Consider the following 65932-nt stretch of genomic DNA (forward strand, 5'->3'; position numbering starts at 1 on the left):
TTAAGTATCTGCTATATGTACAGGTTTCCCTGGTAGCTCAGCTGGTAAAGAATCCGCCTGCAATGAGGGAGACCTGGGTTCAGTCTCTGGACTGGGAATTTTCCCTGAAGGAGGGAATGGCAACCCACTCCAGTATTCCAGCCTGGAGAATTCCATGGACTGTATAGTCCACGGGGTTGCAAAGAGTCAGACACAACTGAGCGAATTTCACTCACTATATGTATAGCCTAGCATGACCAATCATTCCAGTTTGCCTGTGACTGAGGGGCTTTTGAGATGCAGAACGTTTAGTGCTAAAACCAGAGAGCCCCAGGCAAACCAAGATGATTAGTTATCCAAGAAACTCTGTGCTTGATACTGGATATAAAGCAGTAAAAAAGACAAATGTGGCTGCTACTCATATGGAACTCCACAATAGAGTCGGCTTTTGTTGGGGGGGGGGGAGGGTCTTAGTAATTACAAGTAGATTTGCATCCTTTAACTGTATTTTCAAGTCTTTCAAGTTAGATTTTATTACACAGGAATCAAGTCCTTCCAACACTTCCAGGTGCTAACACCACAAATCTCTCCGCACAGCTGGCTGTCCATGTGGAGGGAAGATGAAGGACTTTGGAATAGGAGAGTAAGCAGAAGTTCAGTTCATGAATGTGGTCATTGTTCTGCCGGCTGTGAGTTCCAACCGGTTTTAATCACAGCCTGAGCCAGCTGTCTGTTGTTCTTGGATCAGCAGGCAGACTCTATCTTCAGGTTCTCAGCCATCTTCATGACACAGATTTTGACCTACTGGGTGGAACAGTGCCATCTTTGGAGAGGGCCAGGAGATGTCAACTTTCCCTGGGGAAGTATGGAGGCGATCTGATTGTGGCATTGCTGATGTGGCCATCGCAGCTAGTGGGGATGGGACTTTTTATCAATGTTCCATACGCATTCCTCCTATGGCTGGATACCAGATTAAAGAGAAAAGCACTCTTGGGTCAAAGGCATATGATGGCTTATTTTCTCTCTCACAATGTCAATTCTTTTCCCAGGCAGATACAGCTGGCCCTCTATATCCACAGGAAATTCAAGGACAATGTCACATTTTTCAATTTTTAAGGAAATATTTCTTAAAAGAGCTTACGTGACACAAAAGGAAGCAGAGTGGAGTATCTCACAAACACCCCTGTAACAAGGTGTGTCAAAATTCTAAGTAAAAGAAATGTTTGGTTGTTTTTTAAGCCTCAGTCACGTTGCAAGGAAATATTTCTTTATACAGCAGCACTTCTTTATTGGCGGTTTCTGCATCCATGAATTCAACCAATAGTGGACCAAAATATGCAGAAAAGATTTTAGAAAAAAATTCCAAAAAGCAACTTGAGTTTGCCACATGCTGGGAACCACTTACATCACATTTACATTGTATTTACAGCTATTTACATCGTATTTACATTGTGTTAGGTATCAGAAATACTCTGCCTGCATGTGCATTCAAAGTGATTTCTGTGGTGTCCAACTATTTGTGAGCCCATGGACAGTAGGCTCCTCTGTCCATAGGATTCTCCAGGCAAGAATGCTGGAGGGGGTTGCCATACCCTCCTTCAGGGGATCTTCCCAACCCAGGGATCCAACCCTCTTCTTCTGTGGCTCCTGCAATGCAGGCAGCTTCTTTACTGCTGAGCCACCAAGGAAGCCCCAGAAATACAGAGATGGTTTAAAGTATACAGGAGGATGTGCACAGGTTACATGCAGATACTATACCATTTTATATAAAGGATTTGAGCATTCCCATATTTGGGGGTTTGTGAAGGTCCTGGAAACAATAGCCCATAAATATCAATGATAGCTGTAATATGTTCTACTGAGCTTAGTGGTCTGAAGGTCCTTTGGTAGTTATCAATGCAACAAAGGCTGAAGGTCCTGGTTCCTCCATTTTGAGAATTGGTGGAATACTTCTTAGCCTATGGTGGACTTTTTCTATCTCCAGATTTCATTTCTGAAGATAGAAACTCCAGAAGTTTCTATCTGGAAATAGAAACCACTCAAGTGGTTAGACTTGAGTAAACACCAACTGATTTTCTACGATTGGCTAGACACTGTGCTAGGTACTTTTTATATCCATTATCTTATTTAAACTGCATAACTCAAAGTAGATATTGTTATTCCCATTACCAGATGAAGAATCCAAGGCACAGAAAGGTTAGGGAACTTTCCCTGTGTCATATATTATCACAGAGCATAATTTGAATCCCTCTCTCAGACCTTTCTGAGAGTTGGTTTGATGCACTGAAAGAGAACAGATCTTGTGCATTTAACGATAAGTGTGAGAAAGACTTCGACAAGAGAAGAAATTTTCTGTCTGTTTACTCCTAAATTCTGCTTGGGGAGAGAGTGGGTCGGTGGGACTCGGAACACTGCAAATCATGGAGAAAGACCGGACAAAAGCCTTTGTCTACTTCCCTGCACTAGATCAAATGTGAACTTCATTTGTAACTATATGTGAGTTTGTGCTTTGAAGCAATAAGGAATTAATTTAAAAACTATCTTAGAGGGTTTTAAGAGCATTTTTTTTGACAAACAAAACTAAAACGCTTAATTTTATTTCCATGGAACTTTTCATGGCAAAGATGCTTTAAGTGGCGTAGAATTACCTTCTGCAAAAATACAGACTAGAGAAGCTAGGGACCCCTCTCTTTGTTGTTCCTCCTGGGCAGCTTTATCTCTGAGGCACAGCATCGTGGTTTTCAGAGCTTGACCACGTCACTGCCCATGCCATCCATCAGTACAGTGGTAGGACGCCGCAGGGACCCCAGAACAGCATTTACAAATGAGGCAAGCAAAGCCTAGAGCCATGTATCCCCAGGGTCTTGCCAACAGCCTGATTTGTAGTAGGTACTCAAAAATTTTATTGAATAAATAAATAAGTGAGCAAATAAAGTGATTTTTTAAAGAAGTTCACACAGCAGGGACAAAAATCCAGTGTCCTAAATCTTAATTCCATTCTCGATCTAGTTACATCATTCTTTGGGTTATCCTGGCCAACTTTAAAATGGATATTTGGATGTCAGAATGAATAGGGCTCTGTGCCTGACCTAAGCAATATCAAAAATTTAATTAGAGATGTGGAAAAGATGGAGTTGGTGAAGACCTCCTGTTATGCAGATGCCAAGACCATTCGGTGTGGTTGGTTTGATTTCTAATGAGCATCTGCTTCAATTCACCAAACCCTTTACACTTTCATACAATGCATGGCTCATATTACGAAGTCAAAAATTCTTTATCATCTCTGTGGTCATTCACTTGTTTGTTGTCCTCTCCCTGGTAATTGTTTAATCTGGCTTCGCCCACCACATTTCTTGGCTGCTTGCTCCCTCCTGCCTCTGTCAGTCAGGTTGTATTTAGGGAAGGTAAAGGCACAGAGAACATTCCATAGTCAATTATAGCTGATTAGGTGTTTATCTATTGCTTTGGATTAGCCCCATGCCCTGTATGAATACACAGCTTTGGCTGGTTGAACAACCATCCATGATGGGGGAGCATTCTAAGATTTATTCTCAGCTTTCCATTGTTTGTGCTAAAAGAGGAGGCAAGGAGTGTGAATGCACAGCAGATACATTTTAAAAAATCAAGGTATAATTTACACCCTAAAAGTCCACATTTTAATGAGTTTTTACAATGTTATATACCTGAGCAACCATCACCGTAGTTGAAACAAAGCACATTTCCAACATCACAATACTCTCGTGCTCCATCTCCATCAGCCTTCCCTTACTTTGGCCTTGGGCAACCACCAACTTTCTTCCTGTCACTATAGATTAGATTTGTCCTTTCTAGGGTTTCATGTAAGTGGAATCAGAGAGTAGGTACTCAACAAAAGTTATTTTTACTTGACTTTGGAATAGCTTCTCTGATTTCTTTCCCAGCGATGTCTGGTTCAGGCTGTTAAATTGAGTTCATCTTTCCAGCACCCACACTGATTTGACAGGGTGGGCATAGCTAGGACTTGGAGGAAACCTGAGAGGCAAGAAGCAGAGGCTGATGAAAATAATTACTGGCAATGAGAAGAATGTTGGCTCTTCCCAGAACTGGTAGACTATGACCAAGAGTGCGTGCCCACTTTGTGCCCTGAACCTATTTTCAGTGTCGCTCAATACAGCTTCTCCAAAACCTAACTGCCTGGGAATTTTGCCTGCTTTGCCTTGAATGGGCATTTTATTTGGAAACTTCAGGCTCCAGCCAGCCCCTCTCAGCCACGGAGTCATTGCACCCTCTGGTGTAAACACAGGGATCTGTCACCCCTGTGGCATGAGGCATTCCCACCCCCGCAGCCATCTATTATCCACCACAGCCCTGCCCTGGAGGGTCAGCTCGCTCCAGCTGCTGTTAGGTTCATGGGTGAGAGCTGAGCTTGTGAATACATGAACACAGAGGGATCCCAAGAGTTCAAGCACTTAAGAGAAGACAGGATCAGAGAGAAGGGAAACCCCAGAGAAGACAGAGCAAGCTGGATGTGAAAGATGAAGAGAAGGGCAGAGGCACAGTCCCCCAAAACAAAGCTGGAAGCCATAGAGGGATGGACTTTTTTCCATCTGAGAGAAATCCTAAAAATTCACTCCTCTGCCCAAATAAATAGATTCAGACCCAGGCTATGACAGTCCTTGAAAAGTGGTTTTTAACATAGAAATGCTGATAAATCTTTTCGACCACCTCTATATCTCCAGGTGCCGCTGGATCTGCTTAATCCCTTTAAACCTCCAATAACTTCAACTACGGTGTTTAAAGTCTCATAAATCTGTACTAGCTTAAAACAGGGAAATATAAATCATGTTCAGGAGCTTAGGGGTAGGGACACAAGATGGGTAGGGACAGAAGATGCCATTGAAAACCACAGCACAGGCTTTTCATCAAATTATTCCAAGAAAAGTTGAAATGGGAAGTGCTCAGATTTCTGAGCTGTGGTTCCATTCGTTCTCAATTTATTCTCTTTCAGGGGGTGAGACAGAGTGTTAGAGAGTATCAACAGGATATTCAGTTAGAGAGGAAAAAAGTCACAAAGACCTATCACAGTTAGTCCTATTTTTACACAAAATGAAACCAAAATGAAACAATAATAATTTTAAAAAATCTACTGCCAGAAGTCATTAGAAACAGCTCTGTTTTCAATAAGCTAACAACATAAATGATGTTTTCTTTTTGTTAAAATATTAATTCATGCTAAAATGTAAGTTATGGCTACTACGCTACTAATAATAGTTAACTTTTTTTTATCATTTCTGCTACATGCTAGATACCTCCCCTGTGAAGAACTTTAGGTATATTAGTTAATTTCATCCTCACAGGAGCCCCATGAGAATTATTATTCTGTTTTACAGATAAGAAAATTAGGTTCAGATTGTTAAATAACTCACCCAAAGTCACACAGCTGGTAAATGATTGAGCCAAAATCCAAACCCAATGTTTGTTTTGAAAACCCTGATCTTATCTACTTCTGGACTGTGATGGAACCAGCCCACAGACCACGTGGAGGAAACCCATATATCATGCTCTGAGAATTGATGTGTTTTCCTCTTTCTCTTTCTTGGCCTGATCCAATGAGCTTTTCCCTAACCCCAAAGTCTTAGAAACGTCTGCTGTATTAATTGAATCTTTACTCAAACTTCAGACAATGCAGAGAAAGTAGGGGTCCTTCGCCTGTGCTGCTTGCTTCAAAGTGCAGTTTTCCTGCAAAGATGTACCACCAAGCGGTCCTGGGGAAACCGCCAAACTTTAGTTTCCTCACCTATTAAATAAGGATGCGTATGACCCACCTTTGGGGTTGTTATGAGAATTAATGTGTGGGAAAGCAGTCTGGAGACTGCAAAGACCAAACAATTAATTGCTGCGTTTTATAATGATTCAGTTCAGTTCAGTCGCTCAGTCGTGTCCGACTCTTTGCCGCTCCATGAATCGCAGCACGCCAGGCCTCCCTGTCCATCACCAACTCCCGGAGTTCACTCAGACTCATGTCCATCGAGTCAGTGATGCCATCCAGCCATCTCATCCTCTGTCATCCCCTTCTCCTCCTGCCCCCAATCCCTCCCAGCATCAGACTCTTTTCCAATGAGTCAACTCTTCGCATGAGGTGGCCAAAGTATTGGAGTTTCAGCTTTAGCATCATTCCTTCCAAAGAAATCCCAGGGCTGATCTCCTTCAGAATGGACTGGTTGGATCTCCTTGCAGTCCCAGGGACTCTCAAGAGTCTTCTCCAACACCACAGTTCAAAAGCATCAATTCTTCGGCATTCAGCCTTCTCCACAGTCCAACTCTCACATCCATTCATGACTAATGGAAAAACCATAGCCTTGACTAGACGGACCTTAGTCGGCAAAGTAATGTCTCTGCTTTTGAATATGCTATCTAGGTTGGTCATAACTTTTCTTCCAAGGAGTAAGTGTCTTTTAATTTCATGGCTGCAGTCACCATCTGCAGTGATTTTGGAGCCCCCCAAAATAAAGTCTGACACTGTTTCCACTGTTTCCCCATCTATTTCCCATGAAGTGATGGGACCGGATGCCATGATCTTTGTTTTCTGAATGTTGAGCTTTAAGCCAACTTTTTCACTCTGCACTTTCACTTTCATCAAAGGCTTTTTAGTTCCTCTTCACTTTCTTTCATAAGGGTGGTGTCATCTGCATATCTGAGGTTATTGATATTTCTCCTGGCAATCTTGATTCCAGCTTGTGTTTTTTTATAATGATTATGGCACCTTAAATATAATACGGAGGAACAGCCCCTCTTCAATTCCTAGCTTCACAGACAAGAGAAAACAGACATTTCAGTCACTCAGATGGAGACCAGAATTCAATTCAAAGCACTCATGATTGAAAGGTGCGAGAGAGGGAAAACATATCTCTCTATCATCACTTCCCCAACTACCTTCAATGGGGGTATTGACATTGAAGACAGTTTGGGAAAATAGTTTGGTTCCTCAAAAAGTCTATGGCCAGAGGGATTTGGAAAACACCATATACATAATCCTTCCCTCAGGAAATCACAATGTACTTTGTCTTAAAGTTCCCGAGAAGTCCTACTATAACACAGTCTCTGCTTGATCCAGCAGTTTCCAAGCATTTGAGCAGAGGAACTTTATTTGGGGACTTCACTTCACTTACTTCACTTCACTTTCCATTTATTAAACATCTCCCAGAACACCAGGGAAACACAGTGTAGGGGGTACCACTCTTGAAAACCATAGCTTCTCTCACTCACCATCAGCTCAGCATCTGACCACTCTCTCTCCACTGTGACCCACGTTCCTTCATCAAACACCCACACACAGTGAGGAGAGCCCCAACGTCTGCGAACATGTTGTTACAATACCAGGCTGCTCATAGAGGAGGCTCCATATAGCACACCCCACAAATCTCTGGGCTCAAGCCCCAGTGCCTCAGATAAAAACAGAGGAATAAGAGGAGGGGGTGTCTCTCTCATTTAGTGGGTTTTCAGTAATGTATATTTAATGATGCTAACTTATACTAGAAAATCCTCTTTGTTTGGGGTCCCTCAGAAACCAACCTTGAAATAAGTATTTGAGAGCAAGCAGTTTATTTGGGAATTGATCCAAGGAAATACCAGCAAGAGAGTGAGGAAGTGAGTCAGGAAGGGGAAGACAGCCAATAAAAAGTGAATTATTAAGCCAACTACACAGTGGACAGCTATAGCTCAAGCCTACAGGAAAACAGTGTAAAACACACACTTCAGAGTTATCCCACCCAAGGCATGAGGTTACTGGGATATTTACACATAATCTCCCATCATTCATTGGTTGAAGGAAGCTTGGGGCTGGGGGACAGAGTAGTTAAATTTCTAGAACTGCTGAGCTGCCATGTTATCTTGGACCTAGCGAGCTACCGGAGCTTCAGATAAAGTCTTCAAGCACCAGCCTGTAGATACTAGCAGTTGGAAGATGTGTGGAGCCCACTGAAAATGATAAAACCTGAGAGATATGGGTATGCCTCACCGTGTCTCATACTTGCTTTGTGTTTTCAGATAGGAAAACCAAGTTGGAAGAAAGTTAAATGTACCCCTACTTCCTGAACAACTGTTTCAGGTATTTTTGAGGTGTGAGGTGGGCTGAACATGACCTTAAGTGTATAGCCAGAGGCCAAAAAGATAACTGAGGCAAAGAAGCAGGTGACAAGCTCTCCTCTTCTCCCTGAGACAGTGGCTATTGGACTTCTTTCTGGCTCCACATCAGTAATAGTTCTCATCACAAGCAGTGATTCTCAACAGCTGAAGGGAAGGAGAAGGCACATTCCCCTAGAGTTGTGTGTGGGAATCCAGGGGGACAGAGTCTGTTAAAGCATCTGTTTACAACTGCCTCACTCTCACACCCAATGCTAGGTCTCTGATAGTGGTGATAGGAACATAGGATGAGCTAATGCCTGATCCGATGAAGCCAGCCAATGTGCCTCTGAAACCAGCAACTATTTCAGCTAAAGCCTTCGTGTTTTTCTAACATTTAAGAGGAGTTTCAGTAAGACAGCAGAGGAAGAAGTTTGCACTGTGAGCCAAGGATGTTTGAGTGTTTCAGAAGTGGGCAAAAGACCAGAGTTTAGGAGAACCTGCAAGCAAAGTTGTCTGTGACTCAACTTATGATGGTTCAACTCAAGACCATCATTCAACATCCAGTTAAGTTGAAAGTCAGAGGTTCCCTGTTCTGTTTCAAGGGATTATTACTCTCTGTTCCCTTTTCCCCAAATCTTACCTGCCAACCTTATTCCTTCTCCGAGTTCATCCCTATTAAAAACATTTACATATGTGACTAAATTGGGAGCAATGTCAGTAATTTGTGCCAAAGAGAACTTGGTTACTTTGTCTTCACAGTATTCCAAATTATAAAACCTGACTATATCTGTGGTTTGAACCTCTATTTTGTCAGGTTATGGAACATAAGTTAAAGAGAAGTAAAGGTAGCATTTTAGGAAGGGGAAGGTAGAGATTCCTCCACAAAAGCTGTACTTCCTTTACTAACATTACATTGTATGATTCTTTGGCCCTTAATAAAAGCAATCATTGGTGCCTATAATTTTCACTCAAGTTCCTAAGTATTTTAACTCTATGTGCCTCCTCTCCTGGCTGAAGTCTTTGTTGCTGGATACAGCTTTCAAGGGAAGCAATGGAAATATACTGCCTTGCCTTATTCCGACCTTTCCAAGCTGGAACTTCTTTTCACAACTGCTCTGAAAACAGTGGCCTATACACCATTCATGATACAGGATGAAAGAGTGGCTTTCAGATACAGACCAAGAACCTCCATCCATCTTTCGTTTATCCCTGAAAAGAGAGGGAACTCAAGCTATTTTTACTTCTCCCGTGCCCCTCACCTCTATACCTCAAGAAGAGATCATGCCACTGGGATGGAGAAATCTTAGCACGCTGAGTGGGAGTGGCCTAGTAGAAGATGGTGGCCGCTCTCTGCTACCGCAGATCTTCCTCTTCCCTTTGCATCGCTAAAAAGTTCATGTGGCTTGCAGTTGTCTTCTCCCACACCTGCGGCAGCATATTCATCTATTTGGGGTTTTGTCCCATGAAGAGGGTCCCCACACTAGGATTTGTGCTTAGGAGAAGGAGCGGCATAGGTCAGCCTCTGGCCTCTGTCTTGTGCTCTGGGCCTCCTAACAGAGAGAAGAGAATTTAGCTTTCAAACACAAGCTCCCTTGTCATTGCTACCAGTGAGCATATTGTCCTGAAGAACTTTATGGAGAAGAGAAAGAAGACTACATGTCTTGTTTTGGGAACAGGATCTGGTCATTTCCTGAGGGTTCCTGGCCACCTTCCCCCTCCCAACTCCATGTTTACCGGGCATGTTTTCAAATGTACAGGAAAAATTATCAGAATAAAACAGTGAGTACTGGGCCTATACATACTTCTCCTAACTCACCAACCGGAGAAGGCAACGGCACCCCGCTCCAGTACTCTTGCCTGGAGAATCCCATGGAGGGAGGAGCCTGGTGGGCTGCAGTCCATGAGGTCGCTAGGAGTCGGACATGACTGAAGCGACTTAGCAGCAGCAGCAGCAGCAGCAACTCACCAACTGTTAAATTTTTGCCACATTTGCTTTATCTATATGTATGGTATATGCATGTGTATATATTTGGGTTTTTTTTTCTTGTTTTGAACCATTTGAAAATAAGTCAAAGGTATCATGAAACTTTATCCTCCACATATGTCAGAATTCATCTCCTAAGAATATGGACATTGTCCTATATAACCATCAGTACACCTAAGAAAATTAATAATAATTCCATAATATCAAATAGCCCCAATTGTTGCAAGAATGTCATCTGTTACATTTTTATTGTATAAAACATCCATCACAGTTACCATTTTAATACTGTTAATTGTACCTTTCAGTGGCATTAAGTACCTTTACATTTTTGTGCAACTATCACCACCATCCGTCTTCCCAAAGCAGAGCTATTCCCTTTGGGCAACAACACTTCATTCCTCCTCTCCCCAGCTCCTGGCAACCATCATTCTGCTCTGTTTCTACACACTTTGACTATTCTAGGTGCTGTATGTAGGTGGGATCATACAATATTTGTCCTTTTGTGTCTGGTTTATTTCACTTACCATAATGTCTTCAAGGTCCATGCACAATGTAACACATGTAAGAATTTCCTTCCTTTTTAAAGCTGAATAACTTCCTTTGTGGCTCAGATGGTAAAGCATCTGTCTACAATGCGGGAGACCCAGGTTCAATTCCTGGGTCGGGAAGATCCCCTGGAGAAGGAAATGGCAATCCACTCCAGTACTATTGCCTGGAAAATCCCATGGACAGAGGAGCCTGGTAGGCTACAGTCCATGGGGTCCCAAAGAGTTGGACATGACTGAGCGACTTCACTTTCACTTTTCACTTTCACTTTCAATATTCCATTTAACATATATATCACATTTTGTTTATTCATTCATCCATTGATGTCCATTTGAGTTTCTTTTACCTTTTGACAGCAGTATATTAACTACTGCTGTTATGAATATTGAATACACAAATAAATGTTCAAGTCCCTGCTTTCAATTCTTCTGGGTATATATCCAGATGTGAGTGCTGGATCTTATGGTAATTCTATTTATTTTTGTGGATTTACCATATTGTTTTCTACAGAGGTTGCACCATTTACATTCTCATCAGCAATAGTTTCAATTTCAATAGTTTCAACTTCTACACATCCTTACCAACACTTTTTATTTCCCATTTTTTATAGTAATTGCAATCAGTATGATCTCATTGAATTTTTTTTTTTAACACCAAAAACATTTTGTACTGGGGTCATTGAAGTTTTGATATGCATTTCCCTAATGATTAGTGATGTATCCATCAGTGATTATCAATCAGTTGTGTATCTTCTTTGAAAAATATATTTTCAAGTTCTTATCCAATTTTAATCTAGTTATATTTTTGTTGTTATTGAGTTGTAGTTCATATATCAATCCCTTATCAGATATATGACTGGCAAATATTTTCTCCAATCCTGTGGTTGCCTTTTCATTCTGTTGGTTGTATCCTTTGATACATATAGATTTTTAATTAGGTTATAGTCCAATTTTTTTTTAAATTTTGTTGCCCATTGGTGGCTACTAGAAAAGTTAAAACTATATGTGACTCATATTATACTTCTGTTGAATAGTGCTGGCCTGAAAGTTTGATTAGATTCACTTTGGGCAAGAATACATTATATATTCTTGATTATATCATCAGCTGTATGGGCTCATGGCCACACAAGCATACAGAAGAAAATTTAAAAATTTCACTGAGTGGTTTTCTCCTACTTAGCTACTGTAATGAATAATATGACTAGCTGTCCCATCTGGAGCCTAAATGAATTCCACATTCCTCTGAAGAAAAGTGGGCAGGAGTGCCAGGAGCTGATTTGGCTAAAGGAAGAGGGAAGGTGTTTTTTCTCAGGCACCTGGAGAAAATCAGAAGAAAGCAAGGTGTCTGTCCTGGATATTTATGATGATGCTAGTTCTAGAGACTGAAGCAGAAACTGAAGGATATGATTTCACAATCAATGCTGTGAGGCAGAGGAACACAAACAGAGGTGCTACCGTGGCATCCAAGGAAAAGTCCCCTACCCACGTGGTCTTCTCCACCTTACATAGCAGCCCTCACCAGCAGGACTTTAACCTGGGAAGACTGGAAGCATGGGGCATCTTTGGCACCATGGAAGTTTGTAGGTCTGGGAGCCCTGAGACATTGGCATAGACCAGTGTGGTCACAGAAAAAAAATATGTGGCAACAGAGATGAAAAGCAAGAGAGATTCTCGAGTGCATGAGAGACTCCCCTGGGAAGTCTCCAAAACACTGGAGTAAAGGGTTATTGCCAGTAACAAGGTGGGAAAGAAGAGCTGGGTAAGCTTTAGGGACAGTTACAATGGAAACAACTGGCTCATTTGAGCACTACGGCTTACTTAAACAGCCATGAGGAAGGAGGACAGGGAAGGTAAAGGATGGAGTGCTTTTTTCCTGTTGCAGACATGAAGAGGTCAAGGGCTAAAATGGCCAAGAGTTAGCTGAACTGCCCACCCTAGGAGAGTTGTGGATTCAAGATTCGACTCTTTGATGATCATCCTTACTGTTTATCTGTAGATGTTGGTTTTTCTAAGAGGGCTAAGAAGGTTTAATGATAATTTTAAAAGTATTCTGGTGACTTCCCTGGTTTCCCAGTGGTTAAGACTTCACACTCCCATTGCAGAGCCATGGGTTGGATCCCTGGTTGGGGAGCTAAGATCCCACATGCTGCATGAAGCAACCAAAACACAAAAAGGGAAAATAAATGAAAAAGTATACTGGTAAATAGTATCATCTCACAAATTATTTGGAGCTGCAAAGGAAAAACACATATCTGAAAGTTGCCATTTTAACCACATGATCAAATTTAGCATCATCACTAGTCAAATAATCTGATATTATATGTCTCCTGCTGAGATACATTATGAAGTACACAGCATCATATATAACGGACTCCAGCTAGGTCCTTTTATTATATATTAGATTCACTTTGGGCAAGAATACATTATATATAAAGGATGCCAGCTAGGTCTTCAGATTTATTCCCCTTATAGATACAAAGAGATGCTACTGACCCTTCCAGGAAAGACCCATGGACCCAAGGATCTGAGAGATCAGAGGAGGAAGATTATGCACAAAGATATAAAATCCTAAACCATACAATTTCTAAAAGAAAACACAGGAGAAAAACTTTGCAATCTCAGGGTATGCAAAGATTTCTTAGTATACACAAAAGATAAAACAAAAAGCTAATAGATTGGGGTTAATTAAAAATTTTATATGCTGCTCTTTAAACTGTTTTTAAAACTGATAGTTTTTAAAAATGAAAAGTTATGCCACAGAACGGGAAAAATATTTGTAGCACACATATATAGCAAAGAACTTATACTCAGAATGTATAAAGAACATGTATAAATCAATAATAAAAATATAAAGAATGAAATTTTAAAATGCTCAAAAACTGAAGCAGCATTTCATTAAAGAAGGTTATGGATGGCCAATAACCACATAAAAATGCTCCACATCATTAATTGTTGGTAATTAAAATCATCATGGTATACCATTACACATCCATTAGAATAGGAAAGAACTTAAAAAGACTGACCGTATCAACCATTGACAAGGATGTAGATTAACTGGAACTCTTCTATAATACTACTGGGGATGTAAAATAGTGCAGTCACTTTGAAAAAGAATGTAGCAGTTTTTTAAAATGTTAAACATACACCTGTCATTTGGTCAAATCACTGAACTCCTATTTATCCAAGAGAATTAAAGCAAACATGGAAGTTTGTACATGAATATTCATAGCAGTTTAATCATAATAGCCCCAAAGAGAAAGCAACTTAAATGTCTCTCAACAAGGAAACAGATTAAAATGTCATGTACTCATACAATGGAATACTATTCAGCAATTTAAAAAGTAAAAATTTTGATATGCCAGTAAGATGGATGAATCTCAAAATAGATAATCATAATGAAAAAAGCCAGACACAAAAGAGGATATATTATAAAACTCTATTTATACAGAATTTTGGAAAATGTAAACTTCCCTGCTGCTGCTGCTGCTAAGTCACTTCAGTCATGTCCGACTCTGTGCTAACCCATAGAGGGCAGCCCACCAGGCTCTGCCATCCCTGGGATTCTCCAGGCAAGAACACTGGAGTGGGTTGCCATTTCCTTCTCCAATGCATGAAAGTGAAAAGTGAAGTCACTCAGTTGTGCCCGACTCTTCGTGACCCCATGGACTGCAGCCTACCTCCGTCCATGGGATTTTCCAGGCAAGCGTACTGGAGTGGGGTGCCATTGCCTTCTCTGGTAAACTTCCCTATAGTGACAGAAAAGAGATCAGTGGTTCCGTGGGGCTAGGGACAGAGGAAAGGATGTTCTGCAAATATCTCTAAGGAAACTTTTAGGGGAGCCTGGACATGTCCTGGGCTTCCCAGGTGGTGCTAGTGGTAAAAAACCCACCTGCCAGAACAGGAGATATAAGAGACACAGGTTTGACCCCTGGATCAGGGAGATCTGCTGGAGGAAGGCGTGGCAAGCCACTCCAGTATTCTTGCTTGGGAAATCCCATGGACAGAGGAGCCTGGTGGGCTACATACAGTCCGTGGGGTCCCAAAAAGAGTCAGACAGGACTGAAGCGACTCAGCATGCACGCAATACAAGCACGGACATGTCCTATAGTTTGATTGTGATCATGGTTTCCCAAGGGTATGCATTTGTCAAAATTCGTTAAACTGTATAAATTTTCAAAGTGGCAAAGAGAGAGTTAAGGAAGAGAGGGGAGTTGGAAGCTGAGAGTCCCTCATATCCCCAGGGAAATTCAGAGATCTTTTTCCTTGGGTGGGAGGGGGATGGACTGAGTGCCAGGTAACTATAGTCAGAGGAAGAGAGATCATCTCTGCCCTTAAGGGTCACTCAACAGTGATCAGTCCGAACCCCTGTGAGCCCTGCACACATCTTTCCTGCCTGGAAAGCTTTCCTCTTTCCAGCCACGTTTATCTCTTCTAAGACTCTCTTCCTCCAAGAATTATTTTCTATATATTCCCAAACATTCTTCATTCATAGCATGATTTCCACTAAATCATCTCTACTCCCTTTCACAGTTAGCTGTTGCCCATAGCTGTATATACTTTTTGAGTCAGATATTACTAAGCATTGGCAAGGAGGTGGAGAAATCAGACCCTCATCCACAGCTGGTATAGCCATTCTGAAGGAGAATTGAGTACCTTAAAATCTACCAAGCCCGCTACTATGTATACCTGGAGGGAAATTCCTCCTAGGGAACACAAGGAGATATGCCTAAGGAAGTTCATTGCCTCAGTGTTGAGGACCACCTAGATGTCCATCTCTAATGTACAGATAAGTAAAATGTGGTGTATGCATACAGAAGCATAATGAACCAGATATACAGAAATCTGGATTGATCTCAAGAACAGAGTTGAGAGAAAAAAATAAAAATAAGATTTATAGCCCAATTCATTTATGTATTACACACCCACATAAAACAGCCTTGTGTATTTTTGTTAAAGTTACTCATATATCTAAATAAATATGTGTCAGATGTATTGGAAGGACTAAATAGAGTAGATGCCTATGGGAGGAAGGCAGGGAAATTGGGAATGGTGGGTGAAGGGAAAACACATTAAAATCGATTTTTTTTTCTTGAAAAGAAAGAGGGCCATTCCATGGAAAGATGATGATATTACATGAACTGAGGATAGGATCAATTCAAGCATGCACACTTGAACCCCAAAGGATATATGAAAGAAAAAAATATACATAGATAATAGGTAGATGGATGATAGACAGACAGGTGGGTAGATAGATAAATGGATAGATTTTGCCATTCACATTAAAAATGAATGAACTAACTGTTCTCTGGTGTGGTGTATTAGTTTCCTATTGATGCTGTAAGTTGCACAATTTTAGTGGCTTAAAACAACATGAATTATTGTTGCACAGCTCTGTAGGTAAGAAGTCAACCACAGGTCTCACTGGGCAAAAATCAAAGTGTCAGCAGGGCTGCATTCCTTTCTGGGGGCTCTAAGGGAAACTTGTTCACTTGACTTTTCCAGTGTGTAGGAATCAACCCCATTCCTTGACTCATGGCCCTCTTCTTCCACCTCCAGTAAGGGCAGGCCTAGTTTTTCTTACATGTCCTTCTCCGACCCTGACCTTCTCTTCTGCCAGCCTCTTTCACTTTTCAGAATCGTTGTGATTACAGGGAGTCCACCTGGATACTCCAGAAATATCTGCCTATGTTAAAGTTGTGTGACTAATCCCTCAAATCTTTTAAAATTCTGACAGTAGGTATGAATTCAGGTACTGGGTCACTAGGTCACTGTCTGGAGTGGAGGGTGGCATGTCAGCCTTGGATATTGGAAGTCCTGGTCTAGGAGACAAGCAACTCACTCTTATATCAAGAATTGTAAACAGTATGTTCCATATTTGGGGATAAATGTGAGTCTTAGTGAGAAACCTTGGTGGGAAACCAAGGGTATTACCAATAGGCAGAGTGTCCCCTCTGCTATAGGTGTTTTGTCATTGACAAAGTGTGATGTTTTAGCAAACTGAATGGCTATCATAACCTCTTGCCTTATGGCAAACCCTGCATAGGGATAGACTGGTGGCAAAGTCAACCTGAGCTTTATCTGAGTTAGGGCTATGCTCCTTCAACTGCCAACCTGGACAGGCAGCATCAGCACTGCCTGAGAAGGAGCTTGTCAAAAAGCAGAGTCTCAGGCCTCATGTCAGACCTACCGGATCATAACTGCATTTGACAAGATTCCCATGTGATCTGTATGCTCGTTAGAGGTTAAGAAGCGCTGGGTTAGGGTTCTCCTTTAAAAAAGAATACAGACGTCTCTTCTAGCAAGTTACCATAGGCCAGTCATTTACAATGAATGACTGGTTTAAGCAGATTACTTCTTATTTATCTCTTTGCTAAAATAAGCCAGATGGGAATTTTGTTTGAAAGGGAGGAAGAAATCATCAAATTTCCAATCCTTGACCTCTATTTCAGCCTCAGCTCTACCACAGGGATCTGGCATATAGTAGGACTCAACACACTTTTCTTTGGCTTTTGTTTTGTTGTTTAGCTGAGTAACTGACTTACAATAACAAAGGATATGTAGTTTTATGCGTTTCGTGATTTGCTATATGCTCAGCAATAGGACTTTAGGGAACACTTCTCAACATTGATGACTTGGATGTCCTCTGACCTACAAGTTTTTCAAATCTTTTTTTTTCTGGACCTCAGAAAGAGATCACTTTGGGGAAAAGAAGCAGATCCATACCTGCAGTTCCATCCCTTCCCTTCACAAGATAGCTGGGTCCATCTCATCCTCTTGGCAGAGTGCTGTTGTTTCTCCAAGGCCTCCTTGAGGAGCCTCCACTGTGTCTTCTCTCTAGGCTCCCTTCCCACCTTACTCTAGGTGGGTAATTGCTAAAGACTCTCTTGTGATCACCCCTCAGCATTCATCCAAGTATTAAAATACAGAATTTTACCCCTGGCAGCAGCTTCTAAGACACACTATAATATCCATCACTGTATGGATAAAGAAAAGGAAGTCTGCAGAAGGGAAATAAATAGATCAAGACTGGAGAGGCAGTTCACGACAGAGTCTATATCCAAACCTAGTCACAGAGGCCTGGTGACCTGTTTGAGGTCATATAGCCAGTTGATGACAATGCTGGAATGAGAACCCAACTCCAGCTCCAAGAATTTTTTCCACTACAGCATCTTCAGCACAGCTAGAACACCCTCGCCCATTCCTGATGGGAGGGCACCTCATTATTGATTCACTAATGCTTTTGAAGATATTCACGTTGAGGGCTGAGTGTCAAGGTGGGCTTTAGAAGAAAGGGCAAATTGTGCTACCAGGGAATGCTAGTGACCAAGTCTGGTCTTTTATCTCACACCAGCCTTCCCACCTAAATCCACTTTTATGGCTTAAGCTTTTTGATTATTTTCCTACCCAATCCCCCTTTCTGGCCATGTGTGATTACTATCTTGCTATTTCAAGTTTCTCTCCAGCTGGGTAAGTCTTCACATAGGTTTTTCTCTTTGATTCCATCTCATCCGCCTGGGGGAGGAGGAGAGGAAGGAGCAGCTTCCCTTCCCACTGCTCTGTCCACCTCTCACTCATTTCTCCCAGCTCCACTTTTCACCACTTTCTACTTCCCATTCCGTCTCTCCCTTCCATTTCTCTTAAAATAATGGCCCCTGAATTTCTTGCCCCCACCAAAATAGATGGCTTCCCTCCCTCTGCTCAAGGGGTGGGGGCGCACCATGAAAACCCCCAATGCCGTCTTTCATCTTTCTTATTTCCTATTTTCAGCACGTATCCTATTTTTAACTCTGCCTCCTTCTTAGCAGATTGACACAGCACTCTGCTTGGTTCCCAGAATAAATGCAATTCAAGAATGAGCGGCAAGTCCAGCCTCCCAGAATCCTCTGTAGGCAGGCATTTGCTAGGACTGTTGCTACCAGCACTGGAGAAGTATCTCTACTGGCATCTGTGTGTCTCAGAGCCCCATCTTTTGCTGTCCTGGAAACTCCTTCCATACAGGATTTTCTTCCTAGCAGATTTCCCTTACTGATCATGTAAGCACCAAGCTTACATTAAAGATGTTTTTATTCCCCTAGCATACACTGGCTACACTATAAAAGATACTTAAGAAATACTTGTTGGGTGAATGAATGCTGGCACATTAATAACAGATCATCACTGAGTTTATAGGAAGTCAATTTGGAATTATATGATCCACAAGGTGAACAATACATATTAGAATTCACATTTTAAAAATAAAAACCAATTTCATATTACATCCAATATTGCTGATGTCTCCAAATCATTATAAACCTGAATGAAGGAGCAACATTTACAGAGCAACTTCCGCTATCAGGACCTGTACCTTGCTTAACTGATTTCTTTTATTCTACAACCTCTGAAATAGGTACTATTATCCCCATTTGGGGGTAATAAAACCAAGACTCAAGTAGGTGAGCAACTTGGTGTTGATAACAGAAAGAGTAAGTGGATTCAACCCAAGTCTAACTGCCTTCAAAACTCACTTTAAAAACTGAAGAGGATTTGGGGTCTTTGAACACAACATCTGAGGTAGCACGTGCTAATACCTTCTGGTTCAGCCCATGTCCCCTTGTCTATTTCTCTCATGCTTGGCATATAGTAGGTGCTCGAACAAATTATCTGTTGAATTACATTATTGAATGTACCATTTAGACTCAGTTTCTTAACCTGGTATCATTCTAATTTTCTGGGCTTGACATAGACACTTTAGAAGAAACTCAGCATCAAGCTCTGGAGGGTCATCAGATGGGGACGCACAAGCCAATGTTTTCTATCTTTATAAAGGAAAATGGGTATGGGATGAAAACTTAGCAGGCAGGATTCAGATTAGAACTAAAGGAAACACTGAAAGACACTGGACCAGACTGTGAAGAAGACAAAATATTTTGTCTGCAGAACCCCATCTCTCTGGGATGAGTCAGATTCCTGCCTGCTGGGAAGGCTCTATTTCTGAGGGTCTACAGAAGTTGCTTCTGTGCAATTGTGGCAACAGTAGGAAGAGTCTGCCACTGAAACTGACCTCATTCAATGGCATCCTCTTCACAGCAATATGGCGTTGTCAGTTCCCTTGATTGCTCTCTGATGCGTAGCTTTAATTGTATCCTTGCTTTTATGTAGAGAATAGAATCATGTTCCCAAGAGGACAGCCAGGAAAATCCACTGCCAGACTCGAATACAAATGGGAGCCTGCAGAAATTGCTGCTTCATGGGTGGGCATGGGAGAAAGGAGAAGAGGGAGGACAGGTATCCCTGAAGATTTGGGGTTTATGCAGGAAGGGTCACTGCTCCCCTCTACCTCTACTAGGAGTACAAACAGCAGAATGTTATTCATAGGAAACTGCCTGGAAATCGCATAGGAAACATCCTGTGCATAGGAAATTGCCTGTGGAGGAGGGTTTATGTGTGCTGAAAAGCTGCCATCCTCCAAAAAAGCTGCCCCTCATCCACACTGGAGCTTCTGTGGCCTAATATCACTGTTGACATAATTATCTATTGCCTTTCTCAGTGATATGTGCGTTGCTATGCAATTGAGATCATACTGTACATACAGTTTGCAATCTGCTTTTTTCATTTAATATTGTAGTTAAATAAGCCTTGGAGGGTGGGAAAGTTTGGTAAAATCCAGCCATTTTATAGTTGGCAGTGATAACAGGCAAAAACAGCAACAACAACCAGCACTGCGGTTCAGGTTCTGGGAGCTGGATTAGTCCTGTCCCACCAGTGGAAGGGTTCAGCTGTTTATACAGCTTCATGAGGCAGTGGGCAGTGGTTGGCTCTAGGAATTGGAATTAAAGGAGTTTTGTTTTGTTTTAATCTGCTCTTTTTTTCCCCCCCAAATTTCATAATAAACCAGTATCATTTTTATAGTCAGAAAAAATTATCTTAAGTGTTTCTTCTTTGTGCTGCCAAGAAAGCAGCAAGGCCTTAGAATCTGAATCAGCTACAGAAGAGCAAGCCACCCAGGCTCATCTCACCATGCCTTAGGCTGTTTATCTACAAAGTGGGACATTCACCCTAGACCCTCTCACAGTAGAGACTGTAACACCATTACTCTCATACAGAAAAGGTATACGGGACAAGGTAAAGAGATTAGCAGCCTGGATCTGGGAGGTGGCTGAGCCTTGTGGTCCACAGCTGCCCAAGCCTCCACACCCCTTCTCCAACAAGCCTCTCAGAAGAAGAATATTCATTCACCTTACTTAGGCTCATAACCTCCCAATGTAGGCATCACTGAGAACAGACTGGAACTCAGTATCTTTAGACCCTGAAATAAGGAATCAAGCTCCTTTTTTGTCCCATTGCTCACTCACAGAGCTGACTAGTTCTTTAGGCCCAGGAGACAAGAACCTGAGGACCAAAAAATGTTTAGGGGTCCACAAAAATATTTTAACATATTACTGTATCTGTCATATGCCGACAGAGTTGTAAACATACTTTTTTTTTTTTAATGGTGGAAGAGGGCCTACAAAAGCAAATTTACCTGAGATTCACGAAAGTCATAATGTGATCCTGCTCAGTCTATATCAGCTTCATTTTTTCTGGGCCCTACTACGAAATTATCAAGGTGGATTGTGGATTAGATTGCTGACCATTCCTCTCTATTCATCTTCTTTAGCTTTCTGGTACAAAGGAAAAAAACTTGGGTGTGGATATTTCACATAACAAGTAACTAGAACAATGAGGTTGGACCGAGACCCCCACAGCAGAATTAGACAGATGGAGACATATTTAGCAGAGAGCAGAAGAAGTAGGGCTTTTAATCGCCCACACAAACAACACAGGAAGAACAAGAAGCCATAACTCTAGGAAATGACTTGGCATTTTCCCTTTTTTTCAAGAATGATTATCCCTTATTCCTTAGGATAAGGTTTCTGCAAAATGTGAACATACCCTTTAATAACTCTGGTTCTTCTTTTCAAATTAGGGTTATACATAAATAAGCACAATTTGAGAACCATTTGATTACGTCCCTGTACTTTCCCAAGATTCCCTAAGGAGGCACTTACACCAATTTTTGCATCATTAATATTTAAATAAAAATTCGAATTGAACTGTGGGACAAAAAGGCATTTACAAAGCACGTGTTTGGGTACAATGCAGCACGAGTTTTAGACTTAGGGAGCCAGTGGAACATGTGGTCCCTGCAGAGCAGCAACAGAATAATGCAGCAAAGAATTTTGAAAGGAAAGAATACTGGTTTCAAGGGAGGAAGCAGGGCAGAAACTCCCAGTTTTATTTGGAGTCTCTTATTCAGCAGCCACAAATACACGGACCACCATCAGCAACCAGGAAGTAAGCAAAACAGGGCAGTTGAGAAGGCAACATCAAGTCACAAAGCCCAAGTTATTTTTAAAACATCAAGGAAAAGTTACTGTGCTTGAGACTTCCCTGGTGGTCCATCAGCTAAGACTCCATGCTCTCAGTGTATGAAGCCCAGGTTTGATCCTTGATCAGGGAACTAGATCCCACATGCTGCAACTAAGACCCTACGCAGCCAAATAAAATAAATTTTTTTAAAAGTTACTGAACTCAAATCACCCCAAATACCTGTGATACCAAATAAAAATTTTAATTCCAAACACCTTGTTTAAAAAATGAGGTGACTTTTCAATACATCTTGTTGAAAATTTCATTTTGTAATTTTCTTGTAATTTTCATTGGTGAACATTTATAGAGCTCGGCACTATGCCAAGAGGGTGTATACGATTGTTCAATAAGTCAACCCCCAGGGGATTGTAATGTGTTTGGGAAACATGAGAAATACTAGATGTAAATGCATCACAGCAGTATGGGGCATACCTGCTGAATGACACCGGAACGGCCCTGCCTCTAAGTTCTGTGCAGGAGCCAAGAGAAAGGCGAATCCTCAAGTGACTAACGTGTCATTGAGGATCCAGTGGAAAGCAGACAGCACGCTCAAAGGATTTCACTGAAAGTTTAAGAAAATAATTATTGGAGTGTGGGCAGAGTTAAGCCAACTAATCACAGTGGCAAACAGGGCTAGCAGCAGGGAATGCTGGCACCACTCTTGGCCTGTAGGGGAAAGGCAAGGAGCAAAATCGTGGAGCCCCATTGAGCAAGTGCTGGTGTCTGGAAAATGGGAGGCTCCACAGGAGCTGAGGACAGAAGCTCAGGATGCGGGTTGGGGAGTAAATCCCCAGCTTCTGGTCACCTGCTGGTGCCGTCCACAGGCTCAACCAGAAACTGGAGGACAAGGGAGCTAGGAGATGCAGTCATGGGGCACAGATTGGGAGAGACAAGAGTGGAGAATGGACAGGGTGACAAAGGGAGACTAATCCAGTGCACAGGCTCGACACCTCACTATGGGCTTTACGAGAGAGGAGGGTTCTCGGCATAGAAGTGAAAGGGGAAAGGCATCTTGGGCAGAAGAAGACATGCCCGTACAGGAAATGGGAAACAATTGATCTTTCAGCCAAGAAATGTGTGCAAAGTGCATTTTCTTGAGAACAGGCAAGCTGCAACAGCCAGGAAGCTCGGTGGCACAGATACACAGAACTCAATCTCGGCACAATGACGTCTGAGGTGGATAATTCTTTGTGCCTTGTAGGATGTTTAGCAGCATCCTTGGCCTCAGCAGCATTTCACTCTGAGTTGAGATAACCAGAAGTCTTCAGGCATTGCCAAATGTCCTCTGCACACATGCTAAGTCCCTTCAGTCATGTCAGACTCTTTGTGACCCTATGGGCTGTAGCCCACCAGGCTCCTCTGTCCATGGGATTCTCTAGGCAAGAATACTGGAATGGGTAGCCATGACCCCCTCCAGGGAATCTTCCTGACCTGGGGATCAAACCCGCATATCCTGTGGCTCCTGCATTGGAAGCAGATTCCTTATTGCTGAGCCACTGGGGAAACCCAAATATCCTCTAGGCAAATTTCCCCCCAATTGAGAACCACTGGGAAAAGAAAAGAAAGAGACTATACCCAGAAATCTGTTGAAACATCGGGTAGACAGGAGATTCTAAAGGCTTAGATCAATACAGAACAGTAAGACAGACAAGGGAAGGACAAATGACACAGACCCTGAAAAAGAGGAGCAGGTAGGCTGTGTGAGGACAGGGGTGGGTGGTCATGGGTAACTTACAGGTGTGCAGATTGGACGGCAGGTAGAGTGACGTCTCCACTGACAGAACTGGGAAGGCCTGAGGACCATCTTACGCAACATGATGTGTCTTCTGTGAACTTAACTTGAAAGGAACCATCGTTTAAATAAGGCACTGAGTTGAGAGCGGAGACTAGGACAAGAGGCATAAATTTGAGTCATCCACACAGAGACAGAATTCTACTCTCCTATGGACAGAAGGAAAAGTAGAGAAAACCAAGGTTTTCTTTTCTTTCTTGGGGGGGAGGGATGTTGGGGTGGAAAGGCATGGTGTGCCTATTTAGAAGAAAAACGTGGGATAAAAACAGAAGGCTCCACAGACAAGAAAATCAGGCAGTTTTCTGAGGTGGAAAATGGGCCGAAGTCCAGCTCCTGCCCCACTTGTCAGTTCCTCTGTCCTGAGGACTCTGCCTGACATGAGCGACCACCTTTTTCTAATGTACAGAGATGCCATGTAGGCTGGGGGCGGTACTGAGGAGACTCAAAGCTCCCACAGAAGTCACTAGGGAAGAAGGGAAAAGCCTTGTTAGCCTCACCTCCCCAGTGATTAATGGTCCTCTTTTATTTTTTCTTTTAATCATTCAAATCTGTAAAGAAGTAGAATTTCCTAGGTGATAAGAATGACCAAGGCGACTTTTGTTATGTTAATGAGGTGACTTTTGAAAGTCACCTAAGGATGGAGGCTGTTTACCAGAAGAACTAGACATCTCCGTTAGAGAATTGGAAATTTCAATCCCACTCCCCAGACCTCTGAGGAGGGGAAAGGGGCTAGAGGTTGAATCACTCATCTGTGGTGGGTAATAATTTTATCAAACATACCTATGTAATGAACCCTTCATAAAATCCCCAAAGGAGAGAGTTCAGAGAGCTTCCAGGCTGATGAACCAAAATGCATCCACATGCCATGGAGCTGGGCACCAGACTGCACAGAGACAGAAGCCCCTTTCTTCTGGGCCTCACTCTATGTATCTCTCATCTGACTGTTGATCTATATCCCTTAATATCCTTTGTAATGATCCTGTTAAGTGAGTAAACTGGTTTCTTGAGTTCTGTGAGCTGCTCTAGCAAATTAATTGAACCCAAGCAGAGGGTTGTGGGTCCTGTGATTTATAGACAGTTGGTCAGAAGCACCTGAATTTGAGACAAACATCTGAACTGGAGGGTAGTCTTTTGGGACTGAGCCCTTACCTGTGCAACCTGATGCTATCTCTGCATAGACAGCGTCAGAATTGAGTGAAACTGTAGGACATCCTATAGATGTAGATGGTGTCAGAGAACTGCTTGGTGGTATGGAGGGAAAAACTGCACATATTGGAACTGGATGCAGAATGGTAGGCTACTATAACAATATACCATAGACTGGGTGGCCTAAAAAACAGAAATTTATTTACCCTGTGGGGAGAGTGTGTAATTTCCTCAGTTCAGTCTCACTGCAACAAAGATTTGAAACAATGGGCAAGTTACAGCTTGGTTACAGCTTAGAGTTTATTCAGTAAACAGAGGATGGTGGAATAGCATCACTGCCTCAATAGAAATGAGTGAGCAAGTTCCAGGAGATGGTGAAGGACAGGGAAGCCATGGGGTCACAGAGTCAGACACTCCTTCCTGGGCAGTAACGCTTGAAGCGAGGAAAGTCTTGGCCAGGCTCGCCAAGGCCAGAGCAGCATCTCGGCCGTGACTCTGCAATAGCGGGCCTCTGAGCAGAGCTGGAGCTCTCCCGTTGTGGAAGCGCACACCGTGCTTCCAAAGAAAGGCTTGCAAACCCACACTGGTGAGCTGCCTCTTCTTCCCCCAGGGAGCCTCGCCTACCCGCGGGCTGTGCACGCAGCTTCCAGGCCTGGGCACCAAGCGCTTCCTTGGAGGTCTTTTCTCAGGGGCTGAGTGAGTGCCTGAACAACAACAAACAAAGGATCGTACACCCTCAAGGCTTGAGGATAGGCTCATTGATAGAAAGGGGGAGTGTTTGTCTCACCTGAGGTTCTCACTCTGGTCTGTGGACTTTTCCTTTGTTTCTTTTTCATGGGCTTCCCCCCTTTGTCTGTTTTTTAGCCACTGCCAGTTTCAACTCCTTTTTCCTATTCTAACTATCTAACACTCCCAGTTCTGGAGGCTGGGAAGTCTAAGATCAAAGGTCTGGCCAACTCAGTCCCTGTGAGAGCCCAAATCAAGGCTTCCACACTGCAACCTTCTTGTTTGCCCTCACATGGCAAAGAGTCTAAGCTCTGGTCCCTCCCTCTTCTAAAAAGGGCACTAATCCAGTCATGTGGCTCCACCTTCATGAGTTCACCTAGTTCAGTTCAGTTCAGTAACTCAGTTGTGTCCAACTCTTTGCAACCCCATGAATCGCAGCATGCCAGGCCTCCCTCTCCATCACCAACTCCCAGAGTTCACTCAAACTCACATCTATCAAGTAGTTGATGCCATCCAGCCATCTCATCCTCTGTCATCCCCTTCTCCTCCTGCTCCCAATCCCTCCCAGCATCAGAGTCTTTTCCAATGAGTCAACTCTTCACATGAGGTGCCCAAAGTACTGGAGTTTCAGCTTTAGCAGCATTCCTTCCAAAGAAATCCCAGGGCTGATCTCCTTCAGAATGGATTGGTTGGATCTCCTTGCAGTCCAAGGGACTCTCAAGAGTCTTCTCCAACACCACAGTTCAAAAGCATCAATTCTTCGGCCCTCAGCCTTCTCCACAGTCCAACTTTCACATCTATACATGACCACTGGGAAAACCATAGCCTTGACTAGACAGACCTTAGTAGGCAAAGTAATGTCTCTGCTTTTGAATATGCTATCTAGGTTGGTCATAACTTTTCTTCCAAGAAGTAAGCGTCTTTTAATTTCATGGCTGCAGTAACCATCTGCAGTGATTTTGGAGCCCAGAAAAATAAAGTCAGCCACTGTTTCCTCCGTTTCCCCATCTATTTTCCATGAAGTGACAGGACCAGATGCCATGATCTTTGTTTTCTGAATGTTGAGCTTTAAGCCAACTTTTTCACTCTCCGCTTTCACTTTCATCAAGAGGCTTTTTGGTTCCTCCTCACTTTCTGCCATAAGGGGGAGTCATCTGCATATCTGAGGTTATTGATATTTCTCCCGGCAATCTTGATTCCAGCTTGTGTTTCTTCCAGTCCAGCATTTCTCATGATGTACTCTGCATATAAGTTAAATAAGCAGTTCACCTAATCACCTCCTTAAGGCCTACCTCCAAATATCAATACATCAGGGTCTAGGGTTTTATCTTATAGATTTAGGAAGACACAATATTCATTCTACAGCAACCAGTAAAAAAGACTGAGAAGAAAGAGCTAATGAGGCAGGAAAAAAACCAAGAGAGTCTGATGTTCTGAAACCAAGGAATGGGTTTCAAGGATAAAAGAGTGATCAATAGGGTCAAATGCTGCTGATAGGTTGAATTGAGGTTAAGAGAAAACTTTTGACATCATGTTATTTGAGAGCCAGATAAGAGTAGCTTCGGTGGAGAGATAAGGATGAAAGCCTGAAATCAAGGAGATTCAAGAGAGGCTCTAGAAACTAGAGGAAGCAAGTACAGACAACTCTTGTAAAGAACTCTGCAATAAGGGGAGCAGAGAAATGGGGCAAAGCTGGGGGAGAATACAATGGGAGAAATGATAGAATGTTGATGGGAATGAGGGGAAAATGAAATGATGAAAACATATATGGTCTACTCTCAACTACACAGGAAAACAGAAACAGTGTGACCTATTTGATGACTTTACTTTAAAAGATCTTATGGACCAATATCTGAAACATATTTTGTAAAGTATACGTAAGTTGTGAAACATCATAACACCCCCAAAACCACTACCCACACCAAGAGCTAGACCACCATCAATCACATATGTCCATGTGCTCTTCTTTCTTGTATCCTGCTTCCCTCTTAGAAGAAAGCAACTTACCTCAATTTTATGATCGTCATTTCCTTATAAAATCAAATTCTATTGTACTTATTGTACTGTTCTTACACTAATTCTGTTGTACATATTCTATTGTACTTATTGACTCGATCTTCAACCTGGCCTCCTGCAGGCTGTCAGGCCACTTCGGTCAGACAGCAACATGAAATTACATTCTTACATTTAACCTCTCACACTGAAATTTCATTTTTCATCTTCCAGCTCTAGCTTTGCTTGAACCACCCATTATTCTGCACGAAGATCATTATTATTCATTCTTTTCTGTATCATTTACCCTGCATGAAAGCAGGAAAGACACATCACACCTTCTTCTCTTGTGCACACACAGAACGGACCCCAGTGACCACAGCATTTTTTTTTTCCTCCTGAAAGATGCACCTACAGCCCTCAAATCCCCAGCCTCAAATCCCAAGGCATACACTGCTCAGCAGATGCCTTCACCAGAATCTGGTGGTCCCTCCACAGAGGGAGCAGGAAAGCGGGTGATGGCCAGTGATTCTGTATCCTTTATCTCCTAATCTTGCCTGTGGACAAGTGGCCATCCTCAAGTCATCTAGAATTCTCCAGGTGTGCAAGGACCTGTAAGACCCTGACAAATGCCAACAGACTGGACCCTTCACAAACAGATGACAGCAGGGTCTGAAAGCCCTCTGCTTTCAGAGGTTCCAGCTCCCCCACTTGCTTATCGATGCTTGAAATTACTTTAAGGAGAGACAACAGTTTTCACTCACAATTGCAGAAAACTTTGAAGGCCCTACATGAACTAACTCATTGATTTAGACCAGTGCACTGGTCTGAAAGATTAGATGACACAATGGGCACCTGAAAAATGGGTATGAAATGACAGACAAGGGTTATAGTAGAGAGCAAAAGGGCTTTTCTTGCTTCCTGGGGCGCCTAAAAAAGAAAAATCTTAAAATCACAAGATCTTGAGTCAAATTTGGTCTCACTGCCAGTGGTCTGACCATAGGCAAGCTACTCAACGTTTTAAGTCTGTCGCTTATTCCTAAAATGAAGGTAAATAGCTACGTCCAGAGTCACTGTGAGACTTTGAGGCCATTCTAAGCCTGAATATTTTCCTTCTTGCCCTGTTACCTTCAGCACCTCGAGCTCTGTTCCTATCCACACCAGCTCCATCCCCCTCTCTGATCATTACAGAGGTTAAAAGGGAGAAGTCTGGAACACTGAACGGAAGTACAAACCCTAACCCTATCACTTACTATGATCTTGGGCAAGTTACTTGACTGCTCTGTGCTGTTTTCTCTGTAAAATGACGATAATAAGGGTATTTGCCTCATGGAGTGACTGTAAGGATTGAGCGAGTTGAGACGTTTGAAAAAGGCGGGGGGGGGGGGGGGGGGGCAGGGAGGTCACTGCAAGAAGCGTTTCTGACAATCGTTCCCCACGGCTTCTCACCTGCTTTCTTTCCACAAGCCAAGGCAGCACCGAGAGCTCCTCCACTTCCGCTAACATAAAAAAGCCTGTAAAGTGCTACACATTCCCCAGGGTTTCTCAAAGCCCCCAGCCTCATCCGTAAACCGCTAGGCCGTCTGTTCCTTTCGTCTGCTTCTCCGAAGCAGATCTAGGTCCCCCAGCCTGGGCGCGGCGAAACCTGCGGAACCCAGACTCCTCAGGGGCAGCGGCAGAGGGGGCAGGGCGGGGGCCACGCGGGGGCGGGGCGGGGGCCACGCGGGGGCGGGCGGGGGCCACGCGGGGGCGGGCGGGGGCAGGGCCGGCTCTGTGAGGCGGTGCCGGGACCCCGCCCCGCGGTTGCCAGGCAGCGCAGCGGGCGTCGGCGTCGCCAGGCGAAGGCGAAGCGCTAACAAAGCCAGGTCCCAACGCACCTCTCCTGTGCTCCTGGCTGAGGCAGGTGCCGCCCTACCCCGCTCACGTTCGGCTGCTTTCCGCCCGCCGGCCCGCCGAAGGTGCGAGGCGGTGGATCTCTCTCCACACCTCCGGCCTGAGGCCAGGCGCGAGGTGTCGCCCGCTGCCGGATAGCCCACTTGGGAGCGAGCCTCAGGTAGCCACCCCGAGGGGAAGTGGAGGGAGGGGAGCACCCTGAACACCCCAACGGTGGCTCAGGTCTGAGGGAAGAGTCCTGCCCGATGGGCCCACCTGGATTCTGAACCCCTCCTGTTCACAGAGCCAAAAGAGGGGACTGCGATCTTTAGGAGAAGGTAACCATGGGTGATTATTGCTCTCTACCCAAACTGTATGTATACTTTGTACCCAGGACTACCATTTTATGATTTCTTACACGGGGGCAGTGATTTGGAAACACAACAAAATCTTGGATCAAATCCTCCCATTGACTAGCCAAATCCCGGCTTTTTCTTCTCTAACACGGATATAACAATCCCTATGGAGGGAGTAAAACTGTGTCCAAAACAGGTCTGTATAGTCAAAGCTATGCTTGTTCCAGTAGTTATGTACAGATGTGAGAGTTGGACCATAAAGAAGGCTGAAAGCCAAAGAACTGATGCCTTCGAATTGTGGTGCTAGATAAGACTCTCGAGAGTCCCTTGGACTGCAAGGAAATCAAACCAGTCCGTCCTAAAGGAAATCAACCCTGAATATTCATTGGAAGGACTGTTGCTGAAGCTGAAGCTCCAATTCTTTGGCCACCTGATGCAAAGAGTTTACTGGAAAAGACCCTGATGCTGGAAAGATTAAGGGCAGAAGGAGAAGAGGGCAACAGAGGATGAGATGGTTGGATGGCATCACCGACTCAGTGGACATGGATCTGAACAAACCCTGGGAGATGATGGAGGAGAGGCAAGCCTGGAGTGCTGTGGTCTATGGGGTCGCAAAGAGTCAGATATGACTTAGCAACTGAACAACAAAAATGAGGGGGTTGCCATGAGGACCAAAGGACATGGCTAATACTTTATATAAACTGCTATCATTCATTCATTTTCCTCATATATATTGAGTAATGACTGTATTCCAGGCACCAGGTTTGGCATCAGGGATTCTATTGTGAACAGAAAGTGACTATCCCTGCCCTCGAGTTTATAGTCTATTGGGAATAGCAGTTGTTCATCAAAAAAAAAAAAAAAAATCACACAAATAATGTAAAATTAGAGTCAAGTGTTGCCAAGGAGAGGTGAGTAAGGGGTGCTCTGAGAGGGTATAACGTAACAGAGAGAGGTCAGGGAAAACTGAGCTGAGACCTGAAGAACCTATGAAACGATGAGCAGTGTGTCCAGGCAAGAGTAACCATGTGTCCAAAACCCATCATCTATTCCAAACCCAAACAAATCCATACAGTTCCTGGTCCTTGGTTCTAAAAGTTGTTCATAGACCCTCCTCCTGAGATTCTGGTGTCTGAAGGCTTTCATTCAGGTAATTGCAGGCTTTTGTTTAAAGTTTTGAGGCCCTGTTTAGCCCATACCAATAAGACCAAATGGGAAATTGCAAAAACAAATGTATATTTCATATTTAGTAAGACCTATGTTCTTTAGCATGTATGTGTTGGCCTGCCATTTCACATTGGGAGGTATAAGAGGAAATTTTAAGATTTGAGGAGGCAGGGCTGGGATGGATGGATAATTTAGAAAGGCCTTGCATACTGAGAGCTTTAAGAATGGAAAAGAACTTCACAAAGCACTGAAATAATGGAATGTTAAAATAGAATGGATCTTTCCTCCATCTTTATTTTTTATCAGATGTGAATAAATGATCCACAGTGCCCAAAAGAAAACATTGGTCTTCAGACTCCTTTCCACCCTAAGGAGCTATGATCCTAAGTCTCTGTGACTCAAAAGTGCATGGAAGTCCTGAGAGTCCGATGGGGACGTGGGAGAGGACTTTAACCTGTCCCTCCTTCAATGTTCACCATTTCTACTGTGGTGTCACCATCTACCCAGTCATCAAAGCTTGAAGGGAGTCACCATAAACTTTTCTCTCTTCTCATCCATTTCTCCCAGTGGTTACCAAGTCCTGTATCTCCTGTCTCTCCTGTCTCTCCCAGTTGCAACTGTTTTTCAAGGCCAGGATGCTCTCCAGAGTTTTCCCCAAAGTGCTACCATAGTCTCCTAACCAGGCTCCTTGCGTAAGGCTTCACCCCACTCTCTTCAGTGCATCTCAGCAGCTTTCAGTCAATGTGTTTCAGAGTCCAGCAAAGAGAAAGAAATCATACAATTTAACAAAGAAAGTTCAATGTAACAAATTTTTAACTATAATGGATTGGGGTAATGGAAGATTGGTTAGCAGGACATAAAGATGGGAAGAGTACAAGAATCACAGGTTCAAGAAGTGGTTACTACCCTTGAGATGGATCACCCAAGAAAGAGATGACCTCCTAAGAGTGTGTCACAGAGGGTGTGGCCACAGTAGCAGTAGCAGTAGCAGTGGGAAGAACCTGCGGAGCCCAGGAGAGAAGTCCCTTCCTCCTCTAGTATCCCTCCAGCGCCCTCTACTGATAAAGCTTAACATTATGCCAGGTGGCGAAGGAGACTGATCTAAAGGACAAGTTTTTGATGAGGAGGCTGCTGCTGCTGCTAAGTCGCTTCAGTCGTGTCCAACTCTGTGCGGCCCACATAGACGGCAGCCCACCAGGCTCCCCCATCCCTGGGATTCTCCAGGCAAGAACACTGGAGTGGGTTGCCATTTCCTTCTCCAATGCATGAAAGTGAAATGTGAAAGTGAAGTCACTCAGTCATGTCCGACTCTTCGTGACCCCATGGACTGCAGCCCACCAGGCTCCTTCATCTGTGGGATTTTCCAGGCAAGAGTGCTGGAGTGGGGTGCTATTCTAGTGCAGGTGAATTTGGAGCAGAGAGGCAATCAATTGATAACTGGAGTTTAATGCGAACACCAGAATCTGTTTGAGCAACTCCAGTGTTTAAATCTTCTAGTAGCTCCCTACTGCCCTTAAGATAAAGTTCGAAAGCCTTGCCATGGCAAACCAGGCCTCTTATATCCTGATGTTGGGCTGTATTTTCAGCCTTAGGCCCAACCATTGCCCCTTTTGTCACTCGTCTAGCCCTCCATAATTACATTTCCCTGAACTCTCTCTGTTTTTTGATACCTCTATACTTTTGTCTAGTCCTAGCCACAGAGAATTCTCCCCTTGCTCTTATCAGGAACCTATTCTATACCCGGCACTGTTCTGGGACTGAGAATGACAGCAGTAAACAAACCAGGCTTATCCAAGTCTCTCTTCAAATATCACCACTATTTTGGAAGTATTTTCTGACCACCTTATCTAGCCTTCAGATTAGTAAGATGCCTCATCAAGGAGATTTTGTTCTTTTATATCTATATCTTGACACTTATTGTACCCTATTTTAATCACTGATTTTCCTGTTAGTCTCTTCCTTGGGCCTACGAGTGCTCTGAGGGCAGGGTGTGTGACTCATTTATTTCTGTATGCCAGTATTTATTTAGTGCTACTCCTGCCACATAAGCTGTTATTGGGTTAATTGTTTGCCCAGGACCACATAATTAGTCAAAGATGGGCCCAGGACCAGAGCCCTGGTCTCCTGTTTCATGGTCAGAAGGGCTCTTCATTGGAGTTTGATCTGCCCTATGGGGTCTCTGAAGGACAGCAGCCCTGTATTTTGTGTTGGAAAAGCCAAATACAATGTTAAATATCATCAGGAATGGTAGTGGAAAGAGGAGAGAAAGGTAGCCCTGATCTTTTGTTGAAAACTATGGTGCATTCACCCCTCATAGCCCTTGCTTACTTTGAGTCCCTGGATCATAGGGATGCTATGATGAAAATCAGAAGGCGGGAGAACAAGTAAAAGGATGGAAATGATGTGGATGTGGGGAAGAGTCTTCACTCTAAGGAAATGGAGACTTTCATACACTTATGAAAGACAAGGTTAAGGTGGCCCCAGGTTTGTCTGACAGGTCCTCAAATCAGGGTGGAGGGTGTGTGTTCCTAGAGGAGGAAGGGACTTCTCTTGTGAGTTTCATAAGCTCCATAACTGTGATTAGGGATCACAGTTAACACAGAAGTCTGTAAATGGTATCCCTGGGCTTGTGGACCATGAAATGAACATGGAAAGATCCTTTGAAATATGAACATGGCTAAATTAAGACACATTGAAAGAGGGTAACTATTCACTTGTTAAATAATTGTGGCTCAGCTGGTAAAAGAATCTGCCTGCAATGCGGGAGACCTGGGTTCAATCCCTGGGTTGGGAAAATCCCCTGGGGGAGGGCAAGGCTGCCCACTGCAGTATTCTGTACTGGAGACTTCCATGCTCTGTATAGTCCACGAGGTCGGAAAGAGGTGGATGCGGTTGAGTGACTTTCACTTCACTTCATACGGAGCTTTTAACTTTCAAAATGTGGTACTAGCATGATACATAAGCAATTTGGAGAAATCTGCTAATAACAGAGCCAAGAACCACTATTCAAAAAAGAGGGACAAGGTCAAATGGGACTGCTCTTAGCAATATTGCTGCTGGCATCCAAATGCTGGGTTGACTTGATCCAGGGGTTGGCCGAGGGTAGAAAAAGATCCAGACTTCTGTGAAATAAAGTTGGAGAGGCAAGCTAATAAGAATAAGACAAATCATGACGAGCTTGAAAGTCAGACAGGGCATCATTTTGATGAGAAAAGAAATGAAGATCCAATAAAGGTTTTAGAGAGTGATGTGATAACATGAGCAGTCAAGGCATTTTATCTGGAAAAACTAAATCTTGATTTCCTGGCATTGGAAAATGATTATAATATTAGAACCTACCTACTCATAGATTGCTGTAAGGATTAAATGAGATAAGGAAACTTCATTGACTTTAAAGAAAGTGAAAATGTTGATCACTCAGTTGTGTCTGACTCTTTTCGACCCCATGGACTGTAGCCCACCAGGTTCCTCTGTCCATGGAGTTCTCCAGGCAAGAATATTGAATTGGGTAGCCATTCCCTTCTCCAGGGGATCTTCCCTACCCAGGGATCAAACTCTGGTATCCTGGATTGCAGGTGGATTCTTTACCATCTGAGCCATCATCTGAAAGCCAAAGGGCTTTCAAAGGGAAGCCTGTTGAAAACATTGACTTTCAAGCCCCTCTTAATGCTGGGCACCCTTCCTTTATTTGCAACTGTGTGGAATATGGCGAATGAGACAACAATCGTATTTTCAGGACAAAAAATTAGGACATACTCTGACAAGTAAAAGTTTTGTTCCACTGAAAATGTATTTTTCATGATGCAAATGGGAATATCCATGATATTTCAGTGATCTATGGAAAGAGTCAAACATAATTTTTGAAACTAGGATTGTCCTAGAGAAAATCTGTGATGTTTAAATGGCCTTATTCTGAGAGAGGCAGTGTGGTGTAGTGTGGGAAAAGCAATGAAGGTGACCTGAATTTTTGATTCAGCTCCAACAGAAGCTGTGAGCTTGTGCCAATCACTTCATCTCTTTGTGCATCAGTTAGTGCTAGGGAGTGTCCAGCTTTTTGCGACCCCTGGATTCTCCAGGCAAGAATGATTGAGTGGGTTGCCATTTCCTCCTCCAGGGAATCTTCCTGACCCAGGGATCAAACCTATATTTCCTGTGTCTCCTTCATTGGCAGGCAGGCAAATTCTTTACCACTGTGCCACCTGGGAAGCCCCATATTGGACTATATTATAAGTAAAATTAAATCCCTTCTTATTTTTGGAAAAGATGTTCCTTTTTATTTTCTAGACAGATTTTTTTTTAAGTTCACCAGGACTAAGGTGGGGAATGAAAGAGAAGGATAAATAAAAACTGACCATGATCTATCCGACTAATACAATTGAGGGAGTAAAAGAAGTTCATTTTGGATGCTTTTATGGGAAAGAGGAACTCTACAGTAGGAAGCTGGTGGATATGACTGTAGCATGGTTGAGAGTTTACAACTGGGGATTTGGCAGTCATCGGCACAGAAAAGGTATTTACTTCCAGTTAGAATATAGTAGATTGCAGCAGATCAAGCCACCCACTGCAACAAAATTAAAAATCTAGAAAAATTATTTTTAAAAATATTGTGAATACATCAGAGAGCTTTAGAAGCAATGGGTACTAGATTAATTCAAATTCCAGGAGGGTGCCAAACCCTTCCAAAGTGAACTCATGGTAAGTAATTTTCTTCCCAGTGGACCTTTGCCAACTTTGGATGTGGACTCAAGACTGCCGGCAAGCCTTAGCGGTCAAACAGCTCTGGCATGACAGATTAGAAATTTAAGTCACCCCAAACACTTTCATTTTTACATAAGGTCTGACAAAAAATTTAAAAAATACAAAGAAGCATGGAAATGTATCTAGTAATCAAGAAGAAAAATAGACATCAAAGAGGATATCCACGGGGAGATTCAGCCACTGGAGTTATCAGAACTTGTTGACTCTAAAATAACTCTAATAATACGTTCAGGAAAATAAAGGAAAAGATGTATAAAGGGCTGAAAATGGAGAATTCCAACACAGAAATTGTATGTATAAAAATAACAGATATTCTGGAAATCAAAATGCAATATTTGAAATAAAGAATTTATTAAGTGAATTTATCAGCATCCTGGATAGCAGAAGACATGCTTCCTGATGGAAGAAAAGGTGCCAGGTAAGTGGAAAGATGAAACTTTTCTAGAGAATGGAGAGAGTCAAACGCCGGTTCCTCGGGTCTTGGACAAGGCAAGAACTAAGAGCTCAAGCAGCAGAGGAAAGACTATGAAGTCAAAGAGATAGGCTGAGTTGGCAGAGAATGGCAGAGTGACTTCTTTCTGACATCCTTGATCTCACTCAAGTAGGAAATTGCTTCATTTACTGGGAGTGAGGAAAACAGTTGAGTGGGATTCATGCTTGAGGGGAAAGTCATTACCTGCAGATTAAATAAGAAATAGAAGTGTGTTCTTGGGGGCGTGGCAAAGATCAACACAAAAGCAGGCATGAAGGACCTAGAGAGTAGAGGTGGTGCAAGAATGGAGTGTGCTACGCTGAATGATCTTGCAACTCAAAGATTACTTTTGTGATGCTATTGTTTTATAAAAATAAAAACAGAGTGAGGCTTAAAGATCAGCTTAGGTCCAAAGGTGATTGCCTATGAGATTAAGTCTAACTTGATATGAGCCTACTTTTCCGGTTCTTTCAAACTCACTCAGTTTACCTAATCTTAGAATCACATGATCATCTTTAAATATATGTTCATGCTTTGGTGTTTTCTGAAAGGGTTAGTCATTTGGTCATGTCCAACTATTTGTGACCCCATGGACAGTAGCGTGCCAGGCTCCTCTGTCCATGGAATTTTCTAGGCAAGAATACTGCAGTGGGTTGCCATTCCCTCCTCCAGGGGATCTTCCTATCCCAGGGATTGAAGCCGGGTCTCCTGCATCGCAGGCAGATTCTTTACAGAAATCTTAAAGTTCCCCTCCCTCTTCTAGCTTCAGAAAACAACTTCAATTCTCCTGAGGGCATCTCAGCTCCTATGCATAAACTAATGCAGAGTTACCCTGCCTTATCCTGCCTCCTCAGGAAAGGAGTTGCTGCCAGTGTTAGATGCTGCTCTTTCTTTCCCTTGGCTCTTACTTTCTTTCAGTTCAGTTCAGTCGCTCAGTCATGTCCGACTCTTTGTGACCCTGTGAACTGAAGCACGTCAGGCCTCCCTGTCCATCACCATCTCCTGGAGTCCACCCAAACGCATGTCCACTGAGTCGGTGATGCCATCCAACCATTTCATCCTCTGTTGTCCTCTTCTCCTCCTGCCCTCAATCTTTCCCAGCATCAAGGTCTTTTCAAATGAGTCAGCTCTTCGCATCAGGTGGCCAAAGTATTGGAGTTTCAGCTTCAACACAGTCTTTCCAATGAACACCCAGGACTGATCTCCTTTAGATTGGACTGGTTGGATCTCCTTGCAGTCCAAGGGACTCTCAAGAGTCTTCTCCAACACCACAGTACAAAAGCATCAATTCTTCGGTGCTCAGCTTTCTTCACAGTCCAACTCTCACATCCATACATGACCACTGGAAAAACCATAGCCTTGACTAGATGGACCTTTGTTGGCAAAGTAATGTCTCTGCTTTTCAATATGCTGTCTAGGTTGGTCATAACTTTCCTCCCAAGGAGTAAGTGTCTTTTAATTTCATGGCTTCGATCACCATCTGCAGTGATTTTGGAGCCCAGAAAAATAGTCTAACTCTGTTTCCACTGTTTCTCCATCTATTTCCCATGAAGTGATGGGACCGGATGCCATGATCTTCGTTTTCTGAATGTTGAGCTTTAAGCCAACTTTTTCACTCTCCTCTTTCACTTTCATCAAGAGGCTTTTTAGTTCCTCTTCACTTTCTGCCATAAGGGTGGTGTCATTTGCTTATCTGAGGTTATTGATATTTCTCCCGGCAATCTTGATTCCAGCTTGTGTTTCTTCCAGTCCAGCATTTCTCATGATGTACTCTGCATATAAGTTAAAGAAGTAGGGTGACAATATACAGCCTTGATGTATAGGCTTTGGCATAGTCAATAAAGCAGAGATGTTTTTCCGGAACTCTTTTGCTTTTTCGATGATCCAGTGGATGTTGGCAATTTGATCTCTGGTGCCACTGCCTTTTCTAAATCCAGCTTGAACATCTGGAAGTTCACGGTTCACGTACTGTTGAAGCCTGGCTTGGAGAATTTTGAGCATTACTTTGCTAGTGTGTGAGATGAGTGCATTTGTGCGGTAGTTTGAGCATTCTTTGGCATTGCCTTTCTTTGAGATTGGAATGAAAACGGACCTTTTCCAGTCCTGTGGCCACTGCTGAGTTTTCCAAATTTGCTGGCATCTTGAGTGCAGCACTTTCACAACATCATCTTTCAGGATTTGAAACAGCTCAACTAGAATTCCATCACCTCCACTAGCTTTGTTCATAGTGATGCTTTCTAAGGCCCACTTGACTTCACATTCCAGGATGTCTGGCTCTAGGTGAGTGATCACACCATCGTGATTATCTGGGTCATGAAGATCTTTTTTGTACAGTTCTTCAGTGTATTCTTGCCACCTTTTCTTAATATCTTCTGCTTCTGTTTGGTCCCTACCATTTTTGCATGAAATGTTCCCTTGCTTGCTAAGTCACTTCAGTCGTGTCCAACTCTGTGTGACCCCAGAGATGGCAGCCCACCAGGCTCCCCCGTCCCTGGGATTCTCCAGGCAAGAACACTGGAGTGGGTTGCCATTTCTTTCTCCAATGCATGAAAGTGGAAAGTGAAAGTGAATTTGCTCAGTCATGTCCGACCCTCAGCGACCCCATGGACTGCAGCCTTCCAGGCTCCTCCATCCATGGGATTTTCCAGGCAAGAGTACTGGAGTGGGGTGCCATTGCCTTTTCCGAATGTTCCCTTGGTATCTCTAATTTTCTTGACGAGATCTCTAGTCTTTCCCTTTCTGTTGTTTTCCTCTATTTCTTTGCATTGATTGCTGAGGAAGGCTTTCTTATCTCTCCTTGCTATTCTTTGGAACTCTATATTCAGATGCTTATATCTTTCCTTTTCTCCTTTGCTTTTCACTTCCCTTCTTTTCACAGCTATTTGTAAGGCCTCCCCAGACAGCCATTTTGCTTTTTTTGCATTTCTTTTCCATGGGATGGTCTTGATCCCTGTCTCCTGTACAATGTCACGAACCTCCATCCATAGTTCATCAGGCACTCTATCAGATCTAGTCCTTAAATCTATTTCTCACTTCCACTGTATAATCATAAGGGTTAGATCATACCTGAATTGTCTAGTGGTTATCCCCACTTTCTTGAATTTAAGTCTGAATTTGGCAATAAGGAGTTCATGATCTGAGCCACAGTCAGCTCCTGGTCTTGTTTTTGTTGACTATATAGAGCTTCTCCATCTTTGGCTGCAAAGAATATAATCAATCTGATTTCGGTGTTGATCATCTGGTGATGTCCATGTGTAGAGTCTTCTCTTGTGTTGTTGGAAGAGGGTGTTTGCTATGACCAGTGCATTTTCTTGGCAAAACTCTATTAGTCTTTGCCCTGCTTCATTCCACATTCCAAGGCCAAATTTGCGTGTTACTCCAGGTGTTTCTTGACTTCCTACTTTTGCATTCCAGTCCCCTATAATGAAAAGGACATCTTTTTTGGGTGTTAGTTCTAGAAAGTCTTGTAGGTCTTCATAGAACTGTTCAACTTCAGCTTCTTCAGCGTTACTGGTTGGGGCAAAAGCTTGGATATTGAATGATTTGCCTTGGAAACGAACAGAGATCATTCTGTCGTTTTTGAGACTGCATCCAAGTACTGCATTTCAGACTCTTTTGTTGACCATGATGACTACTCCATTTCTTCTAAGGGATTCCTGCCCGCAGTAGTAGATAAAATGGCCATCTGAGTTAAATTCACCCATTCCAGTCCATTTTAGTTTGCTGATTCCTAGAATGCCAATGTTCACTCTTGCCATTTCCTGTTTGACCAGTTCCAATTTGCCTTGATTCATGGACCTGATATTCCAGTTTCCTATGCAATATTGCTCTTTACAGCATCAGACCTTGCTTCTATCACCAGTCGCATCCACAATTGGGTATTGTTTTTGCTTTGGCCCCATCCCTTCATTCTTTCTGGAGTTATCTCTCCACTGATCTCCAGTAGCATATTGGGCACCTACCGACCCAGAGAGTATCCTATCATTTTGCCTTTTCATACTGTTCATGGGGTTCTCAAGGCACTTTCTGGCAAATCAGTATTCTTCCAAGCCTTCCCCTGAGGGATGCTAACTAGTGCTGTTAACTGCACACTCTTACTAACATCTGTAGGTTCATCACCCTGCAAGGAAACACTTTGATTTGGTCTTGTGGAGACTGCATCTATGCATCTTCTAATAGTAATGTTCCATTTTTATATTTCCTTTGCTTCATTTGGTTCTGAATGTGATCATATCTCAGGCAGGTGGGTAAAATGATTCTGTAATTGTGAGAGACATTTTGGCCTTACTTCTTAATTATGCGACCTTTTAAGTAGCTTCCTGAACCCAACGTGATATAAACTACTGTGTAGTTGTAAACACCTTTGTAGACCATTTCATAAAGCAGTGGTTTTCAAAGTGTGGTTTCAGGGACTTCTGAGGATCCTTGAGATTTTAGGGGGTAGGAATCCATGAAGGCAAAACTATTTTTGTAACAATATCAAGACATTAAAGGTCTTTCTCATGCTTCTTCTTAAGAGTGTACACTGGAGTTTCCCAGAAGCTACATGATGTGTGATTGAATTCAGTCAAATGGATTGAATGCAAAAAGCAGATATGATAATCTAGCTGGTTCTATTAAGCCAGACATTAGAAGACTTTCAGAAAAGATAATGCCACACTTCTCACTAAGAATTTTTGTTGGTTTGTTTTCTAGAAACTGTAGTTATTTTTTATAAGATATGAAGGAGTTATTTTTATTTTAAAATAAATATTTTAAAATTCCTAAAATGACAAATATTGCATGATATAACCCATATTAACAAAATACTTTTTGGATCCTCAATAACTTTTCAGAATGTAAGGGGTGCTGAGATCAAAGACTTTGAGAATTAATCTCTTAAAAGACTATCTGTATAATATAGATATTTTCTGTTAAGGCTTTGGCATAATTTACCTGGCACCATTTTTTTCATTCGATAACTTTTCCATGAAAATGAGATATTTAGGCAGATATCTGGGTAAAGAAAAAAATTATCAGAGCAAACAAATCCAAATTTGAAATAGTCCTCACTATGTTGCCTAATAAGTGATTTATATTTTGGACTGTATGTATAATGTCTGTGAATCTCACAATTATTAAATTATAATTAGATATTAATTCAAAATTATAGTAGGAAAATAGATCATATATTTAGAATACTTAAGGAGACTATAGGCCTTTTTTACTGTAACAACTCAGTTTTCAGATAGAAGAATATTGTTCATTTTCTTTAGAGTAGTTTCATAACACTTTTGAAAAGGGACATTTTAAGAAATGCTACCATTTAATTTAGCAGTTAAAATGCTAAACTGGCCACAGAATGTAAATATTACCCTTACTCAAGTATAAAGTATTTTGAGAAATATTTTTATAAGGTAATAAAGGCCCACAGTCTCTTACTGAATCAATTAAATTATTTTACACTATTATTTGCTTTTAGAAGCGAGCTTAATTTTTTAATTTCTACAAACAAATAATGTCATTATAGAATTTCATACTGAATCAGATTTTGGATATTTTACATCACAAACCTAGGATAAATAAATATATAAATCAAAACACAATTTTAAAAAATTAACAAAATCAATTTATGTTTTATTAGAGAGAAGTGATGATGATGATTAAAACATATACCTTCTTTTGGGGGAGTAAATTTTAAAAATAAGAGAAAATTAAATCAAAGGAAGACCTAAGTACTGGAAACATATATGCACAAAACTTTGGCCCTGACAGTAAATACACTGCAGTTAAAACAGTAATCAAACTTACAGAGGTGGTTTTAACATAGTGGTTAAAGGGGGAAATTCTATATAAGCATCTCTGCTGGCACATGCTCTGCCTAAAACCTTAAGCACCAAAACAATAATTACAGAAATCTGGAAGTTTACTGACTGAGCGAGACAATATCCAAATATAATTTCAACTGTTATAAATTTGTGTATAGTTGTAAAATGGTTGTAAATTTTGTATCACTATGAAAAGTATACAATTATCAATCAATCATTGCACACCTGTAACCCATTCTGCCATGACCACTTGTGGGAAGCTCTGCTTTAGAGATCTATAAAGGCAGAATACCAGACCACCTGACCTGCCTCTTGAGAAACCTATATGCAGGTTAGCAAGCAATAGTTAGAACTGGACATGGAACAACAGATTGGTTCCAAATAGGAAAAGGAGTCCCTCAAGGCTGTATATTGTCACCCTGCTTATTTAACTTCTATGCAGAGTACATCATGAGAAACGCTGGGCTGGAAGAAGCACAAACTGGAATCAAGATTGCTGGGAGAAATATCAATCACCTCAGATATGCAGATGACACCCCCCTTATGGCAGAAAGTGAAGAGGAACTAAAAAGCCTCTTGATGAAAGTGAAAGAGGAGAGTGAAAAAGTTGACTTAAAGCTCAACATTCAGAAAATGAAGATCATGGCATCTGGTCCCATCACCTCATGGCAAATAGATGGGGAAACAGTATCAGACTTTATTTTTCTGGGCTCCAAAATCACTGCAGATGGTTACTACAGCCATGAAATTAAAAGACACTTACTCCTTGGAAGGAAAGTTATGACCAACCTAGATAGCATATTCAAAAGCAAAGATATTACTTTGCCAACAAAGGTCCATCTAGTCAAGGCTATGGTTTTTCCAGTGGTCATGTATGGATGTGAGAGTTGGACTGTGAAGAAAGCTGAGCACCGAAGAATTGATGCTTTTGAACTGTGGTGTTGGAGAAGACTCTTGAGGGTCCCTTGGACTGCAAGGAGATCCAACCAGTCCAATCTAAAGGAGATCAGTCCTGGGTGTTCTTTGGAAGGAATGATGCTAAAGCTGAAACTCCAATACTCTGGCCACCTCATGCGAAGAATTGACTCATTGGAAAAGATTCTGATGCTGGGAGGGATTGGGGGCAGGAGGAGAAGGGGACAACAGAGGATGAGATGGCTGGATGGCATCACCTGACTCGATGGACGTGAGTCTGAGTGAACTCCGGGAGTTGGTGATGGACAGGGAGGCCTGGTGTGCTGTGATTCATGGGGTCGCAAAGAGTTGGACTCAACTGAGCAACTGAACTGAACTGAACTGAAAGGCAGAATAGGATGAAACGGTAAAATGTGTACTGCAAAGAATATGTGATGATACTCAAGTTTTGTAGGAAGGCTCATGGCATAGCGCAGACTCAAGATGAATCTTGGTGAGGGTGTGCAGGGTTTTAACAGATGGAAAGAAAGAGGGAGGACCCCTCAACTAAGCCCGGCTGAATTAGCAACATACTGAGGGAAAGGAAAGCTGGATGGAGTATTACTAACAGTGGGAAAGTGTTAAGCTTTGAATTTATAATTTTTGGAAAGTGGCTAGAGTAAATTATGTGTTAGAAATTTATGTTGGTAAATACTAGTAAAAATTTATGCTGTAAAATTCTATATACAAATAATGGAGAGCTTTGAAAGTCAGGATTGGATTGTCATTTGTTCTGACCTATTAGCAGCGTAGAAGGTAGATCAGGACATACCAGTCAGGAGAGACCAGAGAATAACCCGAGATAGGGTAGCCCATTAGGAGGTGAAGGACTGAACCAGAGTAAATGAGGTGAAAATAACGAGGAAGGGATGAGTAGGAGATACATGTCAAATGAAACATCAATGAGATTTAGTGACAGGTTCAACGGACTAAAGAGAATAGAGGCTCCAGGGCTTGGAGGCCAAATGACTGAGGAATGGTGGCTTTGTGTTCAGATACAAATCTAGAGAGGAGACTTGGGAGATGGAGAATGAGTGACTGAACAACAAGAATATTTGTTATGTATATTATACATGTGTTTATGTATATATAAATGTATTTTACATATATGTATTTGGTGGGAAAATATACATAAAGCTGACCATGTTAACCATTTTTAAGTGTACAGTTCAGTGGCATTCGATACCTTCACATTTTTGTGACACCATCACCCCCATCCATCTTCACAACTTTCTCATCTTTCTAAACTGAAACTGTACCTGTGAACTAACAGTCATGTCCAACTCTTAGTGACCCCATGGAGTGCAGCAGACCAGGCTTCCCTGTCCTTCACTATCTCACGGAGTTTGCTCGGACACATGACCTTTGAGTTGGTGATGCCATCCAACCATCTTATCCTCTGTCACCCATTCTTCTCCTGCCCTCAATCTTTCCCAGTATCAGGGTCTTTTCTAATGAGTTGGCTCTTCACATAGGTGGCCAAAGTATTGGAGCTTCAGCATGAATCCTTCCAATGAGTATTCATGGTTGATTTCCTTTAGGATTGACTTGTTTGATAAATACAGTTGATCACTTTAACCAGATATATATATATATAGTTACGAGCAGACAATATGAGCAAACTAAGTTACTGCCCCTTGCTAGATAAAATGAATTGAAAAGTTATCAGAAACAATCAACTTCTAACAATAACTTTTTAAATTATGAACTATTTCATACATACAAATGAAATGCATAACTAAATTTAGGCATAAAAATGATGAAACACACATGTAAGCTTAAAACATAGAACATCCCTAATAGTGATGGGACTCCTGTGGCGTCTCCCTCCCTGATGGTATCTCTCTCCCTCCCCTATCAAGGACAATACCACTCTGAATTTGTGTTTATCATCCTTTGCTCTTTCTTATAATACTATAAGCATAATTATTTATAATTTAATTTCTTATAATGCTATTCTTATTATATATGTGACCCTAACTAATATACAGCTTTTTCCACCCAACATCATGAGATTCATCCTGGTGATACTTGCTGAGGACTGTGCTATCTTCCCAATGAATTGAAGCTTTTATATTATGTAGTGACCCTCTTTATTCTTACATGCTTTGTGCCTTTAAGTCTCTTTCGTCTGGTTTTGACTCATCTACATCAACTTTCCTTTGGTTATTATTTGCCTATTTATCCACACATCCTTTTACCTTTAGCCTTTCTGTGTACTTGAGTCTTTTCAGATGTGCCTGCAACTAGATATTTAAAAAATCCAGTCTGACAATTTCTGTATTTTATTTAAGACCTTTCCTTTTTACTGATTCCTGGTATATGTGACTTCTCTTCTATCATGTCATTTAGCCACTTTTCCTATGCTTCCCCCAACCCCTCTTTCCTTGCCTTCTTTTGGATCAATCAAGTTGTGTTGTTACTACTCTTAATTCCTTTTCTTACTTCTACTGATTGGTGGTTAAATTACTTTTATGGTAATTACCCTTGAGTTTTTGTATGCATATCTGACTTTTTTACAAAGTCTAAAATTGATGTCTTTAGATCCTTGTTCCTCTGAACAATAGTACACAAAATGGAAGATAATGGAGTGCCACCAACCTGATACCACTTTAATTTCTTGTCTTGAGATTTCCCAACCAGGCTGGTAGTATAAATTTAAAGCTTAGACCTAGCTCGTGGCTGCATATTTGTGGGAGACTATTTTTCCCCAATAAGAAGCAGCAACCCTGGAGTAGGAAATGGCAACCCATTCCAGTGTTCTTGCCTGGGAAATCCTATGGACTGTAGGGCTACAGTCCATGGCCTACAGTCCATGGGGTCACAAAGAGTTGGACACGGCTTAGCTACTAACCAACAACAAAAGCAGCAGCAAGGGAGAAAGATTTCTGTGCCACTTGCCCCTTGCCAGTAGGCAGGTATTTTCAGTCCCATCCTTTCACACTAAGTGTGTGAACCCTGAAGGGTTTCAGGTTTAAGGGAATAAGAGAGTCTTCCTTTCAGCTGTTTACTTTTTCACTCCTTGCCTGGCTTTTTATCTCAAAGCCTCGGTTCCTAGCATCTACATTTGCCCCAAGCCAGCCCTAACCTCTTCATTTGCTTTCCACTCTTATTTCTGTCTTACTTATGTGGCATGTGAGGATTCCCCTCACTTTCTTGCAAGCTCAGCAAAGCAATTTGAAAGATGTGTTTGCTGGGATTTGTCTCATATCCAGGTGTTTAGAAGAGACAGGCTTTTCAGAACATTTATACTCTATGCTAAAGCAAACAAAGTCTTTTTATCTGTTGTTCCTTTGTGCATGGTGTTGTATACTATCTATGGATTTTCATGTTTTGTTTCAATTTACTCTGGACCTTTTTGAGAAACATACAAGTTTTTCTTTACAATTAAAGTAGATGAGTATACCTGCAAAGGTATAGAGAGCTGTTCATTAAATGGCTCTTTAATGATTATTTTTATTTGGAAATATGTAATACAATGTCAAGTAATGGAGGATTCACAGAGTAAATTTTGCTACAACTCTTATGGGGCCAATAAGAGTTGTGTGATGTGGAAGATGGTAGTAATCTGATGTCGAGCAAATTATTTTGCATGAACCCATTTTTATTTATACAAATATATATTTACATTGGAAAAAAGTCTGAATGGAGAGATTCAATATTTTGGGGTGCTATTATTAGAGGTCTTTTTGTTTACTTCTTATTGATCTCTACCTTTTTTTTTTTTTTTAATTAGCAATAATCCTACCTCGGATAAACCTCATTGGCCAGGATACCGCCACTGCGCAAAGCTAACCTCTACTTTTTTAATGAACAAATAATATTGTGTGTTTTTTAAGTAAACGAAAGAATTAATTACAACAACAGAAAGCGGGAATTAGTGAAGGCCTTCTAACTTCGGAGTCGTGTAACAATAGGTCTGTCTTGTAGGGTAGTGAACCCCCAAGATTGAGAGTGTCTCACAGAGGCTGGGTGACCTCCTGTCGAAGATTCCTGTCATCTTATGATTCAAAGATTCTCGTTTTATTTTATTTTTCCTCTGACAATAGGTCAATCAATCAATGCCTCAGACAGGTAAGCAAATATGCATCCCCCCGGAGCTGCCGGAATTGCTGAAGCAATTCACCAAAGCCGCCATTCGGTCCCAGCCGCAGGATCTCATCCAGTGGGCTGCAGAGTAAGTACTCCTTTCTCACCTCCAGCCCCTGGCTCCCCTTGGAGGTGGAGGTGGCCGGTGGAGGAGGGAAGGTTTGCAAAACTGAGAGGAGGTTGCCATGGCTGCAGCCTGGGAGTCGAGACTGATTAGCATAATCTTTGTGATGTTCAGCTGTCACGTTTCTTTGGTACTTTAAATCCATATAGAAATCCCGCAAACTGAGAGGATGGAAGCCCTTCGCCAAGTGAACCAGACTGAGCGATAGGACGCCAGGGCTATAGTCAAAGTGTCCTAGGGCAATCAGCAAGAGTTAGATTACCACATCACATATCACACAAGCACACTCCACTGGGTCCTTGCTCCCACCCTCGCCCTTCCCCTGCTCCCTGTCCCAGTGGAAAGAAAGCCCCAGAGTCTCTTGGAGCTTTAGCCTGCCTTTCCCTGATGTAAACCAGAGCCTCAGTCTCAGATTTCACCACCAGATGGCAGCAGTGCACCTGTGGGGGAGCTATGCGATGAGCCAGTGGGGCGGACTGTGTGGGCTCGGTCCAAGTGGGTTCTCTCCTGAGTTAAAGCCTCTAATGAGATCCCTTCCTCTACTCCTGTTAAAGCTCATTCTTGAGCCTAGCCACAGACACTTTGTATCTCGTCTTTGGGGAAATTGCTATTTTCTTGACTTCTTTGAACTAATCTGTTCCTTCAGCCTAAGGCTTCCACACTGCACTAGTGATGGGAGCAGGCAGAGCAGCGGCCTGGCTTCAGTGTGCCTCAAACACAGGTGTCCTCTTTCAGGAGACACCTCCAGAGGCTGCTCAGTGGAAGGAGCTCACACAGTAACTGCTAGCCGGGATTGAAACAACTTCACACAGAAAGGCTCCCAGCTGCGAAATTGCTCCTTAGACAAAAGTGCCTGCTTGAAATGGGGGAACTGGGGCTTGGGGCAGAGTTAGGAGTGGACCAATCCTCCCAGGGACCACTTTCAGTCTATTTTTACTGTTTGGTGATGGCCTCCTTAGTAGGGCTTCACTGGGAGAGGGGGTGCGGAGTCAGGGGGTACGGAGTCAGAGGCTGCAGACCAGAGCTGGTAGGTTAGGGGAGGGGAGAGCACCTTCCTTCAGAGGTTGAGGAGATCCATTGAGCAGGTGTTGAGGAGGAAGCACTGATACCTCTGAGAAGGTTCAAGATGTATTCCAAGAGGACCCTCACAGAGTCTCCCAGGCCAGTGTGCTCCTGCTCCTGGGCTGGGCTAGTATCAAGTTTCTACAAATGGAAAGAAAATGAGCCAGTAGCGCTCATAAAAACAAGACACAAGTGGGGTTGCTTTGCCTGGCAATGAACCCTGTTTAGTTGTCCATTCTCAATTTTATATATAATGTCTAGGATTGAACTTTAGGCATCAGAAGACTAATTTCCTTTGGCACACCCAGACAGTCTTTTATACTATAAGATAGTTTAAAACCTAATTTTATTGTTCTTGCACTGCTGCTTTATAGCAAGAAAAATGACATTTCTTGGTAGTGTCCCTGACATTTATGGGAGAAAACATTCCACTGTTGTAGTTTGCTTGCTTCCATATCGTATCGTGTGCTGTAAGTGTTTTAGATATCCGTGAAGAATCAGTTTGTAGTTTAACTACAGTGAAAAAGGAGAACATGACCTAAGAGCACTTTCCATCTATTCAGACACAGAAAGTACTTGTCAGATGGTTTTATGTGGCTTAGAAACCTGCAGCATTTTAGAGATAAAACTCCACAAAGTATTTTCAAGACAAAATGTCCATTTACCACGAGCCAATTTCCCTGCATATGTGCTATCCATGAAGAAACCACCCCCAAGACATCAGCAGGACACAAACTCATTTGTCTTGTGTTGGGTATGTGTGACCACACAAATGTGAAGAACCATGGAAATGCTCACTACAAATGAAGCCAGATTACCCACAGAGGATTACACCCATGACTATAGGCTCATTTCCACACACTCTAACCAACTCTGCTAGAAGGTCCAAAGATACTGCTGAGTCACACCCACCCCCACACTGACCTGGTCTGCAGAGACCACTCATGTACATTAGTGGGGTGACCTGAAAGTATTTCTTCTGTCCTCCCTGTGGATGACCTCCAAGGGGTGCTTGGAAGATGTTTTGGTCTTGGAAGCTGTTGCTGTGCATTGTGTGATGGCTTAGAGACAGACCATGGTTTGCCCCATCCTTGTATGTTGTTCCAACTCTTTATGACACCATGGACTGCAGCACACCAGGCCTCCCTGTCCCTCACTATCTCCTGGAGTTTACCCAAGTTCATGTGCATTGAATCTGTGCTGCTATCCAACCATCTCATCATTGTATAACTTCACCCTAAAATGGGCTTTTATAAAATTTCATCTGAATTCTTTGTGTATTGCCTGGAGCTGGAGAGATTAATAAAAAGTAAGTGATGGGCAGAGGCTATGATCCATGGGTAGTCAATAACAAGGCTTCTAATGGAGACAGGCCTTTCCACATAGCATCAGTGCCCTGTGGATCAACTGCTCATGTCTGTTCTCTGCTGCAGACAGTCAGTTTCCTTCATAGGTCAATCCCAAAAGAGAACTCAGTGTTTTTCCCACTGCACCAAAACAAAGTGCATTCCACAAAGCACTGATGTTCAAGCAGTGCTGAAATTCTGAGGGAAGATAAAGGAAGATTTTAGGGCTTCCCAGCTGGCTCAGTAGTAAAGAAACCGCCTGCCAATGAAGGAGACTCCCACTAGTTAATGGGACTTCCCACGTGGAGCTAGTGGTAAAGAACCCACCTGCCAATGTGGGAGAACTAAGAGATGCAGGTTCAATTCCTGGGTCGGAAAGATCCTCTGGAGAAAGGCATGGCAACCCACTCCAGTAAACTTGCCTGGAGAATCCTGTGGACAGAGGAGCCTGGCAGGCCATGGTTCATAGGATCACAAGGAGTTGAACATGATGAAGTGACTTAGCACACAGCATATAGCACCACTGCCTAATACCGACTTTCAGTATGTAGATAGCCATCATACCAAGCATAACGATTTTTATGTTTGAAAAAAAGGTCCTTCAGGTACTAGGATTCTTCCTTCATAAAAAAGAGTAGGGGATTTAAAACAACAATAATTTTCTTTCCTTTTATATGCATACATATATATAGACGTGTATGTACATATACTATATATATATTATATCTCAACACACATATGCCTGTATATGTGTGTATGTCTCTTTTTGTGCATGTACACACATAAGTGTAAAACATTTAGAAGGGAATGACAAAAAATATACCCAGACCCACTATGCTTCAGGGAATTTCATACCAAACTTTTGTTGGTTATTCCACATCCTTAGAGAAAAACAAATCTACTTATTCCCTAAGCCATCTCTATACCTTAAGTGTGAAGTAACACATTCAGGCTTTCCCTGTGCATAAATGAACTAAAAACAACATCTGGCATATTTGTCATTGTTTAGTTGCAACCTCATGGACTGTAGTTCGCCAGGCTCATCTGTCCATGGGGTTTTCCAGGCAAGAATACTGGAGTGGGCTGCCAGTTCCTTCTCTGGGGGATTTTCCTACCCAGGGATCAAACCTGCATCCCCTGCTTGGCAGGCAGATTTTTTTTTTTTTTTACCACTGAGCCACCTGGGAAGTCCATCTAGCATACAGAAGCCACTTAATAAATGTTCTTCCCTCCACCCCTACCCTCAAAAAAAGGGGAGAAGGGATTCCCAAAGCAGCCAGAGGCCACTGAAGTACAGGCTGCTCCCCCACCCCCTTTTTTCTTGTAGTTATTTTGGGACTATGTCCCGTGGAGAGATTCCTCCAGTGAGAGAGCGGTCTGAGCGAGTGGCTTTGTCTAACTGGGCTGAACTGACACCAGAGCTGCTGAAGATCCTGCATTCCCGGGTAAGTGCCAACAGGCAGTGCAGATAAGGAATGTGGGGGTGATACTGAGTTTGGGTGGGTACAGACAAAAGTCCCCTTGATCATCAGCTGGCCACTCAGCACTGTCTTAAAAGTCACTAAAGCATGCACTGAGAGTAGATCTTCCCTTGTGGAAATAGGAATGATGCTGAAATAGGCTGTAAGCTGACTCGTCACTTGGGTCATTCCGCATTGTCCTGAAGCTGCCAGAACAGTCAGGGGCTCAATGCAATTTGAATTCCTTCTCTCTAGAAAATGCAGGTCCACATCCCCTGACAGTGTCTTCCTTACTGATCAAGTCCAGATATGACGCCAATCGGAGTTTGGGGAGGGGCATATTATAGTTCCCCAGTTATCTCAGGTACCAACATAGCCTTGCTTTTAGACTCTCTGCACAGCCATATCATCCTGGGAGCTGTCCTGGGAATGGTTGAGAAGTGTCTGTCCTAAGAAAACTTGCAGCTTGGCCAACTCCCAAGAAATATGATTTAGCACTACCATACCTCATTTTAGGATACAGGTTTGAGGTGATTGAGGATTGACTTAGCCAAATGCCTTGGTCCCAGAGGCTTAGCATTTCACTGGAATGAGAGGACCAGGGAAGGCATAGTAGCACTTCAGTGGGGCCTCTGCACCCTTTTTGTATTGTTGGCCAACAACTAGCCACTTGTGCCCTTCTCTTGACTGCCAAGCACTTTGTGCAGTGGACGTGGCAGAGAGCCGAGGTACCTGGGAACAAGCAGCATCAGGCATCCAGACCGTAGACTCCGTATTAAAGCAATGCATTTAGAGTCTAGTACAAGGAACTCAGTGGAGTCTAGAAGCGGGAGATTTAACATCTAGTTCTAGTTAGTTCTAGTTTCACCACTGATCAGTGTTTGCAGACAAGTTCTCTACTCCTTGGTTTCATTTTCAGGCTGCCTCTCTGCCCTGCCTTATAGGGACAACCTAGGGATGAAACAGCAGATAATAGTAAAAGACCTAGAAAAAAAATTAAAATGTAATATACATGTTTGTTTTCCCCATAACTCTGATACCTGAAGTTCAAGTGGTTAAATTACATCTCAGAACGTTCTTCACTGGGCTGGACGTTTCTCTACCCTTGCAAAGAGAACTGCCAGAGTCCCCACTGACCCCTGACGCCTTCGCCCACCCCTTGCTGTATGCTGGGAGAACAGGGCCCCTGCCCTGGCAGGTGTTCTCAGGGCCTTCTCTCCTCCTACCCCTCGTTCCTTGTCTCATGTCGGTCCCCTACCCCGCAGGTTGGTGGCAGACTGATCGTCCATGCAGATGAGCTGGCCCAGATGTGGAAGGTGCTGAATCTCCCAACTGACCTGTTTAACAGTGTGATGAATGTGGGCCGCTTCGCGGAGGAAATTGAGTGGCTGAAGTTTCTAGCCCTTGCTTGTAGCTCTCTCGGAGTTGTAAGTTAGCTTTAGTGTTTTTTGTTCCTTAAGGGAAAATCTCTTGGGGGCCTGGACAGTCTCCAGGGGGGTAGGGGGTGTAGTACAGTCAACTCTCCAGAGTTGATGAGGAGCCTACCCCTTCTTTTCTACTCCCCCTCCTCTCTGAATTAAGGTTATTTCTCTGCTTGTTAGCCAGAAGCAGGGATGGGGAGGAGAGTAGGGAAAGCTGTCATCAGGTTCTGGGGAGAAGTTGACTAAAATGCAGTTTTTGGATTATTTATTAATTTCACTTAGGTTTATTACCACTCCACTCCCTCCATTCGTGTTCCTAAAGATAAACAAGAACCAGCTGTAGATGAAGATTGGCTTACAGTTGGGTTTCAGACACCTAGAAGAAATAACAATAGAAATTTTAAAAAAGAAATGCAGTCTTAAAGAAAACTACTGTGTGATAAACATAATTGGATACAAAAATCAGAAATAAGAGAGCAGGAAAAAAGATATAAGGCTGTTTCCAGATTCATAGTCATGACATCACCATGGATGCAGCGTGTTCATACAAATTCATGCCTTTTCCAAATTTGACTTGATTTACAATTGGAAAAGCCGTTTTCCCATTTCAAAGAAACCAGTTCATATACATACTTAAAAGCTTTAGGTATCATATTATATGTGGACTCACTCTTGTTAAACACTATTATAATAGCAAATGAAAATGAGTCAGAAAAATGATTTTTTAAAAATCCCTGAAATACGTACAAATTTAAAAATTAATGAGAAAATTATTGCTTCTGCCAAAACCAAATGGTACAAAAAAAATAGTCTGAATCATTCAGTATATCTAAATACAATCTTGTTCTTCCTTCTCAAATATCCTGAGTATGTGTACTTGACACTTTGCTTGCGAGAAAAGTTATCAGAAATACTGTAGTCCAACTTTTCCTGTGATTCTGCTCAACTTTCAGCATAATTATTTCTTTAGAGAGGAAGAGAGAAGAGGTCATTTTGGGGTTTTTTCCTTTTTCACGGCCTTTCCTAGCACTCTTATGCAATGAATAAACTATTCCCAGCAACAGAGGCAAATGAGTTGCCAATGAGCACTGCCACACTTCTGTGGAAATAGCCCCATGGGTTGGGGGAAAATCACAGAGGAAAAATGAAAAATTGACACATTTTATTAAATTCTCATAAGGTCACAAGCTTACTCACGCCATATTCACAGATGCTCACGGAGCGGGGAAATGTTCTTTCTCTGTAGTTAATTCTGCTTTTCCCCACCTACCCTACCCATGAAGAGTGGATTAAGAAAAGAATAGATTCAACCCAACCCAGGAATTTTTCATCAGCTGCAGTAACTACAAACAGCTTTCAGGTGAATTACTCAGTTTCTCAGAGTTCTCCTCACAGCTCCTCTCTGCAAGGTGGCAGTTGAGTGTTCAAGGACAAGGGCGATGCTGGGATCTCAGCACGCCCAGTAGGAGGGTTCCCACCTCCGTTGGTCCTCTCCAGCATCTCTGATCTCCATGGAAATACTCACCTGTGTGGTGCTAGCTGTGCAGCTGAAGTCTTTGGTCTTTTCTCTCTCACGGCACAATAGTCCCCCAACCAGCACACCTCCATTCTCCCTGGTGTTCAGGGCTTCCTTAAGTCTCTTCCAGATTGCCCTCATCTGCTCCACGTCACAGCCCCCCACCACCCTGGAGGTGTCTGAGTCCTCTCATCCACACGCCTCACAGTAACCTAGAGTGACTTGGGAAAACCAAATTCCAACTCTCCCTCTGCAGCTGCTAGGTTTACTTTGATATGGCTGCCTCCCACACCAGGGGGAAAAAAAACCATGAGGTGATGTTTCTTCTTCCCTGCTAAAACGAGTTTTGATTAAATGTTCCGTGAGGTTCTTTGACCTCTATCATCCCGTGATTCTGTTCCACCTTCTCGGCTTCCACTGAGACACCCTCAAGCCTGGCTCAGGATACCAGTGGACCCACCAATTCTGAGCGGTGACAAGGTGGTCTGACTTTGTGTCCTATATCCTTATGTCAAGAGCGCCTAGTGCTGAAGTCAGCCTGCAGGTCTAGTCCATAAATAAAGGGTGCCCTGTGAATCCAGGAGCTGATCCCGTTTTACCCATTTGTTTCTGGTTGGACTGTTGCTGGGAACTTAAACGTGGGAGTGGTCAGGGTGTCACCATCTGGAGGAGGGTTGCGTTCTTGCTAATCTATACATCCTTCAAGGCAAGCCCAGAAATACCTGCCTTGCTTTGCCAACTCAGAGTCAGCCATGATATCCGTGCCATTTAGGAAATCAAGTCCCCTCCTTACAGAAAATCTAATGGCAGGAATTTTAGGAAGCACGTACATTTACTCCAGTCTTGAGCTCCCTGAATCTACATGTGATTCAAAGTGCCGCAGATACACTTCCCTTTCAGCATGTGCTCCTCTTGCCTTTGAGCATTTCTTCCTCTAGAATACCTCTCAACCTCCTGTTCCTCTGAGACCAATTATATACAAGAGGTTGTGTGATGTGTTCACTAGAAGGAAGGGCATGTTTTGTCAGCAAATAATTCACTTTCTGAGGCTTTCACCTCTGAGTTTTAAAAAGAGGTTTGCAAGATGCTTAAAGGTTATCTTTATGGAGTGGACCCCCATCTGACCAAAAAAACTTGTGCAACAGAATGCAGACCTCTGTTTTTATTGTTGTTTAGTAGCTAAGTCATGTCCAACTCTTTGTTACCATAGGGACTGTAGCCTGCCAGGCTCCTCTTTCCATGTAATTTCCCAGGTGAGAATACTGGAATGGGTTATCATTTCCTTCTCCAGGGGATCCTAACCCAGGGGTCAAACCTCTGTCTCCTGCATTGGCAGGGAGATTTTTTTTTTTACCAGTGAGCCATCTGGGAAGCCCAGATCTCTGTTTACTCTAGGTTTATTTAAGTTTACCAAAAAGCTCCAGTCCACAGAGTTCTTATCCATTCATCTATTCATTAAATATTTGAAAACCTTATGAGGGCAATAGAATTTGAAGGTTTGTTGTTTGAATAATCAATAAAAGATGTTTGGGGCAGAAAGCAAGGGCTGCCATAACAGTGTACCACAGACTAGGTGGCTTAAACAACAGCAATATTTTTTGGAAGCTGGAAGTCTGAGATCAAGGTTGTAAATGGAACCACCTTGGCTTGTGAATGGAACTTGTCTCCCTCTTCTTCATGTGGCCGTCCCTCTCTGCCCTCATGAGTCTGGTCTCTCTCTCTCTCTCTGCATCGTAACCTCTTCTTGTAAGGACACCATCCTTTTAACTTAATTAGCTCTTTAAAGGCTCCAAATACAATCACATTCTGAGGTCCTAAGGGTTAGGGTTTCAACATATGGATTTTGGGCAGACATACGCAGCCCATAACAGCACCCCAATTTGGATGAGGCTGCAGGAAGAGGACTACAGAACAAAGGCAGTAGGACAGTAGGGCTTTTTTTAAAAAAAAAAAAAACACACACTCACACAGAGGATGAGCTATAGATGGGAATTATGAAGTGTGTGCACACATACTTGTAAATCTCCCCAAAACCACTGTCACGCTGACCTCAAGCATGCACATGCCCCCCCATCCTCTTTGACAACCTCTTACCAGCTTCCTGTGTGCCCACCCCCCAGCCCTCCTCTGTGCAAGCGCCTGGCACACTGCCTCACACAACGCTTCAAAACAGCCTCCAGGAGAGAACTCTCAAGGGCAGGAGACAGAGAGTAAATGGAAGTGGTCTGCTCCCCTCCTGTGGCATGGCTCCAAGTGTCTCTCTGGAGTAGATAAGCTGTCCTAATCACTGCAGCCCTTTAGAACTAAGACCAGAGAGAAGTAAGAAGAAATTACTCTAATTTTGTAGGATGCAAAATCAAATTCCCCTCCTTAAGTGAGGTTATTCTCATTAAGGTAATAAATGTCTTAAGGCATTCAACAGTCTATAAACTTAATTCCTTGAAAGTATCCCTCCCACCAAGAAAGGAAAGGAAATATTATAGAAAGACACCCAGTAGAGAGAGAGGCGAGTATATTTTCAAAATGAGAAGCAAGTGATTTAAGAAAATCATATGGGGAAAAGAAAGGTAATAAAGGAGATAAAATAGTAACACAGTTCAAAGATTTTCCATTTACTTCTAACATTTACTCTTGGAGGACTTTAGTGATTCACACCATTTGTTTGGATATTCAGGTAACTAATCTTTATTATTAATATAAGTGTATTCATTTGACCTAAGTTTGATTTTACCTTTCTGATAAGAGGGTTTGCTGTTTATATATTCTAATCATTATCTTCCATAGAGATAGTAGTTGTGGTTTCTTTAAAGTAGTTATTTTGTGAATAGATAGGGTTGCCACAACAAGAAAAAAAGAAAGACATCCAGTAGATACTCAATATTTTGAGATTGAATTCACTGACATTTGGCATAAAAAATTCAAGCTTTCCAGAATATTGCATCATTCCCACTTAATTTTATGAGAGCAAGGTTTTTGTTTTCTTTGTTATATCTAAACTGATCTTAGGAATTTAGCGTGGAGTAGTGAGCTTCTCCTCACTTAACCTTCTGGTTTTACAGACCATTGCCAAAACTCTCAAGATAGTGTGTGAAGTGTTGTCATCGGACCATGACAGTGGCCCTCCCCGGATCCCTTTCAGCACCTTCCAGTTTCTCTACACGTATATCGCTGAAGTGGATGGGGAGATCTCAGCATCACACGTCAGTCGAATGCTGAACTACATTGAACAGGAAGTGTAAGCAAACATTTAGCAACTGGAGGGGAAAGAGTATATGGAAAACAAATCCAGCAGACCAAGGCATAGTGAGGTTACTGTATTATGCAGCTCTGGGAACAGAGGAATATTGTGAAGAACAGTAAATAGGGATCAGAAAGAGAAGGGGCAAAGGAAGAGAGAGAATGGTATAGGACAGTGACTCTTAGAGTGCCGCCCAGACCAGCAGCACCAGCACCTGGGAATGTGTTAGAAATGCAATTTTTCAGGCTGTACCCTAAGCCCATCAAATCAGAAACTCTGGGGGTGAGACCAGGCACCTGTGCTTCAGCAAGCCCTCCAAGTGACTCTGGCTCACATTCAGGTTTGACCAGTGATGGAGGAGGGGTGGAGGAGGAACAGACAGACAAGAGGTCAGAGAAAGAGAGGGTGATGAGGGCAGGAGCCACAGCAGAATTAAGTTGGAGGGAGAGAGTTGTTCATATATTGTCTTTCTCAAGATTACATGTTAAATAAACTAACACCCAAATTTTTTTTCCCAAACAGTATTGGTCCTGATGGTTTAATCAAGGTGAATGACTTTACCCAAAACCCCAGGGTTCGGCTGGAATAAAAGCACACTTTTGGCAATTTTAAAGGAAGATACAGAGATGATTGTGCTTCAGAAGGACTGAACCCCATATACCATCCAAAGTCAATTTTCTTGTGTAACTGGTACACACTAATAAACAATTAGGCAAACATATGAAGTCAGAACTGTGTGGAATTAAGATGTAAAGTTGTTGAGACATTACACCTCGATTAACGGAAGATTAGTATTCTTCCCATATGGACACTGTGTAAAGTGACTGATGAAGCATGGGTAGAAAATACGTCTCGAGTGAAAGCCAGGCTGTTGGGTTTTCAGAGGTGGAATGTTATCCAGATGCAGGTTTGATGTTCTGTGACTGTTAGGCATAATTTACATGAGCATCTTTTACATAATCAATCCACGTTTTTACCCATTTATTTCTCCACTTGTTGTTTTGATGCTAGTTCATTCATTCTTTCATTCATTCACTCACCAATGTTTACTGAGGCTAGCTGTGTGCCAGGGACAAGACTGCCAGGTAAAATACAGAACACTCAGTTGGACAAACAACATTTTTTTTTTTCAGTAATTTCTGTTTTATTCTTTTGCTACACCTGGCAACCCTGGCCAGAAACTATGCTGGCTCCTGGGCATATACAAATAAATCATATGTGAATTCTGCCTTCAAGGAGCTCACAGTCTAATGTGAAGATAAAACATGAACTTAAAACCACTTTAATGTAAGTGCCCTGCTGCTGCTATGACTGCTAAGTCGTTTCAGTCATGTCTGACTCTGTGCAACCCCTTCAGGCTCCCCCATCCCTGGGATTCTCCAGGCAAGAACACTGGAGTGGGTTGCCATTTCCTTCTCCAATGCATGAAAATGAAAAGTGAAAGTGAAGTCGCTCAGTCGTGGCTGACTCTTAGCGACCCCGTGGACTGCAGCCTGCCAGGCACCTCCATCCATGGGATTTTCCAGGCAAGAGTACTGGAGTGGGGTGCCATTGTCTTCTCCGTAAGCACCCTAAGAGGCATTTAAAAGCATTTCAGAGATGATTATTGAAGTTTCCACATTAAGGTGCTGACACCATATCCAGATATAATGAGACCCTCTTAGGAAAATCTCCCTGCATGAGCTTAAGACCTTCTGACAAGGTTACCAGATTTTTCTTTCTCCCAGGAAGCCACAAATTTAACAGGCTGTGTGGTTACTGTTCTTAAGGCCAGGTGTGCCCAGGTTGCCTTTCTATCTATAATACTATCCCCTCTTGAAAGTTGTTTTTGTATAAAAACCATGTTGCCTTTTTCATAATACATGCACCTCTCCACTGAATTAGGGAAATTCTTGTTCATTAGTATCTAAATAAGTAAAAGAAGACTGTGATGGGATGTCACCACAAGCCCTAGAGTGAAACAATAAAAAGGGCTGAAATGAATTCTACCCCTGTGGTCATCTGGCCACACCTGCAGGGGGTAGGGAACAACTAATTCTCCCTGCTGTTTGCCATCAGCCAGAGTGACCCATCAATCATATCTACTCTGGAGCCTTCGGTTGTTTGAAAGGCTGAAGCACTGCAGGTGAAACCCTGCACTGTAATTAATCAGGGTTGCTGCTGCTGCTAAGTCGCTTCAGTCGTGTCTAACTCTGTGCGACCCCATAGACGGCAGCCCACCAGGCTCCTCTGTCCCTGGGATTCTCCAGGCAAGAACACTGGAGTGGGTCACCATTTCCTTCTCCAACGCATGTAAGTGAAAAGTGAAAGTGAAGTCGCTCAGTTGTGCCTGACTCTTAGTGACCTCATGGACTGGAGCCTACCAGGCTCCTCCGTCCATGGGATTTTCCGGGCAAGAGTTCTGGAGTAGGGTGCCATTGCCTTCAGTGACTATTTTTTGGGCTCCAAAATCACTGCAGATGGTGATTGCAGCCATGAAATTAAAAGACACATACTCCTTGGAAGGAAAGTTATGACCGACATAGATAGCATATTGAAAAGCAGAGACATTACTTTGCCAGCAAAGGTCTGTCTAGTCAAGGCCATGGTTTTTCCCGTGGTCATGTATGGATGTGAGAGTTGGACTGTGAAGAAAGCTGAGCGCCGAAGAATTGATGCTTTTGAACTGTGGTGTTGGAGAAGACTCTTGAGGGTCCCTTGGACTGCAAGGAGATCCAACCAGTCCATCCTAAGGGAGATCAGTCCTGGGTATTCTTTGGAAGGACTGATGCTAAAGCTCAAACTCCAATACTTCGGCCACCTCATGTGAAGAGTTGATTCATTGGAAAAGACCCTGATGCTGGGAGGGATTGGGGGCAGGAGGAGAAGGGGATGACAGAGGATGAGATGGCTGGATGGCATCACCAACTGGATGGACATGAGTCTGAGTGAACTCCGGGAGTTGGTGATGGACAGGGAGGCCTGGCGTGCTACGATTTATGGGGTCACAAAGAGTCGGACATGACTGAGCGACTGAACTGAACTGACTGAGAGAGGGATTGACATCTTTTAACCTGCCTCAGTCTCTCTATTTCTCTTTCACTGTGACCAAAGAATTTTCAATATGATCTTGCCTGGCAGTGAGGAGTGAAGGGGAGCTGAGGGAACAGCCCCAGTTTGAAAGACCCTAACACAACAAGTTCATAGACTAATAAAAGTTAAAATATCTTTTGTACATTTGAGAAAACAGATTGAAATTAGAAACTAAACTTCAGTAGTCCTGAGCATAATCCCTGAAGTGTGAGGCTAATGAAACCTCAGCCATCAAAATGAATCCTAAACACAGACATGAAATCATCGGTAGTACTGTAGCCATCAGCTGAGACACAACTGGCAATACCAGTGGGGCAGAGTCCATTGCTCATCTTCCAAGCCACCACTTAGTGTCTGCCGTTTCCCTCCTCTCCTGCTCCGAGAGGGGGTGCTTCCTCCAGACCCTGAGATTACTAAACCATAGACGTTCATCAGGGACACAGCACATCTGCGCAGCACATCTCATCTACAGCACGTCTCCTGAATTAACCTGCTGCAGCAGTCACCCCGATGGCGAAAAACAGCCTTTCCATCTACCTGTGCTATCCTGTGTTAACAACAGTATGAAGAATACACTGATGATCACAGCCAGCATTTATTAAGCACTTCCCGTGTGCAAATCACTGTGCACAACACTTTACAGACATTATCAAGTTTTTCTTTATGACCTGACCATACAAAGTCAGTGCTACTATCCCCATTTTATAGATGAAAAACCGGTCTTAGGGAAATTAAGTTATTCATTGTCGCTGGTAAGAAGGAATTTGAGTTCAGGTCTGTTTGGTTCCACACTTGTGCTGCCCCGCATGCACAGTGACTGTCATAGTTTTCCCCCAGAAACAGCCTCTGAGACAAGAATTTAAATGTATGTAGTTTGTTTGGGAGGCAATCCCAGGAATAGTGGAAGGGGAGTACAGACCGTAAGACGGTGAAAGGAAGAAAGCCAATAGAGATATATTGTCAAGCCAGTTATCCCTGGAGGACTCTGGAGGCAGTGTAGATCACGCCTCACGGTTACCCAACCTGAGGGCTGAGGAAACTCTCCATCCAGCATCAGCTAAGAGGAATTCACTTTCTGGCATTAACAGCTTGACCAGCTCATGGTCTGAGCTTGCTCCTTTTACTCCAGAAAAATAAAAAGCTCTTATGTAGGAAGTTACAGATGTACACAAGAAGCAACCTTTGAAAGCATATGGATGAGGTGCCACCAGCCTCTGCACAAGGCCTTACAGAGGCTTTAACGATTTTTAGCATTTTGATCACTATTGCTTCTCTCGTAGGGTGAGGGCCAATCCTAGGGGCTGCAGGCAATGAGTGACTGACACTGTGCTGCTGTAAAATCACAGCCTTGACCTTCAAACTGACACACTGTCCCAGACCAACTACTTTGTGTAGCTTCCCTAGTTGAGATCATTCCAGAGGGGCCCACTTGGTCATTGCTGCCAATAGACTCTTTTCAGACCCATCCCACTGCCCTTCCTATCGTGACCAGAAATATCTGAGTCCTAGCATGACCTCAGTTAAGCTGTCTAATTGAGACCCTTGTAACATATGGTTTGTATGTCTCCTTTAAAAAGAACAACATTCAGGAAGCAATAAAACCAGGATCTTTTGGAACAAAAAAAGTGGGCTCTCACATCCTAAATTAAGCTATTTTGATTAAAGAGAAGACTGCAGATATATTTAAAGCTTCAGTAGTAAATGCAAAGATTATGGCTCAATTCCACTTTCTCTGTGCTCCATGCCCTCTCTCTCCTGGATGCTGTTCAATCAGGCACCTCTCTAGCCCCAGTTAACCAAAAACTTCCAAGATCCCCAGGGCCCCAAAACAGAAGCTGCTGGACACTCAAGTGTGGAAAGCTGAGTTTGAATCATGTGAGAATGGGATTCTTAACCTGAAATTTTTGGAGAGGCTCCTGAATGCCTCTGATAATGTTGTATAAGAATGTTTCATAAATGTGCACATTTGCATTTTTCTGAGAAAAAATTTAAAAGCTTCTAGCAAATTCTCAAAATTGTATAGGATCTCAAAAAGTTAAGAACCCTTGTGTTAGAAATAATTATAGAAGTCATCAAATGACTTGAGGAAAAGCAATAGTGCAGTCTCAGATCTTTCCAAGCAGAACTGAGCTCATGTTTCTAAGCTTTAATTTATTATTCCGTTCACAGCCGATTCTTGTTTCCCGGCTACAAATCTTAACTGTGTTTTTAGTTTAGATTTTCATATACTTTGCAACTTTGATTGTTTCCTATAAACTGAAACATGGTTAAACATGAACAAATACTTTCACACTTCAGGGGTGAGCCAACTGGAAAAAGTCGTTGGTCCAAGGTACTAAATTACAAAATACGGCCTAGACCAAGCTGAGTCATTAACCATGATACTACAGGGACCTAAACTTCCCTATTAGGCTCAAAGGACTGAGTCCTGAATAATTTTGAGTCTTGGGCTTCCCTGGTGGTCCAGTGGTTAAGACTCTGCCTTGCAGTACAGAGACATCAATTTGATCCCTGATCTGGGAATATTCCAGGCTTCCCTTGTGACTCAGCTGGTAAAGAATCCGCCAGCAATGCGGGAGACCTGGGTTTGATCCCTGGGTTGGGAAGATCTCCTGGAGAAGGAAAAGGCTACCCACTCCAGTATTCTGGCCTGGAGAATTCCATGGACTGTATAGTCCATGGGGTCAGTAAGAGTCGGACACGACGGAGCAACTTTCACTTTCACTGGGAAGATTCCACATGCTTCGGAGCAAGTAAGTCCTGGGTTACAACTACTGAAGCCCTTCTACCTAGAGCCTGGGCTCCACAAGAGAAGCCACCACAATGAGAAGTCTGTGCACTGCAACTAGAGAGTAGCCCCTGCTCGCTGCTCCTAGAGAAAGCCCACATGCAGCAATGAAGACCCAGCACAGCCAAACATAAAATAAATGAAAAAAAAAAAAACAATCCTGAGTTTCAGAACATGCAAATAGCTGTCAGCCCCAATGCAACAAAGGAGTCCAAACATTGGTTGGTTCATTTGTTTATTTAACCATTAAAAAATTCCTACTATGGACACCCCTGGTGGTCCAGTGGCTAAGAATCTGCCTGCCAGTGCAGGGGACTTGGGTTCAATCCCTGGTCTCAGATTCCACATGCCATGGGCAACTAAGCTTGTGCACCACAACTACTAAAGCCTGTGTGCCCTAGAGCCTGTACATCACGACTAGAGAAAGCCTGGGCCCAGCGCAGACCCAGTGCAGCCATAAATAAATAAATAAATAAAATCCCCACTCTGCACAAGACATGTGCTAGGTATGAGGGATGCTACACTGACTAAGATGAGTTCCTTGCTTTCGTAGAAATGAAATTCTACTTGGGAAGACATCAAGTAACGAATCATGTAAAAGCTCAGTTGGTAAAGAATCTGCCTGCAACGCAGGAGACCCGGGTTCAATCCCTGGGTTGGGAAGATCCCCTGGAGAAGGGAGAGGCTACCGACTCCAGTATTCTGGCCTAGAGAATTCCATGAACTATCATGGGGTCACAAAGAGTCAGACACGTCTGAGTGACTTTCACTTTCAGGTGAAAAGTGGTGCTATAACAGCAAAGTACAGGGGCACACTAATTAGGCTGCAGGAGTGGAGCAGAAGGAAAGACTTTCTTGAGAAACTAACCGGAGAGAGAATTCAGAAGACCATGGCTTCAGTTACTGCAGATGATTGAGAAAAGGTTTCTGTAGCCTATACCTCTCTGCCAAGCTCCAGATTCAAATATCCGGTAGCCTACTTGATATTATTTCTTGTATGATTCCAATGAACTCCCAATCTACATGCCCCCAAATTGAGTTCTTAGTTTGTATTTTTTCATAATAAAATGTTAGGGGGAAATGAGTTCATAAACTTAGCTCCTAAATATGGATCTCTCCCCCCACTCATCCAGATAAAAAACCTAGAAACCGAGGTCAATGTAATTGACCTCACCTTTACCTTACTTCCCAAATTTATCACTAAATTTATCACTTACTTCCTTGCATCTGTCCTCTTCATCTCCTGTCACACCTCGCTCTGTCCTAGCTAGAAATGTATTTCCTCTGAACACTACAGTGGCTTTCTTTAAGTCTGATCATGGTAGGAGACAGAAAACACTCTGAACTAAGATTTTAATGATAGTTAAAAAGCTTTACAGAGTTGTGGGTGAGGAAACCAACGAGGAGTGTTGAGACGCCCAGACAGTCCCAAACACTAGCAAAGAGAGGGAAATGCTTTACTGCAGCCTGCAGAGAACTGGAGCCCAGTGGCTCCTCTGAGTTGCAGTCTCAGAGAGCCAGGGCATCAGCTGGAATGTGCTAGGAGGGGAGGAATATTCCAGTCTCTCTCCTCTTTCCCTCCTATCTTCTGCCAGGTGATGCCTATTGATTAAACAAAACCTAAAGTGGAAACCCAATTCTGAGTGATGCTATCCTTAAGAGTGAGTCCCCATGGCATGGAGAAGGGCAGAGAATGGATAGGCAGAAAATGGGGAGATCTATCTATACTGATGATTTCCTTTTCTGAAAACATCCTTTATACTAGGGGCTGGCACTCTTTCTGTAAAGGATAAGGTTGTAAATATTTTAGGCTTTGTAGGCTATAGAGTCTATATTTGCAGCCTTAAGACAGAAGCAACCATAAATAATATGTAAACAATGAGTGTGACAGTCTCCCAACAACATTTTATTTATGACACTGAAGTATAATTTTCCTATAATTTCAAATGTCATGAAATATTATTCTTTTGATTTTTAAAAAACAATTTAAAATGTAAAAACTGCTGACAACTGTATAAAAAAAGGTGGCAGACTGGATATGTTCAGGGGCTATGGATTGAGGATTCTTGCTCTATGCTGCAGTCAGTAATATTTGTTAAACACCATTCATTTCACTCCATTTTACACTTTTACACATTCATATTGCCCTTAAACAAAGGGCCGTCTAGTCAAGGCTATGGTTTTTCCAGTGGTCATGCATGGATGTGAGAGTTGGACTGTGAAGAAGGCTGAGCACCAAAGAACTGATGCTTTTGAACTGTGGTGTTGGAGAAGACTCTTGAGAGCCCCTTGGACTGCAAGGAGATCGAACCAGTCCATCCTAAAGGAGATCAGTCCTGGGTGTTTGTTGGAAGGAATGATGTTAAAGCTGAAACTCCAGTACTTTGGCCACCTCATGCGAAGAGTTGACTCATTGGAAAAGACTCTGACGCTGGGAGGGATTGGGGGCAGGAGGAGAAGGGGACGACCAAGGATGAGATGGCTGGATGGCATCATTGACTCGATGGACAAGAATGTGAGTGAATTCTGGGAGTTGGTGATGGACAGGGAGGCCTGGCGTGCTGCGATTCATGGGGTCGCAAAGAGTCGGACACGAACGAGCAACTGAACTGATTGCCTTTAGCACAATCCAAATCCTTAATGTGGCCTATGAGAACTGCATAGTCTGACACTTGTATATATGTTTATGCCTGCTGTCAGCGCTTGAGCCACAAGTCTCTCTTCAGTTCAGTTCAGTTCAGTCGCTCAGTCATGTCCGACTCTTTGTGACCCCAT

At 42.8% G+C, this 65932-nt stretch overlaps 1 protein-coding gene and 1 pseudogene across 2 annotated transcripts; one reads left to right on the forward strand and one right to left on the reverse strand.

The window, feature by feature from the left end:
• Positions 1-29531: 29531 nt before the first annotated feature.
• On the forward strand, positions 29532-58029 carry ROPN1 (rhophilin associated tail protein 1). 2 transcript variants are annotated; one of them, XM_040250359.1, is made up of 6 exons: positions 29532-29708; positions 47091-47218; positions 50990-51107; positions 52388-52549; positions 57119-57294; positions 57820-58029. In XM_040250359.1, the coding sequence occupies exons 2-6, from the start codon at positions 47103-47105 to the stop codon at positions 57884-57886; spliced, it is 639 nt and encodes a 212-aa protein (XP_040106293.1). In that variant the 5' UTR covers positions 29532-29708; positions 47091-47102; the 3' UTR covers positions 57887-58029. The 2 variants fall into 2 exon arrangements, with proteins under 2 accessions (XP_040106293.1, XP_040106303.1); XM_040250369.1 differs by lacking the exon at positions 50990-51107 and having other exon boundaries at positions 29539-29708.
• LOC120860181 lies at positions 46682-46834 on the reverse strand (annotated as a pseudogene).
• Positions 58030-65932: the final 7903 nt, after the last annotated feature.

This window comes from Oryx dammah, unplaced genomic scaffold (assembly GCF_014754425.2).
Source record: "Oryx dammah isolate SB20612 unplaced genomic scaffold, SCBI_Odam_1.1 HiC_scaffold_2, whole genome shotgun sequence".
Lineage (NCBI taxonomy): Eukaryota > Metazoa > Chordata > Mammalia > Artiodactyla > Bovidae > Oryx > Oryx dammah.

What these genes read in the sequence shown, in the direction of transcription:
- ROPN1 (XM_040250359.1), top strand. Translation starts at nt 47,103, where the DNA reads ATGCCTCAGACAGGTAAGCAAATATGCATCCCCCCGGAGCTGCCGGAA. An exon ending in CTCATCCAGTGGGCTGCAGA is followed by an intron (nt 47,219 to 50,989) that starts GTAAGTACTCCT and finishes TTTTTCTTGTAG; the next exon opens with TTATTTTGGGACTATGTCCC. An exon ending in CTTGTAGCTCTCTCGGAGTT is followed by an intron (nt 52,550 to 57,118) that starts GTAAGTTAGCTT and finishes CTGGTTTTACAG; the next exon opens with ACCATTGCCAAAACTCTCAA.